Source organism: Rhinoderma darwinii, chromosome 11 (assembly GCF_050947455.1).
Source record: "Rhinoderma darwinii isolate aRhiDar2 chromosome 11, aRhiDar2.hap1, whole genome shotgun sequence".
In the NCBI taxonomy this organism is placed as follows: Eukaryota; Metazoa; Chordata; class Amphibia; order Anura; family Rhinodermatidae; genus Rhinoderma; species Rhinoderma darwinii.
Genome location: NC_134697.1, coordinates 75,013,350 through 75,085,438, shown reverse-complemented (window position 1 = coordinate 75,085,438; position 72,089 = coordinate 75,013,350).

Below are 72,089 nucleotides of genomic sequence, written 5' to 3'. Positions count from 1 at the left end.
CGGGGTACAACTGGGCGGCGGTCCCTACGCTGTCTAAGTGCACGGGAGAACAAACAGGGAACACGCAAGGGAAGGGGCAGTAGCCCACGGAATGCCGCGAGGAAACGGAGCGGTGAATGAGTAGTCCGGACCAGGAAGAAGTGGAGTATACCCAAGTGAGCACGGAGGAGGAAGCAAGCCAGAGGCAAAGCAAAGCAGGTTAAGCGGAACTGCAGCAAGGCAGAAGCACGGCAGAAGCAGGCTGGAGCAAGCAGCAGTGGAGCCAGGAATACAGAAGAATTACAAGCACTGAGGAGGAGAACACGGCAGGTAATAAAGGACAGGGGGCGGAGCTAACTCCGACTGACCAGGCCGCGATAGGCTCTCCCACTCCTGAGCCTGCCACCCTGGTTGGTGGGAGATGGTGTCAGTCGAACAGGTCTGGCCTCAGGTGTGGATTGATTAATCCCAGGAGTATACCTAGACGTAGTACCTGGCAGATCCCTAACACCCGGCTATATTTTGCAAAGACCTACATCAAGTCTGCCAAAAGCATGTGGGAAAATGTTTCATGGCCTGATGAGATAGGCCTCTTGGTAGCCTCCCGGACCAATTTTCGTCTTGTCTTTTCATCAAGTTTTGAGGGACATCCAGTTCTTGGTAATATCACTGTTGTGCCAAATGTAATCCACTTCTTGATGACAGTCTTCACTGTATTCTATGGTATATCTAATGCCTTGGAAATTCTTTGGTACCCTTCTCCTGACTGATAGCTTTCAACAATCAGATCTCTTTGATGTATTGTAAGCTCTTTACAGACCATGGCTTTTGCTGTCAAATGCAACAAAGAAAATCCTAATAGAACAGCTGAACTTTATATGGGGTTAGTCAGAATCGCTTTAAATAATGGCAGCTGTGTACTGACTACTATTTAACATGTGTTTAAATGTGATTGGCTAATTCTGAACACAACCACATCCCCAATTATAAGAGGGTGTTCACACTTAGGCAACCCCATTATTGTAGTTTTGTTCTTTTTATTTTTACCCTCTAAATGATTTAAGTTTCTTTTTCAAGAAGGCAAAAGATTAGTGCCCCATGTAGGGTGGTTCTAAAACCGGGAAACACAGCATAATATCTAGAGAGCTGTCTTGTTATGGCGGCACAAGCTGGGCACAACGTTTTGGCATATCTATGGAAAAAATCCCATTTTCACTCTGCAACATCGAGTGCACACTAATGTTTGCAAAACACCTGCGGGGTTAACATGCTCACTATTCCCCTAGCTGAATACCTTGAGGGGTGTAGCTTCCAAAATGGGGTCACTTCTGGGGGGTTTCCACTTTTTTTGTCCCACAGAGGCTTTGCAAATGCGACATAGCGACCAGAAACCAATCCAGCAAAATCTGCACTCCAAAAGCTAAATGGCGCTCCTTTTTTCTGAGCCCTGCCGTGTGCACAAACAGCATTTTATGACCACATATGGGGTATTGCCATACTCGGGAGAAATTGCTTTACAAATGTTGGGGTGCTTTTTCACCTTTATTTTTTGAGAAAATGAAATATTTTGAGCTAAAGCTACGTCTTATTGGAAAAAAATTCAATTTTTAAATTCACTGCCCAATTCAAATAAATCTATGACACCTGTGGGGTCAAAATGCTCACTACACCCCCAGATTAATTCCTCAAGGGGTGTAGTTTTCGAAATGGAGTCACTTTTGGGTAGTTTCCACTATACTGGTACCTTAAGGACTTTGCAAACGCGATATGGTGTCAAGAAACCTATCCAGCAAAATCTGTGCTCCAAAAGCCAAATCGCGCTCCTCTTCTGATCCTTGCTGTGTGCCAAAACAGCCGTTTATAACCACATATGGGGTATTTCTGTACTCCAGAGAAGTTGCTTTACAAATGTTGGGGTTATTTCTTTCCTTTATTTGTTGAAAAAATGAAAAATGTTGATCTAAAGCTATGTCTTATTGAAGAAAAAGGATTGTTTTTATTTTCATTGCCTAATTCTAATAAAATCTATGAAACACCTGTGAGGTCAAAATGTTCACTATACCCCTAGATAATTTCCTCAAGGGGTGATGTTTCCAAAATGGGGCCACTTATGGGGGGTTTCCAATGTTTTGTCCCCTCAGGGGCTTTGAAAATGCGACATGGCCTCCGCAAACCATTCCTGCTAAATTTGTGCTCCAAAAGCCAAGTGGCGCTCTTTCCCTTCTAAGCCCTGCCGTATGTCCAAACAGCCATTTATAACCACATGTGGGATATTATTTTACTCGGGAGAAATTGCTTTACAAATGTCGCAATGCTTTTTCTCCTTTAGTCCTTGTGGAAATGAGAAAAAAATTAGCTAAACCTACATTTTCTTTCAAAGAATGACGATTTTCATTTTCACCGCCTACTTCCAATAATTTCTGCAATAAACCTAGATAATTTCCTTAAAGGATGTAGTTTCCCAAATGGGGTCACTTTTGGGGGATTTCCACTGTTTTGACACCGCAAGAGCCCTTCAAACCTGACATGGTGCCTAAAATATATTCTAATAAAAAGGAAGCCCAAAATGCACTAGGTGGTCCTTTGATTCTGAGGCCTGTGTTTCAGTCCATTACCAGACTAGGGCCACATGTGGGATATTTCCTAAAACTGCAGAACCTGGGCAAGAAATATTGAGTTGCGTTTTTCTGGTAAAACTTTCTGTGTTACAAATAAAATGGATTAAAAATGAATTTCTGCAAAAAAAAAAAATGAAATTTGTACATTTCACCTTTAATTTGCTTTCATTCCTGTGAAATGTGAAAGGGTTAAAAAACTTTCTAAATGCTGTTTTGAATACTTTGAGGGTGACATTTTTAAAATGGGGTGACTTATGGGGGTTTTCTTATATATAAGGCCCTAAAAGCCAAGTCAAATGGTTGGTGTAATGGTGGATTTCACCTACTTGTGTCAACCACCATTACTACCTCCTTTATAATCAGGGTCACTATTGTTATGCCTAGTTTCCATACATTTTCCTTATACTAACGTTAATCTACTTGCTTTACTGCTACTCAAGGGAATAATACTTTATAGTAAATACAATTGTATAGTGAATAAAGGGTAATATTTATTACTAACAATAATCACACTTACATATAAAATACACCAAACACAGAACACAGTAACTGATCACCGTATAGTATCAGTATACCTCAATACATATAAAAAGTTAATATATACTGAGTATACACACACTATACGTAGTACAGTATAAACAGGGTATCACAATCCTATGTTATACCACCACCCACTTACCTAAAAATGCATAGAAGTTATGTTACAATACAATACACATGCACATGCTCACTGTTTCTGTCCCACTCCCACCTAGCAATAACTATCCCTGTACACTAAGGGTTAATCAGGTAACAGGGACAGCAAGGGTTAACTTAGGAACTCAGGAGGAAAATGGGTTAACAAGGGGAATGGGTTGCTGTATGCCAGGGGATAGCAGGTAAATAGTGGGAAAGGGTTAAACAGGTACCAGGGATTAAACAGGTACCAGGGGATATGCAGGTCAGGCAGGTGGGAAAGGGTTGAACAGGGAAGTGTTTTGTTAGGGGGGAGAAAATGCGTGTTGCTGCTACTACACGTGGATACTTAGCAGATCATCTGGTCGAAGGTTGGTGTCATCTCTCAGGAGGAAAAAGCCATGAGGCAAGAGAGTGAAGTGTGGGACAGTTTGTCCTTTTAAATCCTCCTGTGCACATCTGTGTGACATCACATGCTCATGCACGTGCAATGGGGGAGGGCATGGGCTTATGGCTCCCTCATGGAATCTCATTACCTGGTGAGGGGGGTGGAAGGGCAGTTGGAACTTCCTGCTTCCTCCCCAGAATCTTGAGGGGGGAAGGGAGGTAAGTTAATCAGTGGGGATTTCCTGTGGTACATGAGTGTATCACAAGATACATCCCCAATTACCTCTCTGGCCCCCTGCAGAGTAAGGAGACAGGAGATCAAAGGCAGCATCTCCCATCTCTCTCTATGCTAATCAAATCAGGACAATGACTAATTGTCATTGTCTTCTCTTGAGTAGATACCTACGACCAAGTCTGTGAATCTACAGACCTGGCTCCTGGGACATCAAGATATATATATATATATATATAGCAGAAAAAGAATGGCGACAGCACACTGCGACACTAATGCCACCTAAACAACTAAATATAAATAAATATGCACTAAAGCTAAATCTACTTATAATAGGGAGGTTCTTAATGCACATTTTGATCAAAAAGTGTTTGCCCACCTGCCACGACAAGGCGACCTCTGTAAGGTGGGGAACTACGCTGCACATACACCCAGAACTGGGACGAAGCCTACATATATACCTGGGGATGGTAGGATCCAGCATTGAACTAATTAAAATCACCCAGGGCAGAATGCAATAAATACAAACATATATACACATACTTAAACACTACACATACCCCCCTCCATCTCCATTGAAAGGGGACACTTCCCTTCATGTTCCCCCTGTTGTCGGGAACACGACAATGAAATTTGTGGAAGTGTTTGTTCTGTATTTACCCCATCAACCTTGTTACTTTTTACTGGTAATGGTTGTAGATGAAATGACGTGTAATTTTGGATTTAGGTACTCACTTATCACTTATCGCCTCAAGAACACCTTCCTGCCAGTTCTCAAACTCAAAAGTCCATATAATGTAACTCACAGTCCATAGAAATGAAAAGCCCATCGAACAAACCTCAAAGTCCATAAAACAAAGCTGAACGTCCATAGAAACTCAAAGTCTATAACAAAACTCAAAGTCCTTGATCTTCTTCTTTCTTGGATCTTGATCTTTCTTTGTGAATCTTTTCCTCTTTAGCGGCGTCAGCGGGTCTTTCCAGCGGCCGATCCCATTTTAGCATGCCGACCCGTGTAAGGCTACTTATTCCTTCACACGGTCAGCCTTGAAATGGCTTAGTCCTGCCTTACGACAACTGTCCTTGAACACAGTTCGTTAGTCGACCCTTGTGGCACCACCTTCCACTGGGTGTCTGGTCAACTTGACTTCTTCCAAATCTCCCAAGCACCTTGATTGAAGATGCAACAATCTTTGTGGGCCGATATCCATGTCTCTATCACGGCAGATTAACATCCCTGAAGAGGAGGTGACGTCTTTGTACCTAGAAATCTAATTGTGGGGCGGAACATCGTCTTCCATTTCCCCTCTAACATTCAATCCATCATCGTATGGACCATACCAGTTCTAAGGTTGAGGTGGTCATTACCTACAAGGGTGTGTGTGTACCTTACCTGTCCCTAAGGGTTCCTACACACTACCCAATCATACACACAAAATGTAAAATAATCAAACATACAAAAATATTCCCCCCCCCCAATATAGAGATTCATGTTCAAACAGCATCTCTGACTACTTTTCTTCCATAAACACGTGCAAGGTACACATGTAAATGGGGTGACTACAGGCTGTAAATATATGCCCGCCTACACGTACACACTCACCTGCTGTGGGACGGGCACGTCCTCACTGAGTATGCCTTTGTTGCGGACACATATCTGCACCTAGAATGTCTATATGTACACCTTGAAAGTTTTTATACGACACATTGATTCATATTACATTACACAAATATATATATATATATATATATATACATAAACTCAATGATTACTGGTCGCAGGACAGTATTGGTATTTTGTCCTTAGTCCAAGTTCATTCTTTTACGCCTGACCTAGTTTACTTGGTCGGCAAGTCCTTTCACCCATCAGTACTATCACAGGGTGGGTGAGCAGGTTGAAGAACAAAATTGCTTTGGGGTTGTACCCAAACAGGCTCTTCCATCAGGACACCTCTGAGTCTCTTTTCAGGGAATGGTATGGAGGCTCGATTCTAATACTCTTTAAACTTCTCCATGAAATATCCTCTTCCTCACTTAACTCAGGATCATCTCGAGTCTTACAGGCAGTTGCGTAGCTTCAGGGGTCGCAGTGGTTGCAGTTGCGACCGGGCCCCTTAGTGTACCATGTGACAATGTTGTCACGTGACACGTTTTCCAGCCAGTGCAGTGGAAGAGCCAGTGCGGAGGACTCCAGATGAGCTGCAGAGTCTGTATTGTGTTGTGTTGTATTGTGTTGGCTTGTAATGTATTGTAATTTATTGTAATGTATTGTGTTGCCTTGTAATGTATTGTGTTGTATTGTGCTGTTTGCGGTGGAGAGGGGGGCTCGTTATATGACAGCCCCCCCCTCCTCTCTCCACCGCAAACTGCACAATACAACACAATACATTACACACTGTGGGTCGCGTCCCCCTGGGGATTCGTGTGGAGACCTCCGGGGGGTCGCGAGTCACTCACGAAGTCCGGGTTCCATTCAATTCTGGAGCAAGGAACTGATGTCTCCTTGATCCAGCATTCACTGTGCCCTGAGCGGCTCGATGCAGGCTGGCGGGATGTAGCGACATCATCGCGCCTGTCTGCGCCGAGTCACTCATAGCACACACCGGAGGAGGCAAAGGATCCTCCACCCCACGTGGGAACGAGTATAGTTAAGTAATTATGCTTTTTTTCTATTATGCACATATGGGGGCATTATACTGTATGGGGGCATTATACTGTATGGGGAGCAGATATTGCGGGGGGGGGGGCATTATACTGCATGGGGGCTGATATGGCATGTTGGCTGATAAGATGGGGGCATTATACTGCATGGGGGCTGATATGTGGGGGCATTATACTGTATGGGGGCTTATATGGGGGATATTTACTGTATAGGGGGCTGATATGGGGGGCATTATACTGCATGGGGACTGATATGGGGGAATTATACTGTATGGGGGCTGATATGGGGGGCATTATACTGTATGGGGAGCTGATATGGGGGCATTATACTGTATGGGAAGCTGATATGGGGGCATTATACTGTATGGGAAGCTCATATGGGGGGCATTATACTGTATGGGGAGCTGATATGGGGGCATTTTACTGTATGGGGAGCTGATATGGGGGCATTATACTGTATGGGGAGCTCATATGGGGGCATTATACTGTATGGGAGCTGATATGGAGGGGCATTATACTGTATGGGGGCTGATATGGGGGGCATTATACTGTATGGGGAGTTGATATGGGAGGCATTATACTGTATGGGGAGCTGATATGAAGGGGCATTATACTGTATGGGGAGCTGATATGGGGGGCATTATACTGTATGGGGAGCTGATATGGGAGGCATTATACTGTATGGGGAGCTGATATGGAGGGGCATTATACTGTATGGGGAGCTCATATGGGAGCATTATACTGTATTTGGAGCGGATATGGGGGGCATTATACTGTATGGGGGCTTATATGGGGGCACTATAATGTATGAGGGCAGCTATGTGGGGCATTATACTGTGGGGGCTGATATGGGGAACATTATATGGTATGAGGCTGTTATGTGGGGCATTATACATTATGGGGCATTATATTGTGTGGGGGCAACTATGGGTGCATTATACTGTGTGGGGGTATTATACTATGGGGCCTGTTGGGCAAGGCGTCTGGGCATAGGCTCATGCAGAGGTCTGATGATGGTGGTGTTGGGGAGGGGTAGGGGGGCCCAAGATGTATTCTTGCACCCGAGCCCATGAGCCTTTAGCTACACCCCTGCTTACAGGAGCATCTGAGCGGATATCGAGCCTCTACTCAGGGGTGACTTGAGTTCTTCCATTCTGCTACATCGATACCTGTGATAATACAAAAAGGTAAAAATGCTCCTTGGAGGAGTATTCCTCTTCCGGTGCAATTAGTCACACAGATGGTGTAGTAACATATTGCACTCGGTACCAACTCCAATACCCTTGACCTATGTATCTTAAGCTTGAAGAGGGTATTGGGTTGACCTTCATCTCACAGGTCCCCTTGGTATCTCAACACTGGTGTCTAAGCACCCGGTACTAACTACCTTGGCAGAGGATCGCACCCTCCTCTTTTCAACATCCATCTGTACAGATAGATATGGATGGCTACCCTTATAGGTTAGGATATCTGAGGGGAGCTGTAGATGAAGTACCATTTTGTGGATCTTCACAATTCTCATGTTTGTGGAACTATATCCCCATCTTACCAAACCCATTATCTTAAAAGCAAGATATGGGTGTAATGCCAGGGTTACCTCCCCCTGTCAACCTTTCCTAAAGGACCCATCCAGTTAAACACAAAAGAATCAGCCATACTTTTATTCGCTGTTTTTAATTGCACTCACGTTAGGCCTCAGATGAAATTGTGTTAAATAACAATTCCAACGTTATTATCCCAAATAGAGAGCAATTAAAACATTTTGCGATTATAGATGTAAATGTGTTACCATCCTGAACTTCAAGGTCTAGGTGCGCAGTATAACATAACACTATAAGTGAACTAATGTTACCTGTCCGCACCTCTATACCTAATATAAGTTCACAGAACAAGCAAATACATCACTATTCATTGGCTGATTCTCCAGTTATTTTCCTGGAGTGCCTTTTTTTATGTATTATAAATACAGGCAACACCCATATAGTATAACTACATAGCTACTGATAACTGATACACCACAATAGAATCTGTGAAGGAACCACAAAATAAAACACAAATGACAACAAAAAAACTGGGAACAAACACAACAGACCATAAACACACCACAGTACAGACATAAAAGAGATAACACCTAACTGTGAACATGTAAATTATGGCCTACTTAAAATTCACAGCTGAATTCCACCCCAGTTGTGGCTCGTTATTCAGATCTTTGAACAAATGGTTTAGCACATGGCTGGAAGAGATTCTCATGCAGCCATTTTGTCCCTAAATCCACCATTTGATGTAATGTGGCCATTTTCTTTTGCTACTTTACTAGGCTTTCCACGGTTGCTTATACCATGGCTGTTCCTAGCAATATGTCCCATCTGACCACATTTAAAACATTTAATAGGACCACATTGCTTAGTACCCGAAGACTTGCAGTAGTTCGCAATATGGCCTGAACTGGCACATGCAAAACATTTAACAGTACATGCCCTGCTGGACTTAGGGCAATCAACAGTGCATGATCTCTTAAAGTTCTGCATGGCTAGGGACACACTTCTGATTATTGTACGCTTACATTTGAGTAACACTTTAGTAACCGTGTTACCTTCAGGTTTCTGGATGGGATCTTCAAATCTATCACCTGCGATTCCAGCAAGCAAATTTGGTTATCTCTATCAATTTTACATTGGGCATTCTCTGCCAGTTGTGTCTGCAAAGCACAAACCTGCTTCACATTGTTGACACAAAACTAACAGTGAAGATTTGGGGAATCACTCTTCATTTCTGTGTTCTCAGGCTTAGGGCAGATACAGACGAACGTTAGGTTTTTGCGCGCGCAAACAACTCTGCGTTTTGCGCGCGCAAAAACCATTTGACAGCTGCGTGTGTCATCCGTGTCTGATGCGCGGCTGCGTGATTTTCGCGCAGCCGCCATCATAGAGATGAGGCTAGTCGACGCCCGTCACTGTCCAAGGTGCTGAAAGAGCTAGCTCTTTCAGCATCCTCGACAGTGAATGGCGAACACAATATCGAAAAACCTGTTGAAAAAAAAGAAAAAGTTCGTACTTACCGAGAACTTCCCGGCCGTTGCCTTGGTGACGCGTCCTTGGTGACGCGCCTCTCGACATCGGGCCCCACCTCCCTGGATGACGCGCCAGTCCATGTGACCGCTGCAGCCTGTGCTTGGCCTGTGATTGGCTGGAGCTGTCACTTGGACTGAATTGTCATCCCGGGAGGTCAGACTGGAGGAAGACGCCAGGAGTTATCGGTAAGTCAGAACTTCGTTTTGTTTCTACAGGTTCATGTATATTGGGACCGGAAGTCACTGTCCATGGTGCTGAAACAGTTTAACTCTTTCAGCACCATGGACAGTGACTATCTCCTGACGTAGCGTACCGATAATTTTTTTGCCGGGTTCTGCCAAAACGAGTTCGGCCGAACCCGGTGAAGTTCGGTTCGCTTGTCCGCCTTCGCTCATTGCAAAGACACTCCGTTTGGATGTTCGGAAACAGAAAAGCACGTGGTGCTTTTCTGTTTACATTCATCCTTTTGACAGCTGGTGCGCTGTTTCAGTCGGTTCGCAGGGAAGTGCTTCCGTGCAACCTGCATGGTTTTCACGCACCCATTGACTTCAATGGGTGCGTGATGCGCGAAATACGCAGAGTTATTGAACCTGTCGCGCTTTTTGCGCAGCAGACAAACGCTGCGCAAAAAGCACGGACTGTCTGTACTGCCCCATAGACTTGTATTGGTCCATGCGTGCCGCGTGAAAACCACGCGGCCCGCACGGACCGAATACACGCTCGTGTGAATCCCCCCTTATATATATATGCATAAATACAAACATATATACACATACATAAACATTACACATACCACCCCTCCATCTCTGTTGAAAGGGGACACTTCCCTTTACAAGCCACTTCACACCTGAACTGGTCCCTGAAAAAATAGCCTTTTAAAAATTTATTGAAAATGTGAGAAATTGCTGCTGAAGTTCTAAGTCTTGTAACGTCCTAGAAAAATAAAAGGATGTTCAAAAAAGGATGCCAATCTAAAGTAGACACGGGGGATGTTAATTAGCAACAATTTTCTATGGTATAACTGCCTATCTTACAAGCAGATGCATTTATACGTAGAAAACTGCAAATTTTTGACATTTTTCACAAAATGTTGGTGTTTTTTGCAATTAAATACTAAATGTACCGAGCAAATTTTAACAGTAACATAAAGTCTAATGTGTCACGAGAAAACAATCTCAGAATCGCTTGGATAGGGAACAGCATTCCTAATTTATTACCATATAAAGTAAAACATTTCAGATTTGAAAAATTAGGCTCTTTCAGGAAGGTCAAAAGTGGTCAAAGCGGGAAGCGGTTAAAGTTGGAAAAAGTTCTGAAATTATTCATCTCGTACTGATTTTCTGACATGACAAAAACCTGGCATTTTAACAGGGGTGTGCAGACTTTTTATATCCACTGTACCTGTTAAGAACCGAAGAAGCAATATACTGGTAAATATGCAAGGCAGCAGGTCAATTGCCATTGGGATATTGATGAAGCTTACTCAACAAGAATTCAATGTGTGATGTTCCTGAAAAGAGAATGGGTGTTTAAACCAGAAAGGCTAATGGTCATACAAGCGAGAACAACTCATTTTGAAGACAATCTACTGTTTCTCTATAATCACATTTGCACAGTGCTGTCCTGTGCTGCAGCAAATTATTCAGAAAGCGATTTATGTAGATTGCATTATATATTTGCAAAGTACAAGCCACGCAAGTATTCAGAAATTGAAATGACCTTGACAGGTGCAGCCAGCCTTTAGTCCTCACCTCTCTAGAAGAGATAGAAATGTAACACAGCAGTAGTATGTGTCCAAAATGCAGAATGCACAGACTGCACGGACAGACTCTTGGGCTTTTAGCTGATGTACAGTAGCCATACTTAGTAACTATGTATTATTGCCCAGGCTACCTTGCTGTTATCAGCTCCTCTCATTATCGGCATCTCTCATCTCTCATAAAGGTTATCAGACACACATTCCTCAGGCTTCAAAAAGAATAAAAGAAGCCAAGCCTTTGCACGCAATTGTAGAGAAATGAACAATATTCGTTCAGAGGAAAAGTGAAGCTGTTAGCAGCAGTGAAGACAAGCCCCGGACATCACCAAGGAGACAGGGAGAATGGATTCTCATCTCTGTGACAAGGAGTTGGATAGAGGAAAAAAATAATCTTATCATTGGGGAAGATGAGTGCAATGTGTTGGGAAGAGTTAGCACTGTAGTGTGTTCACAGTAATACATTTATTTTCTGGAAAGGTAGATGTCAGTATTATACAGGAAAGTCTATGTAATCAACATTATCAAACACATATAATGCTTTTGGCCAAGGACTTACCTACAGTGCCATGGGGCCCCGCAGTTGAGAGTGCCTGCCTCAGCTTCCTTGTGGCCAAAGTTAAATGAACTGGTCTTCCTAGTATACACGTTGACCAAAAAAGGACACCTATAAGGCATTCTGTTATATATTTCTTCTGTTTAGATAACGTTATTATCACTGGCAAAAAAAAAATAAAAAATGAAAAATCGGCATCAAATCTGCACTGAGTGAACAAGGCTTAAAGGAGCACTCCTACAAAATCTTTTATTCTCTATCCCATTATAGAGGCCCATTATATAAATTGTGGTGAAGGTAATTTTCTTCCCGGGGGCTGTATTTGTGAGTTATCCACTCCCTTCTGGTCCTCAGCTGTGTCATGTGACCAGCAATAGGACTCTACAATAGACACAGCGTCTTATGTGTGGAGTCATGGAGTCAGTTTCTCTTCATTACTATTACAGCCTCCATGTGAGTCTTATAGGAATGAATGGAGAAACTGACTTGCTGTCCCCACATGAGACGCTGTGGCAGTTGTAGAATCCTATTGCTGGTCACATGACACAGCTGAGGACCAGAAGGGAGTGGATAACTCACAAATACAGACACCGGTAAGAAAATTACCTTCACCACAATTTACAATGTTGTGGGAGTGTTTCTATAAGGCTGGTTTAACACATTTCAAATTTGTTGCAGTTTTTGATGCAGATTTTTGAGCCAAATCCAAAAGGGGTTTCGAAATGAATAGGAAACATAAAGGCAAAAATGCTTCTTCCTCCTCCTCGATCATCTTCTGGCTTTGGTGAAAAAAAAAACTGCATAAAAATCTGCAACAAAATCTGCAACAAATATGCGAGCTATAGGCAGGATATACACATCACATTTTTTGCAGATTTTGATGCAGATTTTTGAGTCAAAGCCAGAAGTGGATCCAGGAGCAAGGAGAAGTTTGGCCATGTTCGGACGTGGCAGAATTTTTCCGCTGCAATTGTTGGTGCAGATTCAGGGCAATTACGCAACGAATCTGCACCAACATTTGCATATCTGACAGGTAATTCCGACGTTGCAGACATCACAGCGGACTTGCCACAGATTTCAGTTTTTCCGTGGCAAAGGCTGAAATCCGCAGTGAAATTCTGCTTCTTCTCCGCAATGGAAAGAGCATGCTGCGGAGGGAAAATTCTGCATCGCAGCCTAAATTCTGCACAGTTATTTTCCGCAACGTCTGAACTAAGTTTCCTAAAAATGTATAGAAACAAATGTAAAAAACGACTGCAGCAGAATTCCACTGCGGACTGTCCACAGCGGAATTCAACAGCAATTCCGCCACTTCTGATTGTTCCCTTTAAGTTCTGCAACAATATGTGATGTGTGAAACCAGTCTAAGGCTGAAATCATATGGGACAGAAATGCTGCAGATTTAACGTGTTTATTTTGCTGCAGATCCTGCTGTGGATTTAATCCATTCTGCATTCATAAAGGAGAAATCCACAGTGAACATCCAGAATAGAATGAGCATGCTGAAGATTTTAAAATCCGGAGCATGCTCAGATTTCCATCCGAAAAAAATGTCTGTTTTCATACATCACGTATTTGTTGCAGTTTTTATTGCAGATGTTGATGCAGATTTTTGAGCCAAAGCTCAAAGTGGTTTCAAAATGAATGGGAAATATAAAGGAAGGACTTAGGGTAAGTTCACATGGGGCAAATACGCTGTGTAAAAGTACACAAAGTGTATCTGCCCTTGTGGCCACAAGTTGTGGTGCTGTTTTTCAGCCGGAATGTCTACTGTGGAAAACTGCAGCATTAGCTGGCCTACTGGCAGACCGGCCTCCGGGGATGATGTTTCATGCCATGTAACTGCCGCTACAGCCTATGTTTGGCTGCTGCGGTCACATGAAATGAAACATCATCCTAGGAGGCCGGCCTGCAGAACGTCAGAGGTAAGAATAAGGTGTTTTTTTTCCTAAGTTGTGATTTTTACGACGTAATTGCTGCGATTCTGCCGCAAAAGTTGCAACACTTGACTGTTGCGGGTTTTAGATCTCCATTGAATTCAATGGAGAAAACCTGCAACAAAATACTGGTGATTCCGCAACCACAATTGACATTCTGCGGCTTAAAATACCGCACCGCAGGTCAATTTGTGTGCGGAATCTCCGCATATCACGTACGCAGCATGTGGAGGAAATGTCTTGACATCTCATCCACTCCTCTGCTACTGTATTATGTTGTGGATTTTCCACCATAAAATACGTTGCGGAAAATCCACAGTATTTACACCACATGTGGACTAACCCTTATACTTTTCCTTCCTCCTGAATCCACTTCTGGCTTTGGTTAAACATATATGCAATGTGTAAATCCAGCCTATGGTTACCCACCAAGTGATGACAGAAAAGTTAATTTTATTTTTTTTTAAAATAAATACTTGCAATTCTAATAACCAATACACTAGTATAAGTAAACTTACTTTATACAGCAAAATACTATAACTAAAGTAGTAAAACAATAATAAAATAAGTGTATTTGTGGTGGTGAAGTGGGGGTGGAACCCCATGAAAACGTTAAAGGGGTTTTCCCATCTTGGACATTTATGGCATATCCACAGGATATGCCATAAACGTCCGATAGATGCGGGTCCTAACTCTGGGACTCGCACCTATCTGTAGAATGGGGCCCCCTAAACCCTGCTCTGCCTTTCTCGGCTCCCTCTCCTTTGCAGCCACTTCCTGTTTAGATGCTCGGGAATTACGAAAACAACAAAGCTCGCTGAAGTGAATGCCAGTTACGGAAGTAGCGCAGCTGACTTGCATCTATCGGACATTAATGGTATATCCTGTGGATATGCCATAAATGTTAAAGAATGGCAAACATCTTTAACTGTCCACTGAGCTCCACTCCACTCCCACAAAATTTTCTACAGGCGGGGCAGCAACCACTACCTTGTTGTAATGTCGGGGTAGGGTGACAGACAGGTGAGCCCTAATCTACCCGTCACTCAGTCCCTGCCTACTTGCAACGACCCGTCCTAGGCGATGGGGTACAACTGGGCGACGGTCCCTACACTCAATAGGTGCACGACAGACAAACAAACAAGGGTACAAAGAAGCCGGGGAAATGGGGAAGTTGCCCATGGGAACACCGTGAGCAACAAGCGAGGTGAACGAGCCAAATCAAACCAGGAAATGAGCGAGGTACAAAAACGCAGAGCAGAAGAGTGGTCAGTAAAGCCAAGGTCAATAATGAGCAGAGGGTCAGTAGTTCAAGAAGCTGCAGCAGGGCCAGGAAACCAGCAGAGAAGAATCACAAGCAAAGGAGGAACAGGAAAGGCAGGTACAAATAGACAGAGAGCGGGAGCTAGCTCCGTCTGGCCAGGCTGCGATAGGCTCTCCCACTCCTAAGCCTGCCATCCTGGGTGGTGGAAGATGGAGTCAGTCTCACAGACATAGAAGCAGGTGCAGACTGATTACCTATGGGCGTTGACACAGAAGCTGTGTCTGGCAGATCCTTTACAGTACCCCCCTTTTATGAGGGGCCACCGGACCCTTTCTAGGTGGACCTGGTTTATTGGGGAAACGAAGGTGGAACCTCCTGACCAATACCCCAGCGTGAACATCCCGGGCGGGTACCCAAGTCCTCTCCTCAGGCCCGTATCCTCTCCAATGAACCAGGTACTGGAGGGAGCCTTGGACCATCCTGCTGTCCACAATCTTGGCCACCTCGAATTCTACCCCGTCAGGGGTGAGAACAGGGACCGGAGGTTTCCTCGAGGGAGCCAAGGACGGGGAGCAGCGTTTAAGGAAGGAGGTATGAAACACGTCGTGTACTCGAAAAGACGGGGGCAACTCCAGTCGGAAGGAGACAGGGTTGAGGACTTCAATGACCTTGTACGGTCCTATAAACCGGGGAGCAAACTTCTTGGACGGGACTTTAAGGCGCACATTTTTTGACGATAGCCACACCAGATCCCCGACCACAAACAAGGGGTTGGCAGAACATCTTCTATCTGCCTGAGTCTTTTGTATGCTCTGGGACGCCTCTAGGTTCTTCTGAACCTGGGCCCAGACTGTGCACAGTTCCCGATGAACGACCTCTACCTCGGGATTGTTGGAACTACCAGGTGAAACGGAGGAGAACCGTGGATTAAACCCAAAATTACAGAAAAAGGGGGAGACCCCTGACGAGTTACTGACCCGGTTATTAAGGGAAAATTCGGCGAGGGGAATGAATGAGACCCAATCATATTGACAGTCAGAGATAAAACACCTTAAATATTGTTCTAGAGACTGATTAGTCCTCTCAGTTCGGCCATTAGTTTCAGGATGGAAGGCAGAGGAGAAGGACAGATCAATCTCCAACTATTTGCAGAAGGCTCTCCAAAACAATGAAACAAATTGTACCCCTCTGTCAGAAACAATATTGACAGGGACCCCATGGAGACGCAGGATGTGTTTGACAAACAAGGTAGCTAACGTCTTAGCATTGGGTCGTTTCTTGAGGGGCACAAAGTGGCACATCTTACTGAAGCGGTCCACTACAACCCATACGACCGACTTGCCTTGAGATGGAGGCAAATCAGTGATAAAATCCATGGAGATATGGGTCCAAGGTCTCTGGGGAATGGGCAAAGAACATAGTAAGCCCGCTGGTCGGGACCTGGGAGTCTTGGACCTAGCAAAAACTTCACAAGCGGCGACGTAGGTATTAACGTCTTTAGGCAACCCAGGCCACCAATAGTTTCTGGCAATGAGGTGCTTGGTACCCAGGATGCCTGGATGGCCAGATAGTGCGGAGTCATGATTTTCCCTAAGTACCCTTAGCCGGAATTGCAGGGGAACAAACAGCTTGTTCTCAGGAAGGTTCCCGGGAGCTGAACCTTGATCAGGCGCAATTTCAGAGACTAAATCAGAATCAATAGAGGAAATGATTATACTTGGAGGCAAAACACAAGCAGGATCTTCCTCCGAAGGAGGGCTGGCCATGAAGCTATGCGACAGTGCATCAGCCTTAATATTTTTAGACCCAGCCCTATAGGTGACCAAAAAGTTGAATCTGGTAAAAAATAACGCCCATCGAGCTTGTCTCGGGTTTAGCCTCCGGGCAGATTCTAGGAAAACCAGATTCTTGTGGTCGGTAAGGACCATTACCTGGTGCCTAGCCCCCTCCAGGAAGTGGCGCCACTCTTCAAATGCCCATTTAATGGCTAAGAGTTCGCGGTTGCCAATATCATATTTACTCTCAGTGGGCGAAAACTTCCTGGAGAAGTAGGCACAGGGACGGAGATGGGTGAGGGACCTGGTACCCTGGGACAATACAGCCCCCACTCCCACCTCGGACGCGTCAACCTCCACGATAAATGGCTCCATTTGGTTAGCTGAACCAGCACAGGGGCCGAGATAAAGCACTTCTTAAGGACCTCAAAAGCCTGGACAGCCTCAGGAGGCCAGTGGAGGAGATCAGCACCTTTGCGAGTGAGATCCGTAAGAGGCTTAGTGATGACCGAGAAGTTAGCAATAAATCTCCTGTAATAATTAGCGAACCCCAGAAAGCACTGTAACACCTTCAGGGAGGCAGGTTGGACCCATTCTGCCACAGCCTGGACCTTGGCGGGGTCCATGTGGAATTCATGAGGAGTGAGGATTTGACCCAAAAATGGTATCTCCTGCACCCCAAACACACATTTTTTCGGTCTTAGCAAACAGTTTGTTTTCCCGAAGGGCCTGGAGCACCTTCCTGACATGCTCAATGTGGGAGGACCAGTCCTTGGAAAACACAAGTATGTCATCAAGGTACACTACAAGAAATACCCCCAGGTAGTCTCTTAAAATCTCATTTATGAAATTCTGGAAGACCGCGGGAGCATTACACAACCCATAGGGCATGACATGGTATTCGAAATGACCTTCGGGCGTGTTAAACGCAGTCTTTCACTCATCCCCCTCTTTGATGCGGATAAGGTTATAAGCGCCCCGTAGATCAAACTTAGAGAATGTAGCGCCCATGGCCGCGGGCCGTCGGATTCACTCACCTCCCGACGCCCGCAGCCATGGATCTTTGAGCGCTGGCCTCCGTCTCCCTCCTAGGAGATGCCAGCGCTCACTTCCGCTCCGTCCGGCCGGGTCCCGTAGGGTGCGCGCGCACGCTCGCGCCCGCTCTTGAAGGGCCAGTGCGCGCACATGAAAACTATGATCATTAACCCACGTGATTCCCTGGTCAGCTGCCTCCCCGCTACGGCAGAGCGGCCTAGTGGGTCCACAAACCCAGCGCCTGTGACAGTACGCTCAGGCCATGGAACCCGCTGGCCAGCCCAAGACCCCAGTACAGAAGATTCAGACAGAGATGCATGACCTACGCACTCGTCAGGATCAACTCCTTGAGGCGGTGAATTCTATTGTGGTCTGCCTGTTCCACCCCCAGTTCTTCCTCCAGAAGCTGTTGCCGTGCCACTGCCTGTTGCTCCCCCTGTTTGTTCCGGATCCTCAGTTCCTCTGCCTCTTCCTCCTCGCTACGACGGTGATACCAGAGCATGCAGAGGATTTCTTAATCAATGCACGGTGCATTTTAGGCTACGGCCTCATCTCTTCCCCTCCGAGGAGGCTAAAGTAGCGTTCATTATCTCCCTCCTCGCTGGCAAGGCCCTCGCATGGGCGAACCCAATCTTGGAGCAACAAGGACCTGTATCCGCTGACCTAGCCTTGTTCCTGCAGTCCTTTCGTGCCGTGTTCGAGGAGCCGGGCCGAACATCCTCTGCCGCAGCCACTCTGTTGACCCTCAAGCAAGAAGGCTCCACAGTAGGGGAGTATGCGATCTCCTTCCGTAGCCTAGCAGCCGAGCTGGCATGGAACAATGAGGCACTGGTGGCGACCTTCTGGCAGGGACTGTCCTCTCACATCAAGGATGAACTGGCAGCCCGCGACCTTCCTTCTACCTTGGATGCCCTCATCCTGTTAGCCACCCGGGTTGATATGAGAATCCGGGAGCGCTCTCAAGAGGTTCGTCAGGAGAGCCGGCCCCACAGACCAGCACCCCCTGCCCAGAGACCACAATTGTCCACTCCTAGTGCGCTATCTGAGGAACTCATGCAGGTAGACAGAGTCCGGTTATCTGAACAGGAGAAGCAGCGCAGACGCTCCTCTGGACTTTGCATGTATTGCGGCCTCAAGGGTTATTTTGTGCGTCAATGCCCACAGAAACCGGTCGGAGAGGCAACTCTAGGTGGAACGTCTCCAAACGTTAAAACCTCTTCCAAATTATCGATACCTGTGGCCATCGTCACCGGACAGGCATCACATCCTTCCTCCGCCTATCTTGACTCTGGAGCGGCTGCTAATTTTATCCACCAGGATCTAGTGGATCGGTTTCAACTACCCACAGTCCGTCTGGCGAGACCCCTGGCAGTTGCCTCTGTAAATGGTCTACCGCTGCCTGATCCAATCATGCTCATCACTGAGCCTGTGACATTACGGGTCGGAGCTCTTCACTCAGAACAGATCTCCTTCCTGGTACTACCCAAGGCTATCAATCCTATCCTGCTGGGTCTGCCATGGCTCCGTCTACACGCCCCGACACTCGACGGGAGTTCTGGAGAGGTTCTTTAATGGGGCTCCAGATGGCATAGCCATTGCCTGTCACAAGTCCGTCCTGTTGTGCCCCCTCTGCCTCAGTCACTCTCCAATCTACCTTCTCAGTATGCCAGTTTTGCGGATGTCTTCTGCAAACGAGAGGCTGAGACGTTGTCTCCACATCGGAGTTATGACTGTCCCATTGAACTGGTTCCCAATGCTTCTCTTCCCCGTGGACGCGTATATCCTCTCTCCTTGCCAGAGACGTTATCAATGTCAGCCTATATCAAGGAGAACTTGGAGAGGGGTTTTATTCGAAAATCTTCCTCCCCGGCCGGGGCAGGATTCTTCTTCGTTAAAAATGCAGATTAGGAAGAAAAAGCTGCTCCTCTGAACGGGCGCTCAGGTGTGGATTGTACTGATATCTTCACAAAATCGTCAGGGTGTATTTTCAACGATTTTATTATTAAAAAAGAACAATATAAAATTTGATTGCTGCAACGCGTTTCAACCACGCACTGTGGTCTTCATCAGGCATCCACACCTGAGCGCCCGTTCAGAGGAGCAGCTTTTTCTTCCTAATCTGCATTACTTCAAAACCGCAAGGAGAGGAGTTCCTGACACGAATTCACCCCATGCGGTTATGGCTCCAGAGGCAAGCACAGTGTGATCAAGCGTGTACAAGCTACAAAGTTAAGTTGTGCTGGCGACATTGCACAACTCACCAAGGTGAGCTCCATTCATTAAGTTACTCAATATCTTACAAATACCAGAACGATATCACCTTAGAGGAGCGCCGTTTTTTTTTTTTTTTTTTTTTTTCTCTTTTTTATCCCCCCTTTTTATCTTAAGAATCTTCGTTAAAAAGAAAGGTGGATCTCTCCGACCCTGCATTGACTACCGTAGTCTCAATTAGATCACGGTCAAGAACAAATACCCGTTGCCACTCATTTCCGAGCTGTTTGATCACATACGAGGAGCCAAAATTTTTTGCAAGCTAGATCTGCGGGGGGCCTATAATCTAATACGGATTCGCCGGGGTGACGAATGGAAGACGGCATTTAACACCCGCGATGGGCACTACGAATACCGAGTGATGCCCTTCGGACTGTGTAACGCTCCTGCAGTATTTCAGGAGTTCGTTAATGACATCTTCCGAGATCTCCTCTATACGTGTGTTGTAGATCTTCTCCCCAGATCTGATGACCCATCGGAGGCACGTTCGTCAAGTTCTTCTGCGACTAAGAGAGAATCGCTTGTATGCCAAGTTAGAGAAATGCACATTTGAAAAGAGGTCTCCGCCCTTCCTGGGCTATGTCATCTCGGATCAAGGCCTTAAGATGGACCCTGAGAAGTTAAAGTCTGTCCTGGAATGGCCACAAGGGCCATACAGCGGTTCCTGGGTTTCGCCAATTTCTACCGGCAGTTTATTCCGAACTTTTCCTCTCTGACGGCCCCCATCTCTACCCTTACCAAGAAGGGTGTGAACGCCAAGGTGTGGACTCCGGAGGCAGAGTCCGCATTCATTAGCCTCAAGAAAGCCTTCACTTCAGCTTCGATCCTCCATCAACCTGACATATCTCGGCAGTTCTCACTGGAAGTGGACGCTTCCTCTGTTGGTGCAGGCGCACTTCTGTTCCAGAGGAGCTCCAAAGGAAAGGCAGTAGTGTGTGGCTACTACTCAAGACTGTTTTCCTCTGCTGAGCGCAATTATTCCATTGGAGATCGAGAGCTACTGGCTATCAAATTGGCCCTGGAGGAGTGGAGACATCTTCTGGAGGGCGCTGCTCACCCCATCCTGATCTTCACCGACCACAAGAATCTCACTTACCTTCAGTCCGCTCAAAGACTGAATCCTCGTCAAGCCAGGTGGTCACTGTTCTTCACCCGTTTCCAATTTCTGCTCCACTACCGTCCCGCGGACAAGAACGTGAGGGCCGATGCCCTGTCCAGATCATTCGAAACAGAAAACACGGTGGAGTCCCTTCAGACGATCATAGACCCATCCTGCGTTGTCACCGCCAATCCTCTGCAGCTTAGAAATATCCCTCCAGGGAGAACTTTTGTTCGGTTGGGTGACAGAAAAATAATTCTCCGCTGAGGACACAGTTCTAAACTGGCTGGGCACGCTGGTGTCCGTAAAACCCAAGACCTCGTCGCTCGTCACTTCTGGTGGCCCACGCTACCTAAAGATGTTCTGGACTTTGTCTCTGCTTGCACGGTGTGTGCCTCTAACAAGGTGGCTCACAGCAAGCCTGCCGGCCTGCTTCAACCCCTGCCTGTACCCAGTGCCCCCTGGCAGCACATCGCTATGGACTTCGTCACGGACCTCCCTCTCTCAGCAGGATGCAACACCATCTGGGTGGTGGTGGACCGGTTTTCTAAGATGGCACATTTTATCCCGCTAACCGGCCTACCCTCTGCTCCTCGACTGGCAAGCTTCTTCATTCAGCACATCTTCCGCTTGCATGGCTTGCCTCTTCACATTGTGTCCGACCGGGGGGTTCAGTTTACCTCCAAGTTCTGGAGAGCCCTCTGTAAACTCTTGGATGTGAGTTTGGACTTTTCCTCTGCCTATCACCCCCAGTCCAATGGGCAAGTTGAGAGGATCAACCAGATCATGGAAAATTACCTCCGCCTCTTCATCTCTTCACAGCACGATAACTGGGTACAGCTTCTACCATGGGTGGAGTTTTCTTATAGTAACCACACAAGTGAGTCCACCACCTCCACTCCGTTTCACATCGTGTACAGTCAACATCCCAGAGTTTATCTTCCAGTGTCGACTTTATCTCAGGTACCCGCTGCTGACTCTGCATATGGGGACTTCCTGCAAATCTGGCAACAGACCCGGTCCTCTATTTTGCAGGCGGTAGATCGCATGAAGCGTAAGGCAGATACCAAAAGAAGAGAGCCGCCTCAGTATCTTCCTGGGACTAAAGTCTGGCTGTCCTCTCGAAACATTCGCTTGAGGGTGCCTTCATACAAGTTTGCTCCCAGGTCCCTTCGAGATCCTGCAACAAATTAACCCTGTTTCCTATAAGCTGCGGCTGCCCCCTACCCTCAGAATCCCTAACTCCTTCCATGTGTCCCTCCTGAAACCAGTGGTCCTGAACCGCTACAGCAAGACCTCTAGTTCCTCAGTTGCTTCCAGCGGTCCTTCTGATGTATTCGAGGTAAAGGAGATCCTGGACCGCAAGAGGGCAGGAGGAAGGACTTTCTATCTGGTGGACTGGAGAGGGTTTGGTCCTGAGGAGAGGTCCTGGGAGCCAGAAGAGAACCTCAGTGCTCCTGCTCTTATTAAAAAGTTCCTCTCTCACTCTGGCCCCAAGAGGAGGGGGTGTAAGAGGGGGGATACTGTAGCGCCCATGGCCGCGGGCCATCGGGTTCACTCACCTCCCGACGCCCGCAGCCATGGATCTGTGAGCGCTGGCCTCCGTCTCCCTCCTAGGAGATGCCATCGCTCACTTCCGCTCCGTCCGGCCGGGTCCCGTAGGGTGCGCGCGCACGCTCGCGCGTGCTCTTAAAGGGCCAGCGCGCGCACATGAAAACTATGATCATTAACCCACGTGATTCCCTGCTCTATAAGAATGCCCCAGCCCTTCTGATCCTTGCCTGAGCGTTGTTAGTTTTTCCCTGTCTGTCTCGCAAATGGTCCCTTAGTGTCTCCCGTTCCAGCTGTTACCCGTGCCCTGTTACCGTTCCTGTATTCCACTTTGTTCCTGTGCCTACCCGTGTTCAAGTACCATCTGCCACGTCAAGTGCCATCTGCCCCGTCAAGTGCGATCTGCCACGTCAAGTACCATCTGCCACGTCAAGTGTCATCTGCCACGTCAAGTGCCATCTGCCATGTCAAGTGCCATCTGCCACGTCAAGTACCATCTGCCACGTCAATTGCCATCTGCTCATCGGATACTGCCCGCCACGTCTGGCGCCACTCTCCGCACCTGCCTCCATCCGTTCTGAAGCCACAGCCACCGCCCGGACTATTTCAGGTACCTAAGCATTACTGTCTGCCATCTTACTTTCACATAGACTGTGACCTGGTCAGCTGCCTCCCCGCTACGGCGGAGCGGCCTAGTGGGTCCACAAACCCAGCGCCCGTGACAGAGAACCATTGGGCCCCCTGAACCTGATTGAAGAGATCAGGATTCAAAGGAAGGGGATACTGGTTCCTTACAGTGACCTTATTCAAGTTTCGGTAGTCAATGCATGGCCTAAGACCACCATCCTTCTTCCCTACGAAGAAGAAGCCAGCACCTACCGGAGAAGTAGAGGGGCGAATGTAACCCTTGGCCAGGCATTCCTGGATATACTCTCTCATGGCTTCACGTTCGGGACAAGAGAGATTAAATATCCTACCCTTAGGGAGCTTAGCTCCTGGTACCAAATCAATTGCGCAATCGTATTCTCTATGAGGAGGTAACACTTCGGAGGCCTCTTTAGAGAAAACATCAGCAAAGTCCTGAACAAACTCAGGTAGAGTGTTCACCTCCTCAGGGGGAGAAATAGAATTAACAGAAAAACATGACGTCAAGCATTCATTACCCCATTTGGTAAGATCCCCAATATTCCAGTCAAACGTGGGATTATGCAACTGCAACCAGGGAAGGCCTAAAACCAAATAGGACGATAATCCCTGCATCACCAGTACAGAGCACTGCTCCAAATGCATGGAGCCAATAAGGAGTTCAAAAAGAGGGGTATGCTGTGTAAAATAACCATTAGCAAGAGGAGTGGAGCCGATACCCACTACCGGGACAGGTTTAGGCAAATCAATCAATGGCATAGCTAGAGACATAGCAAATTCCACAGACATAATATTAGCAGAAGACCCTGAATCCACGAAGGCACTGCCGGTGGCAGACCTACCACCAAAAGAGACCTGAAAGGGAAGCAAGATTTTATTACGTTTCATATTTACGGGAAATACCTATGCGCCCAAGTGACCTCCCCGATGGTCACTTAGGCGCGGAAGTTCCTCCGACTGCTTATTCTTACGCCTAGGACATTTGTTCACTTGATGCTTGTCATCCCCACAGTAGAAGCAGAGACCAATCTTCCTGCGGAACTCTCTATGTTGTTGGAGGGACATGGAGGCCCTGAGTTGCATAGGTACCTCTGAGTCTTCCGTGGAAGAACGAAGCAACGGAACCTCGGGAGGCATCATGTGGGAGTCAGAGGAGAAAACACAAAAACGTTCAAGTTGTCGTTTCCTGAGACATCGGTCAAGTCGTACCGCTAAAGCCATAACCTGATCTAGGGAGTGAGAAGAGGGATAGCTAACTAGCAGGTCTTTAAGGGCGTTCGACAGACCCAATCTAAACTGGCACCTTAAGGCAGGGTCATTCCACCGAGAAGCTACACACCACTTCCTAAAGTCAGAGCAATACTCATCAACAGGTCTCTTACCCTGACGTAAGGTCACCAGCTGACTCTCGGCAAAGGCAGTCTTGTCAGTCTCGTCATAAATGAGCCCGAGAGCAGAAAAGAAAAGATCAACGGAGGAAAGTTCAGGGACGTCAGGAGCCAAGGAGAAGGCCCATTCTTGGGGCCCGTCCTGGAGCCGTGACATAATTATACCCACGCGCCGGCTCTCAGAACCAGAGGAGTGGGGCTTTAAGCGAAAATAGAGCCTACAACTCTCCCGAAAGGAGAAAAAAGGCTTCCGGTCCCCTGAGGACCGGTCAGGCAACTTGAGGTGGGGTTCAAGAGGTGAGGTGAGGGGCACTACCAGGGTAGCATTAGGCTGGTTGTCCCTCTGAGCCAGGGCCTGGATCTGTAGGGAGAGGCTCTGCATTTCCTGAGCCAGGGTCTCAAGGCGGTCCATAGTAGTGTCAGAGACTAGGGTAGACTAGGTATATGGGCTTGTGATTATGTAATGTCGGGGTAGGGAGACAGACAGGTGAGCCCTAATCTACCCGCCACTCAGTCCCTGCCTACTTGCAACGACCCGCCCTAGGCGACGGGGTACAACTGGGCGACGGTCCCTACACTCAATAGGTGCACGACAGACAAACAGACAAGGGTACAAAGAAGCCGGGGAAATGGGGAAGTTGCCCACGGGAACACCGTGAGCAACAAGCAAGGTGAACGAGCCGAGTCAAACCAGGAGATGAGAGAGGTACAAAAACGCAGAGCAGAAGAGTGGTCAGTAAAGCCAAGGTCTATAACGAGCAGAGTGTCAGTAGTACAAGAAGCTGCAGCAGGGCCAGGAAACCAGCAGAGAAGAATCACAAGCAAAGGAGGAACAGGAAAGGCAGGTACAAATAGACAGAGGGCGGGAGCTAGCTCCGTCTGGCAAGGCTGCGATAGGCTCTCCCATTCCTAAGCCTGCCATCCTGGGTGGTGGAAGATGGAGTCAGTCTCACAGACATAGAAGCAGGTGCAGACTGATTACCTATGGGCGTTGACACAGAAGCTGTGTCTGGCAGATCCTTTACACTTCTAGTTATTTTTATTTTCAGTCAGTCGCCTTCACGACGCTCAGCACACACACCACACATTAAAAGCACTGGCAGGCTCAGGGGGTGGAGCAAGAAGAACCCTAACACTGATTGGGTTAGAGACTCAGCCAACAAGTATCAGGTTTCATTTCAGCAGCGCCGCTGTCCCGGATCGATAGCTGTTCCAAGGATAGCGATGCTGTTTGCTATCTGCGGCACACTCTATCTGGTGATCTTGGTCACCTAGTGAGCGTCACTATCAGATGTTGCACTGCATCTAACAGTGATGCTGGTTACTATGTGATGAAGACTCACCAGGCCCCTCCCCTCCTATTACGTTTTCCAAGAAACAGATCAGTGCGGCAATCGGAGGGGGCCCCCTCCCACCCTGTGCACTTTCGGCAATTGACAGATCGGGCCCCCTTCCTTCACACATGTTATTGATTCCATCAATAACATATGTAAAAGAAGGGGGCCTGACCTGTTAGTTGCCGAAAGTGCACAGAGAGGGAAGGGGGCCCCTTCCGTCTGCCGAACGGCCATGCCAATCTATGTGTCGATTTATGCGCACATCGCTTAGGGCACCTGAGCAGGCCCCCATCCCCTCTGGGCCCCTGTGCAGCTAAACCAGCTGCACCATCATTATGTCTGCTCCTGGTACCCAAACACGTAGCAAATTTGTTGCAGTGTTTCTGCAGCAATTGCCAAACATGTTAGGTGTGGATTTTGCTGCAAATTTCACCCCTACTGCATTGTAAATAGAAAAATCTGCAGTGAACATCCAGAACAAAATTTGAAAATCCGCAGCATGCTCTAATTTCTGAGCAGAAAATGTTCGGCAGCATGTGGATGAGATTTTTTAAGGGTGCAGTCAACCAGATAAACTCCACTAGGGTGAGCTCACCCCTATAGGACCCCCTACAGCAATACCACGGTGAAGAAAAATGTCTGTTTATTCCCATCTCCATATAAACTGACTTTAACACCAGATATTTCATTATTGTATTTTTTGTATGTTCCTGCTTATAAAAAGCTAATTCCCCTGTCGTTTTGAGAAATGTAGAGAATCTGTAGGTTGGAGCACATGAGATTTTGTACCCAAGAGGAATATGTGTTTTGGATTGGTTTCTCATGGTTTAGTGTATAGTGACGTTTTAATATTGGTTTTACTTTTCTGATATATGGGAATTAAAATGTTGTCACTGGATACCGTCATCATACTATAGACTGCTGCATACACCACGTGGTCTGTATATGGGACATATACTATAGGCTCTTATGCAGGCAGAAATAATTATTCCAAAATGGTCTCTTTGGGAATTGCCCATAATGTAATCCTTAATATTTGAGTGAGTGTACCTCAGTAGTGAACATACTCTAGAATTTGGGACGATCGTGGCAGGAAAAGTTTATCTTGATTGATCACCCGTCATCTTACAATTTGTAAGTAAAAGGCATTTTTTAGCTTTCTTCAAACACGAGCACAGTGATGGTAAAAGATGACTCATTGAACGATTTTATGTTTTCCATTGCTCAGGGACCTTTGCATTGTGTTCCTTAGACCAGGTTATGCATGTTTGTGCATTGTCCTTGGGCTCATGCGATTTCCAAATAGCAGCCCTGCCATAAATTTCTGTTTTATGAAACTCGCAATCTGCACTTTTTCTGTACAGAGATTTCTGTTTGTGCTTTCAGCTTTGCATCATTTTCCTCCCCACATGAAGACATTAAGCTATTTATCTCTGATACTGGACAAGGAGATGATCATCTAACTAGATGGGAAATAAGATTTCTATGTAAATGTAATTTGCTTCTCAGTCTAACAAGATAGTAGCTTACAAGATTAGGGAGTTAACACTACCTTGTTCCCTATATGTAACAGGCAGGCGTATAGATAGCTAAAACAGCTGTCCTGTGTACAGACCCTGCAGAGCAAGCGAGAAATAATGCTTAAAGGAACAGTGTTACCACAAAAAATTTTTTAATATGTTAAAGATGTTAGTGCTTTATTAAAAACGTTTAGATTAATTTGTGTGTTTGTGTGTTACTTTTTCTTATTTTTACACTTTTTCTTCCCTATGGGGGCTGCCATTTTTTACTCCATTTCTGTATGTGTCGATTAACGACACATACAGACATGGAATACGGCAGCTCCAGTCCCATAGGGACTGCGAACGGGGCCCGTTCCATCCACTTCAATGTACGCCGTCTGTGTGGGAACGGCGCATGCGCCGCTCCCACACAGTCCAATTTGAAATGCGCGCCGTCCGGCGCCATTTTCTTGTGGACCGGAAGTCGCGGCCGGACAGTAAGATTAAACAGTGTAGGAGGTTAGACTGTTCAATCCCCTAGTTTATCCCGGCACTAGCCAGGATAAAGGAGGGGGGATGCTGAGAGCTCACTAGAGCGAGGGCTTTTTACCCAATTTTGCAGCATAAAGCAATGTGGTTGCTTTTCCACATGCAATGCTGCAATTTTGGGAATGGCTCCATCTAGTGACCAGAAATGGTAAATATTCTAAATTAGAATCCAATTGAATCCAATTTAGAATATTTCCTGACTCGTGAAAAAAATTAATACAATTTGAACAATGTTTAATCACCCACACACTAATTGTTGAAATAAAAAAAAATGCTAACAACACATTCCCTTTAAAGGCAGTCACACTTGAACTTTCAGGCTTTGGCTGGAGATAGGCTTTTAAATTTCTATCTTTTTGTGTATGTAAACTTCTGTTTTCTGTTACCATGTAGCTGTATTTCATTCCTGATGACATTTGTAAAACCTAAGCAGTTGTCTCATGCTGCATTGAAAAGTCACATATGAAAGTACCGACCTTTATAACTGCTTGTTATCATGATTTAGTTACCTCTAAAATTAGTGTCGTTTTTATGTGGTGTTTACACAGGGGCATACACAGAAATCACATGGCCCCATAACGTATTTCAGAACTCCAGCAAATGTACTACAACTTTAATAAAATGAATGCTCACCATTCAAAATTTGTGTTCCAAAGTGCATTGATTCATTTCATTATATATCTGAATAGAGGAGCTCTGTTTTTCTTACCTAATAAATTATATAATTCTAGGTTCTTGAGGACACCACTAGAGGGAGCAAACTGTATATGGGTTTATATAACTAGTATTGAAGTAACTGGAGCTGTATATATCTTTATACCATAAGTTCAGCCTAGCAGCAGCTGCAAATAAGGGTCACAGCAAGCAAGGGAAGTAGTTCTGTGTCCGCCCTCCGCCACTTCCACAGTCCTAATAGCAGTCACATGCCCTACCTCTATGGGCGCTGCCCCTCTCTGTTCACATTATGTTTTCCAGTATCTGCTTGTAGTGTATAAAATGAATATACGTTTTTACTCACAAAGCTTTACTTTAGGTCGACATTTTTTTAAAATATACAGCATATCTATTTACTAAATATCTTTGTTTTGCTGCTGTCAGCCATGAGCTGCTTATAGCTTGCTGATTTTTCACTAAATTTAGTATAGCGTACAACGATTTTAGCTCTATGGGGGTTAAAGTAAATATTTTAACACATACCTAGGTGCCTCAGGCTGTCTAAAATGCAAAATCTAGTGTTAAAAGCCAGCCATCAGTGAAGAAGCAGCAGACCACAAATAATTTATCCATCTGTCGACAGAAAGAGCAATGCACATGAAGGTTATAGGTGAAAAGCTTGCTGATTTGGTGAACTCTGCCTGCAGAAATTCCATCTCCGCTGCTAAAATTCGGCCCAATTCATTTTGACATTTTAAACCTCAGTATTTAGAGCTCTGATACCTGGGGATGCAGACAAGAGCAGCTATGTGATGGCACCCACTAAATCAGATTTATCTTGGGAGAGACAAACTGGGGAGGTCAGAGAAATAATACTCCATAGTGGCAGGCATTGTCATACTACTGTTGCTCCAGGATTGTAAGTTGGGTAAGTCAAATTTATAGGGAAGTGAACAAAGAATGAACCCACCGTCTCCCCACTGAGCAGGAGATAGTGCACTTGTCAATAGTAAAGATTGATACTTTACTGCAACTGCTTTTTACAATCTAATTTAAGGTGGTTTGGACAAGAATCTAATAATTCTCTTATGGATTATACTCCCCCGGTGCCCCTTCTTATGTCTTCCTTGATAGATGTGTTATGAGATACCACTTTTCCTCTCAGACAGTGATGGTTAAATCCATATTAACAGTACTTAGCAGGAATTTTCTTTCTAAATTCTTTTGAGCTCTTACATAGGTTAAAAAAATTAACATGAATTTAACTTAACCATTTATTTTATGACTAAATATTTGTATAATTCCCTGCATAATATTATCATATTACATTTCAAAACAAAAGATGTGACCTGCTCTGTAAAAAAAATGTCCTCAATCCAGCAATTGATAGCACCAGAAATCTTTCCTGGAAGTGAATCAATAATTTACTTTCTGGCATGTCTAGTCTAAGGCCAAATTCAGACAAATGTGGGGAAACTCGGACGTGAAAAACATTAATTTTTCACGTACGATTTGCCCCTGTGCAGGTACCGTTTTCACGGATCCCCATAGTCTTGAGGCTATCAAGGGATCCGTTCTATTTATCAACGGACACTTCACACAGTCCGTTGTTTTAACGGCCATCACACGGCCGTATTCTACGTTCGTCTGAATTCGGCCTCAGGCAATGAATGAAAGGTATTTGGATTTGATTCTGCTTAGGAAAGAGCAACTTATTCTTTAGGGAATGGAAATCAAATTATTAATTGGGAAGACTGAACTATACCATAATAAATAGATGCAAAGGGAATCTCTTTTTTTTTTTACCAAATTGTCCCCTTAGACCTTATTCAGCAGCCACAAAGTCTAACCTGAATTAAGAGCATTACTGTATAGGAATCTGTATTGAAGATCCTATTTCTAATCCGGTTCCTAAAGGACCAGGGTGGCTCTGGAGCCTTTCACTTGGTTCTTGGCTGCATAACCCCATGACACACAAGTATTGATGATAAGTGAGACAGGCCTGAATTCCTGGCACTGTCCTGGAAGGCAATATATCTTCCATCCATCCTATAAGTTTCCTATAAGGTATAATGTAAGGAGCCACATGGCCTCCAGGCACTGCCATGCAGGCTCTATCTGACTCTGTGTATATGAAGATAATTCCCCCTAAGAGCAAAGATTCTAGAGGAGAAAACCTCCCAATATACATCGTCTGATGGAGATGCAATAGAAGAGCCGTCATATTAATGCTATAGAAGCACTGTCTTATTTATACTATAGAAGCATTGTCATATTTATACTATAGAATCGATGTCTTATTTATACTATAGAAGCGCTGTCATATTTATACTATAGAAGCACTATCTTATACTATAGAAGCATTGTCATATTTATACTATAGAATCGATGTCTTATTTATACTATAGAAGCGCTGTCATATTTATACTATAGAAGCACTATCTTATACTATAGAAGCATTGTCATATTTATACTATAGAAGCACTGTCATATTTATATTATAGAAGCATTGTCATATTTATGCTATAGAAGCGCCATCATATTTATACTATAGAATCACCGTCATATTTATACTATAGAAGCATTGTCATATTTATGCTATAGAAGCGCCATCATATTTATACTATAGAATCACCGTCATATTTATACTATAGAAGCGCTGTCATATTTATACTATAGAAGCGCTGTCATATTTATACTATAGAAGCATTGTCATATTTATGCTATAGAAGCGCCATCATATTTATACTATAGAATCACCGTCATATTTATACTATAGAAGCATTGTCATATTTATGCTATAGAAGCGCCATCATATTTATACTATAGAATCACCGTCATATTTATACTATAGAAGCATTGTCATATTTATGCTATAGAAGCGCCATCATATTTATACTATAGAATCACCGTCATATTTATGCTATAGAAGCGCTGTCATATTTATACTATAGAAGCGCTGTCATATCTATATGGGTAGTGCTGTAACAGTAAATACTGTGTGGGTAAAGGTCTGATTGAAACTATTTTGTGAACGCTGCTACGTACAATGTTATGGGTAATTCTGTATGGTGGGTGTAATGGTTTGGACAATACTGTGTTGATGTTATTACAGTCTTGGCACTATTCTTTGGCTACTATGTGGCACTACAATATGTCTCTAGTGTGGTAATAGTTTGCTGTAAAAACTACTAATTGGAATAATTCTCGAATTCTCGGATTCTGAGTACACAAGTCTATCTTGGGGTAATAACTAGGCTTGGTTTTCTAGGTGTGGCCAGGATAATAAGGAGAGTGTTTGGGTTGGGGCTCACATGTAATAATTCGCTGCAGCATGTGCTTTTGTGCTTCCATGAATGATTGTGGTTCCGAACGGCCTCAAAAATCTAGCCGATTGCCCCTATATATGATCATTAAATCGGGCATATACGTTGTACATCACTCTTAGTAGTTAGGAAACGTACACAAGTTTATCACAGTAGGTGAAGGTCTCTTACATTGTATGTACATGACACATTTCTGACATCCCATTCTTATCACTCATTATATTCTCTAAATACAATTTCTCAGGTTTTTCCTCAACAAGCACAAAAGACCTTTTAAGCGTATCCCATGAGAGTGTGCGTGATAACTGCAGAGGGAGTGGAAACAAGGTTGTGTCTTTAACAGATCTGTAAAGATGTAACGGTTCCCTGTCTTTAATCAATTTGTTCTGCAGCACTGAGTGAACCGTCAGCCCTTGCTAACTCTCTTCTTGTTCAGATGGTTTTACTGACAATCAGGTTTTACTTATAAATGAGGCCTCTAGTTTCAGCTCGTTTGCTGCCTGAGAATCCTTCAGTTCAAGAAACTACGAGAGCTTTGATAGAAAATAAGCAAGTACAATTTAGCCCCATTGCCACAAGACTTTTATTGGAAGTCTCTCGTGTTTTAAATCCTGCTTTCTTTCTCTCTCTTTCCCACTCTCATTTATGCATCACTGGTTGCTATACACTGTAGAATAGATAGAAAAATAAAAAGAATAAAAAACTCACTCTTTTTGAATAAAACACACTTATATAAATTAAAACTGAACTCATGTATATAAGGTACCATAGTTTGTAAGGTTGAAAAAAATACACATTACTAGTTACCACAAAACACAGCTCCTTGATCATAAGGAATACCAAACCTTCTCAACAACTAAACATCAGGACACTTTCTGATGCTAAGGGAACTTTCTCTAGCAGAAATATATCCTATACATCTAAATCGGGTTCTAAATGGGGTTCTTTCTGCAGCTTGTGCACAGTTTTGTCCTGGTGCTGTATTTATGTACTGAGCTTGATCCTGGTACTGTATTTATATACTTAGCTTGTTTCTGGTGCTGTATTTATATACTTGGCTTTGTTCTGGCGCTGTACATATGTACGGAGCTTTATTCTGGTACTGTATATATGTACTGAGCTTTGTTCTGGTGCTGTATATATGTACTGGGCTTTGTTGTGGTGCTGTATTTCTTGGCTTTGTTCTGGCTCTGTATATATGTAATGAGCTCTGTTCTGGTGCTTGCTGTGCATACCACACTGTCCTCCACCCTTCTCACAGTGCACGGCCTAACTAAATGGGCTGAGCATGCTTAGGATATTGAATGTGCTCATATAGGTCTATACGTAATGGGTGAGTTTAATATAATGTGTGCGTAGGTAGGTACGTATGTACGTACGTACGTACGTACGTACGTACGTACGTACGTACGTACGTACGTACGTACGTATGCCTATGTGTCACGTAGGGTTCGTCGACCCACAGGGCCATACCGCCTTGGCGGTATGGCAGGTGGCAAACAAGGCGCTGGTCAGAGTCTATAGGTCATGAAGGGTACCTGTGGCAGCTCGGACAGTAGCAAGGCAGGCTTGGCTGGGACTAGGAAGCAGGTAGACGTCAGGCGTGGAGTAGCAGGACAGGCGTGGTATACAGCACGGAAACAACTCAACACGGCACTAGGTCAGGATACAGGTTACAGGATACAAGAACAGGAAACAGTGGGGGCAGGAAACACTAGGAGACCATTTGCAACACAAACTTAGGATAAGACAATACTCAGGCGTGGGACGAAGGGGCTGAGACCTTCTTATATGTGTGCACTCTGGCTTCTTGAGTCTGGACTGAGCTCACGAGTGCACCCTGGTGGTCACTGTGGAACAGGATGGCCGTATGTCCAGACATCTCTGGAGAGAAGGGCATCGACTGGATGGAAGAAGTTCGTGGTCAGTGCCCACAGATGTTACAGTATCCCCCTCTTTTGCCCTCTCCTCTTGGGACCAGAACAAGAGAGAAACCTCTTAAAGAGGGTAGGAGCATTGAGATTCTCTTCTGGCTCCCGGGACCTCTCTTCTGGACCAAACCCCTTCCAATCTACTAAATAAAAGGTTCTTCCTGTTACTTTTCTAATGTCCAGGATCTCCTTAACCTCAAAGATGTCTGAAGGACCGCTGGAGGCAACCGCAGGGCTAGGAGTCTTGGTAAAGCAGTTCAGAACCACCGGTTTCAGGAGAGAGACATGGAAGGAGTTGGGGATCTTGAGGGTAGGAGGCAGCCGAAGCTTGTAGGCAACAGGGTTGATCTGCTATAGGATCACGAAGGGTCCGAGGAACCTAGGAGCAAATTTGTACGATGGCACCCTCAGTCGAATATTCCTGGAGGACAGCCAGACTTTCATGCCAGGAAGAAACTGAGGAGGTTCTCTTCTCCTTGTGTCTGCCTTCCATTTCATGTGGCCGACCGCCAGCACGATGGAGGATCGAGTCTGCTGCCAGATCTGCAGAAAGTCCCTGAAAGCCGTGTCAGCAGCTGGTACCTCGATAGTATCGAGAGTAACCGGGAGAGGAATTTGTGGGTGTTTCGCATAGACAATGAAGAACGCTGTTTTCTGTGTGGACTCGCTGGTGTGATTGTTGTATGAGAATTCAGCCCACGGAAGCAACTGCACCCAGTCATCATGCTGCTTGGAGATGAAGTGGCATAAGTAGCTCTCCAAGATCTGATTGATCCTCTCGACCTGACCATTGGACTGAGGATGGTAGGCGAAGGAAAAGTCCAACTTTACACCTAGGAGTCTGCAGAGGGCTCTCCAGAACTTCGAGGTGAACTGAACCCCCCGCCTTGGTCACGCCTCTCACTTAAATATATATGAAACACCATCAACACAAGATGGAAAAATAAAAGTAGAGCACAGAAACTACTAACCACACAGTCCAGGACAAGCTTATACTCGCTCTTTTAGTCAGGGACAAATGTACACTACCACTATACAAAAATCAATATAACCAATATAATACTGCCATCACGTGACCATATGTTGGTAGACCATTAGTACACAAGTGGTCTGCAGAGTATTATCACACAGCAGACTATACAAGAGAAAACAGTACTGAACAGACCCAGGTAGAAACAAAAAAAATAAATCCAGTGACTCAGAGGTGACGTCTACTCTGATTGGAGTTATTCTCTTTCCTTTTCTTCTCCAAACGTCCCAGACCACCATGATGGCTTCTCAAGACAACTTTAGAGTTTGCTGGTCAAACATCTTTGGCCTCTCGCTTCTATCGCTGAACACAGGGTCCTGATGCTAGCAAAATCACTATATGTGTGCGCTGCTGCACACCATGTCTTGATGCTGGACAGCATCAGGACCCAGCATGGCGGTGCCCAGAGCTGCAGAGAAGCAGGGAAGCGGGGAGAGTTAAGTATTATTGGCCGTTATCTATTCCATTAATCTAATAGATTGTGTCCGAATAAAGAAAACCAAATAAACAGTTCTGCTATTTAGGGGGGTGATCGCCTAATCTCTCCCCAAAATCCTCCCCTAATTGTACTCAGTAGGTAAATTATATGTATAGTGTGAGAGACAGAATGCATCATCTGCACAGTCAAAAAAGCTTCTTCCTCCCTAGAAATATGCCATATAGATTTTTATTTCTATCAGTATACTGTATGTTTATGCACATCTGCCAGCAGGTGGCGCTATCACTTTACATATTACAACTTGATAATCAAATACTGTTCTCATTGCAATACGTTTGCGTGAGATCTCAGAAGAATGCAATTTTTTTGGGGAGCCGAACAAAAATTTTATATATGCTCTTTGTCACTAATACATATCTATGGAAAAACAACTTTCTATATAAATTAGGTACAGAATTAGGGCTCAATGCATAGCCCTATTTAGAAATAAATGCATCATACCAACTCTTTCTTTATTATCTGATTGTAAGAGGCACAAAGCGTTCGTAGCATGCAATTCCTACAGGGGCAAACACAGGGGGATTTCCAGTTGCCTGGAAAACCCCTGTGATTAGGGCCGGATTATTATTGGAGCTTCAGTTAGACGCCATGCTGTCCCCCTGGCTCAGGCAGGTCCCTGCTGACTCAGGAGAACCTGACATAACACTGGACTCAGTTGTATCCGAGTCCTTCCCCAACATTCGGTGCTATTCTTATGATACCTGTGTTGTTCCGCTGGAGTAGGCCTTGTCAGTAGAGACCAGGTCTGCATCGCTGGAGGACAGCGTGGGAATGGTTACAGATGAGAGTGCTTGTTGTGACATCTACAGGGGCCACTGTGGCACTATCTACATCTGTGGCATTATCTCTAAGGGGCACTGTGGCATTATCTACAAGGGCACTGTGACACTATCTACATCTGTGGCACTATCTACAGGGGGCACTGCGGCAATATCTACAAGGGGCAGTGTGTGGCATTATCTACAAGAGGCACTATATACATGGTCACTGTGGCACTATCTAATGGGGTCACTGTAGCACTATGCACAGGGGGCACTTTGGCACTATTTACAGCAGCACTGTGGCACTATCTAGAGGGGGCACTGACTGTGGCATTCTCTATGCTTGTTTTTTCGCTACGAGTAGTGGTCAGCACATATTCAATAGCCTAACTGTATATTAGAACTTGCAATATAAATGGCTAAGCTGGTGGAAATGGGCAGACCAATACTGGTGAAAATAACTTGGTTTAAAAAGAATGCATTTGGAAACTCCCCTTTAAAATCCTGTGTTTGCCGTTGACCTACCATGTACCATTACTGTGGATTAGGAAAGACCAAAATTATCTATACCAACACTTTTCCTGGGTCTATTGTAACTTGATAGTACATTAAACTTACAGTGTTGGAGGTGGTGCCCATTTGCCTGTGTAAGAATTTTTATATAATGAATTTAAAAACCTTATTGAAGCCTGTGGGGAAAAACTCCATTAAAAATCCCATACCTAGAGCATGCTGCGGTTTGTAAAAACATAAATCCAACTATATAAGTTTTCGTTTTTTTGTTTTATCATAAGTTGACATATCAATATTTGATTTTTTTTCACAGTATATAGAAATAAAAGGGATGTAATTGAACACAAACACTAACAAATTGACTTAGCCTAAGTAAAACTTTGGCACTAATACTGTTAGGGATCTGCCAGGTACTACGTCTAGGTATACTCCTGGGATTAATCAATCCACACCTGAGGCCAGACCTGTTAGACTGACACCGTCTCCCACCAACCAGGGTGGCAGGCTCAGGAGTGGGAGAGCCTATCGCGGCCTGGCCAGTCGGAGTTAGCTCTGCCCCCTGTCCTTTATTACCTGCCGTGTTCTCTTCCTCAGTGCTTGTAATTCTTCTGGATTCCTGGCCCCACTGCTGCTTGCTCCAGCCTGCTTCTGCCGTGCTTCTGCCTTGCTGCAGTTCTGCTTAACCTGCTTCGCTTGCCCCTGGCTTGCTTCCTTCTCCGTGCTCACGTTGGTATACTCCACTTCATCCTGGTCCTGACTATTCATTCACCGCTCCGTTTCCTCGCGGCGTTCCGTGGGCTACTGCCCCTTCCCTTGCGTGTTCCCTGTTTGTTCTCCCGTGCACTTAGACAGCGTAGGGACCGCCGCCCAGTTGTACCCCGTCGCCTAGGGCGGGTCGTTGCAAGTAGGCAGGGACAGGACGGTGGGTAGATTAGGGCTCACTTTCCCTTCACCTCCTTCCGGCCATTACAAATACCTTATTTTCCCCTTCGGCAAAAGCAACTTCAAGAAATTGATACTTATAACTTTCTGCCAGTTTCCGATATTGACTGAGAGAAATTATTTTCCAATTTCTCCATGGAGATTATTTTATGCTGTGTTTCCAGAGGTTTCTTGCATGCAGGGTCAGTTTTAGACAAAGTGTGGCCCTGGGCAAAATTAACGGGGGCTCGAAATACTGAATTATTGTATCAACAATGCAAAAAGCTGCAGCACTGGTTTTTAGAGCGTCCAGAAATGTTGCAAGCCCCAAAGAATATGTCTGCCCTTTCACACACACACAAAAAAAATCTATATACATATACAATTATTAAATCATACCACTATACCAGGACCAAATATGTCCACCATAGAGATTAAATATTACCCGCATACTGTTACTTAACACAACTCGTTATACAATAAGCAAAATTTAAAATGATACGACTATACAATATCCAAATAATACCATTACACCATAACCACATAGTGACTGAATAATATTAACATACTGTTGCTGAATAAATACCACTGAAGAACGACCCATATTATACAGTGACCATATTGTGGTAGAAACATTCAGTGACTCACAGGTGACGTCTTCCCTGATTAGAGTCGCCTAATTTCCCCTTTATTCCCCATATATAGACAAATTCTTCCAGCCACGACATTTGTCTGCAGAATTTGACACAAAGACATGTTGGTTCCTCAATTATTTAGCATCCACCCAGCCTATTCCCCAAACTCTAAACAAACTCGCCATTCACAGTGTCCCAGATGGTAATAATGATCTCTTGGTGCCCAACGCAATAAAAGTGCCCCCTCAATAACCATGTCTCCACACAACAAAAATGCCCCTTTTGTGCCACCATGTTGTAAAAGAGCTCCCTCACTATTAGTGCCCCCTTTTGTGCCCCCACATAGTAATAATGCCCCCACACAGTAATAATGCACCCTTTGTGCCCGCATACAATAACAATGCCTCCTTTAGATCCTTCTTCATACATTCAAATGACACCTTTAGTGCCTCCTTACAGTATTAATGACTTCTTTAGTGGCACCATACAATAATAGTGCCTCCTTTAATGTCCCATACAGTCATAATGCCTCATTTTATGCCCCCATACAGTAATAATATCCCCTTTGATCGCCATACAATAAAAATGCCTCCTTTAGTGCCCCACACGGTACTAATGCCCCAAATAAATGGAAAAAAAAATACTCAACTCACCTAAACACCGTTCCCACAATGAGTGTCAGGGTCCTCTTATTTCTCTCCCCTACCAGTTGGCGTACTGTAGCAATGTCATCAAGCTGCCTGTACCAGGACGCTGGCGCCCTCTGCCATTGATGGGCTCCCTTCCAGAGGCAAACACTGAATTTTTAGGGTTTCCAAATGCATACTTTTTAAACCAAGTAATTTGTGCCATGCTCCCACTGCCCTCTGGTCTTTACGCTATGAGTATAAGTCTGCATGTATCATCCAGCCTAGCCCTTTACATTACAAGTTTTAATATAATTGGCTAACCAGCGTAGATAGTGCCACACTCAGTACCCCTTGTATATACTGCCATAGTGCCCCCTGTAGATAGTTCCACAGTGCCCCCTGTAGATAGTGCCACACACTGCACCTTGTTAATAGTGCCACATATAGTGTCCGCTGTAGATAGTGTCACACATAGTGCCCCCTGTAGATAGTGTCACACACAGTGCCTCTTGTAGGTAGTGCCACTCACAGTGCCTGTTATAGACAGTGCTACTCACAGTGCCCCCTGTAGATAGTGCAACTCATAGTGCCCCCTGTAGATAGTGCTACAGTTCCCCCTGCGGATAGTGCCATGTACTGCCCATATAGATAGAGACACAGTGCCTAATGTAGATAATGCTCTGGTAGATAGTGCCACACTCACCTGTCCGTGTTTACACACTGTTCTCCCCTCCAGCAATGCAATGGTCTATTCTTACCAGTTACCAGGCCTGCTCCAGTCGAACAGTGCAGGCATCGCGATGATGTAATCTGCCACTTGTAGCACAAGAAAAGCACCAAATGGTACCCTTGCCTCACCCACACTGTCAATTGTATGGTAGGGAGCCCCTGTGGGGATGATGACGCTGGGCAATTGCTTAGTTTGCTTCTGGTTAACTCTGGCCCTGCTTGCATGCACAACCCAATTCAGCATCTTAATGAGATTTAGATCTGGACTTTGGCCTGGCCTTTGAAGAACTCTCTATTTGGTTTTTCAGTCATTCCTTGGTTGATGTAATATAGGGTCATTGGCTTGTTGCAAAGTCCACTTTTTTTGCTTAGCTTTAATATTCTGACAGATTGCCTCCTATTATCTTCAAGAACCTTCTGGAAGAAGAATGAAGAATTCATAGTGTACTCTATGATGTTGAACTGGCCAGGCTCTGGTGCAGTTAAGTAGCCTCAAACCATAACATTGCAACCACAATACCTTACAGTGGTTATCTTCTGGTAAAATGCTGTTTTACATTTTTGGCAAAAATTGCTTTTTGTATTGTGGCCAAATGCATATTTTTCTCTCCTGCCAGGACCACTTTGTTTCAGAAGGTGTTTGTCAATGTATTTATGGGCAAACTATAGTTCTACCCTGATGTTCTTTCTGGATAACAAAGGTGTCCTCCTTTTTGGATAGCAAAATTAACCTACCTCTTTTTTGAGCATCTTGCATTCTGCTCTTGGACTCAGTTTGCTGGGTTGGCCTGGTCTGGTCAAATTGGTAGCTGTCTTAAATCTTCTTCCTCCAAGCAAGATCCATGTTGTAATCTCATCCTAGAATTGTAATTCATTGCAGATTTCCATCCACAAATCTGTACGGAAATTCTACAGCAATTTTGTAACGTGTAAACAAGCTCTGATATGAAAAGTTCTCTCAAGTTTTCTAACAATGTTCTAATTATTTGCAATTTAAGCGCTTTTAAGGTAGTGGCACTTACTTTTTCTACAGAAGGAAATGCCATATATATATAGATTTTTAAATATATTATTGTAAAGTAATCTTGTGTTATTTTTATTCAATTATATCGCCTTTATCTTTATATAATGTTTGAATACATATGTCAGTTGTAAAAACTAAGATTAAAAACATTGCATGCTAAGTCCTTACTTTTTATATGACTGTAAGACAATGAATAGTATACAGTATTTTAGTTACCGACATGGATTCAGAAAATAGCATAAAATAACTAGATATTCCTGTGTTAAATTGACTCATTTATCGGAACTTTGGAGATGAGATGAAACCTAGGAACCCCTACTGACATTAATGAGTGCATGGAAACTTCTATTGACTGGGCTTTCTGCCCCTTGAATCTTTCTATTACAATACAATTTCTTCAGCAGCAGCATCCTTTCCTTAGTTATTGATCAAAATGTAAATGGTGGAGCAGAAAGGAGAGAATGCTAATAGTGTTTCATGCCTGAGTGCTTTCATACCAGTACAATTCCAAACTGGTTTTAGCTAAAAGTGGCACAATGAGCAACATATGTGATTCTAAAGATTAAGTTTGTAAAGTAATCAGCTCTTAAGCACCTATACCAGATGAAACAAGTGCCTGTCATTGGGATGAATTTTCTGACAGTAGAATTGAAAACTATAGTTATGTAAAGTCAGTGATGTACTTGTCGTCTCACAATACCGATTAACACAAAGATAGTTGGAGGCAAGAAAATCGGTTATAGAAAATGATAAGGAACAATTTTACATGTTGAGATTATTGCAGATGAAATAGCATAGAAGAAAATATACACAAATAGCCTAAGGCTTAGTTCACACAGAGGTTTTTTGCAGACATAAAAAATCTGCCTCAAAATTCCATCAATTGCCTGCACTTTTTTGGCACGGTTATTGCAGCACTTTGCGCAATGTTTTTAGCCTGTGACCATTGCAACTAAGGCAAGGACCGTGGGCACAAAATGCAGCAAAAATGTCTAGAAACGAGCACCGCAGGTTTTTTCTGCCTCTCATTGTTTTCAATAGAAGGTCAGAGAAGGAACCGTGGAAAAAAGGACATAGAAACCGGTCGGGAAAAAACTGCCTCTGCCTCCCATTGAAATCTATGGGGGGCGATTTCGGCAGTTTTTGGTGCTCATTTTGACGCGGCTTCCGTATCAAAATCAGCGCCAAAAAAAACTCTGTATGAACAGGGTCTAATATGTATTTTGACATTCATCAACTGCAAAGATCAAAATAAGCCACACATTATGATGCTAGGTTTTAACAACCAGTAAAGAAGGGTTAGGTGTTTGTTACCCCTCCGCCCCCTCTTCATGTCCCTAGGGACAATTGACCTCCTCCTTTCATACTAACAATGCAGTTCCTCTTTTGAGGGAAGTTGTTCACAAGTTCTTGTCACCCAATAGCAAATGAGATGGGACCAGTGTCACACTGGAGTGCTTTGGGCCCACCAGAGGAAATAATTCTTGCTTTAGCTTTATAGAAATAAGGTTACCACACTTGATTGTGTAATTTAACGTGTGTAGTAAAACAAAGACCAATATTACCACTATAGAGTGACCATATAGCGATAGATACCAGTTATTCACAGGCGCTGTGAAGACCATATAAGTTAATACAGAATAGTTACATTTAGTATCTCACAGGTGACGTCTTTCAGATTTGAGTCATTCACTTTCCCTTTTTTTCTTCATCTGGTGTAAAATGTCATAATGACTTCTACCAGACAAGACTCGCCCAAACATCTTTGGCTCCTTGCTTTTCAGGCACCTTTCCAGACCTATTTCCCCGACCTCTAAAAAAACCTCACCATTTATAGTGCCCCAGATGGAAATAATGCTTCACTTGGTGTCCCACACTGTAATAGTAACCACTTTTCTGCTCCACACAGTTATAGTGTTCCTCTTAGTTCCCCACACAGTAATAGTGCCCCCTCCAAAACAGTAACAGTAGCCCTTTTAGGCTTCACACAGTTATCGTGCCCCTTTGTACTCCCTACAAATTAATGCCTCTGTATGTGCTGCCACACAATAGGAATGCCCCCCTTTTTGCCCGATACAGTAGTTAGGTCCTCCTTTGTGCCCCTAAAGTAGTTAAGTCCCTTTGGTGCCCCCATATAATAGTTAGGTCCTCCTTTGTGTCCTCTTATAGTAGTTAGGTGTCTTTGGTGACCCATATAGTAGTTAGGTCCCCTTTTGTCCCTCTAAATAGTAGTCAGGACTCCATGACCCCCATATAGTGGTTAGGACCCCTTTGTGCCCCATATAGTAGCCAGGACCCCTTTGGTCCCTATATAGTAGTTAGGCCACCTTTGTGCCTCCATATGGTAGTTAGCCCCCCTTTGTGTTCCCATTTAGTAGTTAGGCCACCTTTGAGTACCTATATAGTAGTTAAGCCTCGTTAGTGTCCCTATATAGTAGTTAGGACTCCTTTGTGCCATCCCTAAATTAGTTGGGCCCCCTTTGTGCTTCTATATAGTAGTTAGGCCCCGTTGTGCTGCCGATATAGTAGCTAGGCCCCCTTTGTCCCGCCTATAAAGTAAGGTTTCCATTTGCGCCAATTAAAAAAAAACTCATCTCACCCCGTACCCACAACGAGCGGATGGGTTCTCTGCCTGCTGTCTGTGGCAGATATAGTAGTTAGGCCCCCTTTGTCCCCTCATAAAGTTAGGTTCTCAATTGTGCCAATAAAATAAAAACTCACCTAACCTCGTTCCCACGACGAGTGGAAGGGTCCTCTGCCTGCTGTCTATGGCCCGGTGCAGTGACATCAGCACGTCACCTGCGCCGGGACGCCGTTGTCCTCTGCATCCTCCCGACCTCTAGTAGGCCACAGACCCAAACAACCTGTGGCCCGCAAGAGTAAGTAGTGGGGCAGGGAGCCAATCACTTTGTGCTACGTGGCCGAAGACAAGCAGCTTGGTACCTGTGCCCACTGTAGGATTCTTCGGTCTTCTCATGGGGTACCAGTACAATGCTGCATGGGATCAACCTGGGTTGAGCTCAATAGCAACTGCATGGTCTGTCCCTATCGCATGGACACCCTTGATAAAGCTATGTACAGATTTGTAGCATATTTTCAATACGGAATTCTGTACAGATTTGTTGCATCGTTTTTTTTTGGAAATGTGGCAGATTTTCGTTTTCTTTATTACATTTTTCACAACTTACCAGATCCCAGAGCTCTAAATGTAAATAATTTTTACCATTAAATGTAATATGTCCAACACCTCCCAGGTGCACATTATTAAGAATATTTTTATTTTTTTATGACTGATATTGCATGTACTATAATGTGTATATCAAAGGTGGCCTGTGTGTAAAACACCAAGTTGTTTCTGAATTTCACTGAAAGATTTAATCTTTTTGACTAGAAAAAGTTGTAGGATCCGCCTTATATAATATTTAACCCAATTAGTATCCCCATCTTACAAGGATATTTCTTTAATGCTAACATTAATCCTAACCTCTTCCTGCCTCTAATACATCAAGGTTTGCCGGGCATCTAACAATCTGCTATACTAAAATGGCTTAGTGATGGTGCAGGCACAGGAGTTGTTCCTCAATGTCAGTAAAAAGCAGGTTTTTGAAGAGCCAGAAGAAATACAGGAAAGCTATAACTCCTGGCAGGGGCATGGCTAGGTTCTTAAAAGATCAGCCCTGAGACATATCTTTACCCTGCCCGCTCACCCCTGAAAAATAAATACATTTTTCGATAAATATCGGAGATAGCATATCTATAAGACTAAGACTATATCTATATCTATATATATAAGACTTTTCAATCCCTATTCACATGCAACACACAAAAAATTTGCATGGGCTTTAGGGCATTCTGCTGATTGTTAAACACTGCAGATTTTCAGCAACAGATTTCATAGTGAAAAATCTGCAGCGTATTACAGTAGCAGCAGAGTGAATGATATTTGAACAAATGTCATCCACACGCTGCATAAAAAATGAGCTATAAAAACATTTATAAATTGATCGGCGGTGCGGCTTTTTAATCCATAGCATGTCAATTTATGTTGCAGAATCGCTGCTTTCTGTTGAATGGGAGGTAAAACCCGCAACAAGTAGCAGATGTTACTATTTTTGTGGTGAAAAAGCTGCGATTTTGTCACCAAAAAATTGCAACTCAGAAGAAAAAAAGCTTATACTTACCCAGAACTCTGTGCTTCTGCGTCCAGCCCGGCCTCCAGGGATCATGTTTTATCCCATGTGACTGCTGCAGCCAATCACAGGCACAGTCACATGGGATGAAACGTTATCCCAGGAGGCTGGGCTGCAGGGCGTCAGAGAGACGCATGGCATGGTAAGTATAGGCATTTTTTGTTTTACCTGCCTTAGGCTACATTCAGACATGAGTAGCTAGCTGCAGACTTGAACAACTGCAGTTTTTCACGTCCGAGGCGCACCAGTGCGGGACGCGTTGTCATGGATCCCCCATAAATTAGAGTCTATGGAGGGATGCGTGACATGCAGGAAAATAGGACATCTCCTATTTTTTCACGGACCCTTCACACGCTCCATCGAAACAACAGTCGTGTGAACAGCCCCATTGAAATACATGAATCCGTGTGTCACACGGATGAGATACACACTCATCTGAATGAGCCCTAAGTGCTCCTTACAGCCTCGCAAGTGCTTCACCTTCTCTTAAGCCGCTCTCCATATCCTGTTATCGCCCTAAGTTTATCTTGTACATTGGAAAAGCTCCCGACGTACATGATAAATGTGTTCATAGGGCTCCATTATGTCCTTTTGGTCTCCTTCGGGTTGGTATACTTTGGTATACCTTTTTTTTTTTTTTTTTGAAGGATGGAATAGCATAGTAGACTCTGCTTTTCTATCATGAGAGATCCCATAAAAAAAACGTATACCGCTCCTGACATCACTATATGAACAGTAATGTCAGGGGCTTCACAATGCCGGAGTCCCCAGGCAGAGCATCACAAGCACTCTGCCTGTGGACTTTGACCAGGGGAAAGCTCCTGACGTCTCTGTTCATTTATGGATAGTGACTTCAGGAGTTTCCCCAGGGCCATTCCCGAGGCGACATATCCCATCGTATGCCATACAGTGGGAAACGTTTTGGCTGAATTCAATAAAATCTAGGGTATCAAACAGTCACTGACTGCTCCATGCTTTTGTTCACTGTAACTTGACGTCAGTAACAAAATTAGTTATTAAGTATAGCGTACAAACGTGAGTGCTACATTTTCTGTTGCCCATCCCTGGTAATGGAGGGGGTCGCAATCTCTTTGGCTGTATGGGGCCCAGTAACTCCTAATGGCGGCACTGCAGGCAGTAATGATGTTACACTTACCCACCTCTTTGGCTCTGAGTGCACCGGATGTCCTGACACCATCCAGCGTCTTGTCACGTGCTGCGCTCGGGAAGGAGGGTAAGTATAGTGGTATTACTACAGTAACAGGGGCCCGTGTATTTTATGACATATGCCCCAGTTACTATAGTAAATTTTTATAGACGCGGTGCAGGGGCCGCGGTTTGGTAACAATTGCGACCGCTGCCCGATCGCAATTGCGACCCCTGTAGCGGCAGTCGCCCAGGGATCTGGGGCATCGGGCCAAAGATCTGGGGCTTGTGCCCCGGAGGCCCGGTACTAGCGACGTACCTGCCTTCTGGATCTCTACACAATTGATCCAGAATCATGTGCTAAACTGTATTTTTTGGCAGAAAAAGATTTAGCTCCTGTAAAAGGACTCAATACATATAACTATAAATATAATATATATATATATATATATATATATATATATATATATATATATATATATATATACTCACTTACTACACACTCACCCACGTGTGTACAAGGGCTGGTATAATAGCTGGGTTTCACCCACTTGGTCGCCCACTATTACTACCTCCTTTATAATCAGGGTCACTAGGGTTATGCCTAGTTCCCCTACCTTTTCCTTATACTAACGTCTACTTGCTTTGCTTCTACGGAATAGGACTGTACAATAAATACAATTGTATAGTAAATATAGGGTAATATTTATTACTAACAATAATCACACTTATATCTAAAATACACAAACCAAACACAGAACACAGTAACTGATCACAGTATAGTATCAGTATACCCCAATACACATAACACGTTAATATATACTGAGTATACTCACACTATACGTAGTACAGTATAAACACGGTATCATAATCCTAATTATACCGCCACCCACTTATCTAAACATACATATGAATACAGTTACGTTACAATCCAATACACGCTCACTATTTCTGTATCACTCCCTCCTAATATAACTTTCCCTATACTCTAAGGGTTAATAGCAAGGGTTACCAGGGACAGCATGAGGATAAAGGGTTAACTCAGGAAAGGGTTAAAGTAAGGAGGGGGAGAACATAACGTGTAGCTGCTGCTACACATGGATACTTAGCAGTCCATGTGGTCTCTCAGGAAGGGCCATGAGCCAAGAGCAGGCCAGGAGGGAAGAGGAGACCCTTAGTGGAGCCAGGTAGCAGGAACAAAAGAGAGTGAGCTTTGGGAACGTTTGTCCTTTTAAACATCCCCGTGCACACCTGTGTGACCTCACAGGCTCATGCACATTATCTAGTATGTGAATGGGTATACACCTTTCTGGAGGGACAAATCTATATATATCTACACTACATGTACATAGATATAAATATATAAAACACTTCCCTTTACAGCTCCTATGAATCAACATTCAAGGATTTTGAAGATTATTGACTATAAATGAATTATTGAGAATCGGCCTTATGTACTGCATTCAGTGCACTCATTCAACCACATCCATCTAAGCATTTTTTCCTATTGCTTGCTGACAGAGCATTTCCCTCGGTAGAGCATTAGAGTGACACATTTAGAATTTAGAGGTCAGACAGAATGCTCTGTCAACAGTGACCACTAGGTAACATAGTCTTTATTGACATGTTCAGCTCGCTTCCTATGATACAGTATCACTAGGCTAGATGCAACACTAGAACACAGACAGCAAATCCATCACTAAGGCTTTATGAGGACTGCTAAAATACAGTATTACTTGTGCACTGCTTGTTCGATATGAACAAAGCAAATATTTCAATATCATATGCTGAAACCACATGTAAACAATAAGTGACTAGTGGCAAATAAAAAACGAAAAATTATTCATATAAAACAATGTCTTCACCTTTATTATTTCTGTCTTTATTCATTTGAAATTGTGCAAGGTTGCCGTGGCAAAATAACAGCATCATTAAATACACATGATGTACTGTACATATTGTAATACTTTAATCCCTTAACGCCCAGGCTAGTTTAGGCTTTAATGACAATAATAATTTTTGCGATATCACACGTGCACTGGTCAAGAAGCTATAATTATTTTTTTTTTAGGTTATTAAAGTAATTTTGTTTCTTTCTTCTTTTTTTTTTTTTAAAGACTAATATGGCTCCACAGTTTTCTTCTTTCATGGACAACATAGAAAATAAATTTTATGGACAAATTGTAAAACCACAATTAATTATAAAGATTATAACTAATATACACGATATGAACAAAAGTATTCGGACACTCCTCTTAATCATTGAATTGAGGTGTTTCATTCCGTCCCTTTGCCACAGGTGTATAAAATCCAGCACCTCGACATGCAGTCCGCCTTTACAAACATTTGTCAAAGAATTGGTTATTCTAAAGAGCTCACTGAATTCCAGCGTGGTACTGTAATCGGATGCCGTTGTTGCAATAAGTAAGTTCATGCAATTTCTTCCCTACTAGATATTCCACGTTCAACTATGAGTAGTATTATTGCAAAGTGGAAGTGTTTAGGAGCCACAGCAACTTAGCCACAAAGTGTTAGAGCAGGTAAAGTTACAGAGCTTTACTGAGTCACCGAGTGCTGAGGTGCGTAGTACATAAAAGTTGACAATGTTCTGCTGACTCAGTAACTGCAGAGCTCCAAACCTCCTCTGCCATTAACATCAGCACAAAAACTGTGTGCCGGGAGCTTCATGGCATCGGTTTCCATGACTGGGCAGCTGCATGCAAGCCTTACATCGCCAAACACAATGCCAAGCATCGGATGAGGTGGTGTAAAGCACGGCACCAGGGGACTTTGGAGCAATGGAAATGGGTTTGTTGAGTGACGAATCAAGCTTCTCTATCTGGCAGTCTGATGGACAAGTCCGGGTTTTGTGAATGCGAAGAGAACGTTACCTGCCTGACTGCATTGTGCCAACTGTAAAGTTTGGTGGAGGAGGGATAATGCTATGGGGTTGTTTTTCAGGGATTGGCCTAGGCTCCTTATTATCAGTGAGGGGAAATCTTAATGCTTCAGCACACCAAGCCATTTTGGACAATTGTAGCTACCAGCTTTGTGGGAAGAGTTTGGGGAAGCCCCCTTTCTATTCCAGCATTACTGTGCACCAGTGCAATAAGCAAGGTCCATAAAGACATGGTTGGGTGAGTTTGGTGTGGAAGATCTTGACTGGCCTGCACAGAGCCTTGATCTCAACCCCATCCAACACCTTTGGGATTAACTAGAACGGAGATTGCAAGTCAGGCCCCCTCCTCCAACATCAGTGTCTGACCTCACAAATGCTCTTCTGGATGAACAGGCAAAAATTTCCCAGAGAAACTTCAAAATCGTGTAGAAATTTGTCCCAGAAAAGTGGAAACTGTTTTAGCTGCAAAGGAGGGACCAACTCCATATTAATGCCTATGGATTTAGAATGGGATATCATAGAAGCTTCTGTAGGTGTAATGTGTAATGTGTGTATGCGTCCCGATACTTTTGTCCATATAATGTAAGCATATACTTTAGGTGAGAATACTTATAAGAACACATTAGCAGCATTTATTGTGAACTTTACAATGATAATAATTACAAACATAATAACCTGTACAAGTTCACCCAGCTTTAAAAAATCTTGGATGCATCTTTTTCTTTTAATATGAACACTGGTCAAACGTCCCCTATTTTTACATACTGTACATGAATTTCCTGAAGGTTGGCAACCTTGACTATGTCTTTGAGTCCTGTATAAGCCATATCATCTGCTACGGGGCCCGCGGCATGAGGGGGACCGTGCCGCCTGCCGGCACGGACCCACGGCTCCCAACGGTCGGAGGCTCCGCTAGCAGCCGCTATGGCTGCTACAGCGTGACGCCACTGAACACTACAGCAGAGCAGGGAGGTATCTCCCCGCTCTGCCATTAAAGGGTTTGTTCCTACAAAACACATGCATCCCCTATCCACAGGATAGAAACCTCTGACTTCCGGGGTCTGTGTCGGCAGCTCCGTAGAAATGAATGGAGTGCCTATCGCGCTTGTGCGCATGCGTGACCAGCGCTCCTTTCATTTTTATTGAGCTGCCGGACGCAGTCCCCGGTAGTCTGAGGTTTCTCATGGAGAACTTCAGAGATGCATGTCTTTTGTAGGGCAAACCATAGGCTACAGGCCGTTTTTTTTTTGGGGGGGGGGGGGGTTGGGGCTGTATGGCGTTATCTACAGTGGGGGGCTGTATGGTGCTATATACAGGGGGCTCTATGGTGCTATATACAGTGGAGCTGTATGGTGCTATATACAGGGGGCCTGTATGGTGCTATATACAGGGGGCTGTATGGGGCTATATACAGGGGGCTGTGTGGTGCTATATACAGGGAGGGGGCTGTATTGCACTATCTACAGGGGGCTTTATGACGTTACCTACAGGGGGGCTGTATGGCACTATATACAAGAAGAGGGCTGTATGGCGCTACCTACGGGGGACTGTATGATGCTATCTACAGGGGGGGCTGTATGGCGCTATATACAGGGAAGGGGCTTTATGGCACTATCTACAGGGGGGCTGTTTGGTTCTATCTACAGAGGGCGCAGTGTGGCAGAATCTACAGGGAGGCACTGTCTACAAGGGGGGATTGTGTGGTACCCAGGGGAGGGGGTGCCACAGTCAAAAGTTTGCTCTGGGGCCCAGTCTTTCCTAGTTTTGCAACTGGTTCTTATGAATGTTGACCACTTTGTTTTGGTACTGAGCATGGCGCCCACATGCTAGTAGAGATTAATACATAATACAGATATATCCGTCCTGTGATGGCGCGGGTACTGCCACTGTTCCCACGCGATCAGCGGCAGGAGCACAGCTGTTATACACAGCCTGGCTCCTGCTGCAACTGCCGGAATCGAAGCGCGCTCCGATTCCGGCAGTTTAACCCATTAAATGCCGCTGTCAATAGTGACAGCGGCATCTAATGTGTTTGACAGAGGGAGGGAGCTCCCTCTGTCACCCCATCGGTGCCCCCGCAAAGAAATCGTGGGTCGCCGTCGGGTTTCCATGGCAGCGGGGGTCTAACAAAGACCCCCAGGTCTGTCTTCAGCATCTGCCTATTAGGCGATGTCGGAGGCATGACCTAACAGGTTGCCTGTCAGTTTTAAACTGACAGGCAATAATGCTTTGGTGCACTAAGCATACGAAAGCATTATATATGCGATCACCAGATCGCATAGTGAAGTCCCCTGGTGTGACTAAAAAAAAAATGTCAATCAGTTAAATAAAGTTGGTGAAAAAAAATATATATATTACAGTGAAAATCAAATAAAACTTTTTGCCCAAAAAGTGGTTTTATTTAGTAAAAGTGTCAAAACAAATCACACATACACATATATGGTATCCCCGCGATCGTAACAACTTGAACAATAAAATGAACACATTAATTAAACTGCCGGATGAACGGCGTTCAAAAAAATTGCAAAAAAACAACGGCAAAATTCGCTCTTTTCTCCCATTCCCCCCATAAAAAATGTAATAAAAATTAATCTATAAATCCTATGTATCCCAAAATAGTACTAATGAAAACTACACATTGGCCCGCAAAAATCAAGCCCCCATACGGCCACATTGAGAGAAAAATAAAAACGTTACGTCTCTTGGAATGCGGCGATGCAAAAACAAGTAATTTTTTTCTAAAAGGCTTTTTATTGTGCAAATGTAGGAAAACATATAAAACCCTTTCATATTTGGTATCCCCGTAATCGTGCTGACCCATAGAATAAAGTGAACATGTTATTTACGCTGCATAGTAAACGGCGTAAATTTATAACGTGAAAATCAATGCTGGAACAGCTGCTTATTTTCAATACTCTCCTAAAATAAAGTTAATAAAAGTTAATCAATATATTATAAGCATCTAAAAATGGTGCAATTACAAAATACAACTCGTCCCGCAAAAAACAAGCCCTTATACGGCTATGTCGACGGAATAAAAAAAAGTTACGACTCTTGGAATGCGACCGTGAAAAAGCAAAAAATAATCCTTGGTCATTAACGTGCAAAATGGCCCGGTCATTAAGGGGTTAAAGAGGCTCTGTCACCACATTATAATTGCCCTATCTCCTATATAAGGAGATCGGCACTATAATGTAGGTGACAGTAAGGGTATGTTCACACGGCGGGGGTCCGTAACGGCTGAAATTACGGGGATGTTTCAGCCTGAAAACATTCCCGTAATTTCAGCCATACCGGCATGTGCAGGCGCTTGAACGCCGCATCAATTATGGCCGTAATTAGCGCTGCTATTCATTGTAGTCAATGAATAGCGGCTCCAATTACGGCCAAAGAAGTGACAGGTCACTTCTTCTACGCGGGCGTCTATTTACGCGCCGTCATTTGACAGCGGCGCGTAAATATACGCCTCGTGTGAACAGACAAACGTCTGCCCATTGCTTTCAATGGGCAGATGTTTGTCAGCGCTATTGAGGCGCTATTTTCAGACGTAATTCGGGGCAAAAACGCCCGAATTACGTCCGTAAATAGGCCGTGTGAACATACCCTAATGCTTTTTATTTAGAAAAATGATCTATTTTAAACCACTTTATGAGTGATTTTTAGCTTTATGCTAATGAGTTTCTTAATGTCCAAGTGGGCGTGTTTTACTTTAGACCAAGTGGGTGTTGTACAGAGGAGTGTATGACGCTGAACAATCAGTGACCAATCAGCGTCATACATTTCTCTCCATTCATTTACACAGCAGATAGCGATATAGTTATATAGCTATGTGCAGCCACATACACAAACACTAACATTACTGCAGTGTCTTGATAATGATATACATCACTACCAGCCTGGACGTGATGTTTATTCAGAATCCTGACACTTCTGAATCTTTTCTGTGAGATTCCAGCAAGGCAAACGTAATCTCACGAGATTACGATGTAACCTGTCATTTCAAACGAGATTACGCTTGCCTTGCTGGAATCTCACTTGGGCATTAAGAAACTCATTAGCATAAAGCTAAAAATCGCTCATAAAGTGGTTTAAAATAGATTGTATTTCCAAATAAAAAGCACTGCTGTCACTTACATTATAGCACCGATCTACTTATATAGGAGACAGGACACTTATAATGTGGTGACAGAGTCTCTTTAAAGCGTAACTAAAGCGTACCATTATATGACTTGTATTCTACATTTGTTTTTTAGCAATTTCCCCTTTGGAGACTCTATCTCTAATTTTCAGTTGTCTCTGAGCTAGTGGGGTAGTTGCTTGCATAATACATACAAGAGGAGATTTATTATTGTGTAAGCAGTGAGCCAGCATGTCTCCCCTGGACTCACGCATCAATGTGATGTGGGCTTAAAATAATACCAAGTCTGATCTGACTTTGTTTTCCGGCTCTTTTCAAATGGAGGAGATTATTACTAAAGTTGCGACTTTCAACCCCGGCCCGCTTTTTGGACTTTGTCATAGGTACATAAATATGGCATTTGGCCAAAATACCATATTTTTGTAATGTATTTAGTTAAGAATACTGGCGTAAGTACATTGATAAATATGCCCAACAGAATTTATTGAAGGGGATAGATTCAACTAATATGTATATGAGTTCTTCTTTCTTTGTTTTCAAACATAGAATAAAATAACTATTTACTATATCAAAGTCAGTGGACTGCGATCCAAGTCAAGTGCACAGGGATAACTTCCATTAAAACACCATTTAGCGCTGCTTGCTAGCGCTGCTATACACATAACCTCTTAGAAAAGCGCTTGCCAGTTATGTTTAATTATTTATAACAATAAGTTCAAGGTATGGTTGTATCCTTAAGATAGCTTAAATGGATCATTCTGCTGTACCATAACAAATCAAAGCTTTCAAATTAAGTGATACTAGAGGGATCCACAAAGACTCAACAACAAGGAAATTAGACTACAGGTATTGAGTGATAGCATAGAGAAGGTCAACGGGAAAAGCGATAATACAAGGCCCTTACAGTCGCATCATTCACTGCCAGTTTGTTTCTAGTGATCAGCGCGAGTCAGAACGGTCAGAACCACACATCAGATATTGGTGTAATAGCATACCGATATTCCACCAACGTCTTTGATGCTGCAGCCACTTTAAATTGTCACTTTACTTCTATATTTGTCAGTAAAAAAGTTCATTTAACAAAGCGGGACATGATTTAGGGCGAGGGGAAGGACCTCACTGCATGCATGATTGATCTTTATATTTTTATATAGTTGGGATGGTGTAGTTCCCTGTACACATGGAGTTTTGATTGAGAAAAGGTGTCACTTATTCAGAAATACTGTAACTTGATGTCTCTTTTTCCCTTCCTCCTTCTCTCAACAAACTAAATGGAAGAGACATTGCCCACCCTCCTCCTCTTTATACTGTACCATTACCTACAACTATTTTAATGTATATCGTTTTGGTTTTCTATTCTCGGATTTGAGAATAACTGATAAAACCAGTTTCTCTGTCTTAGCTATTAACAAAAGAAAATCTAGTTTGATGCTATATGTTTGAGGCATTACATTTACAAAATGAAGCTGTAGAGTCTGTTTCAGGCCTGTATTGGTCATCAATTGTAATCTAATGCAGGCTAGTAAACCTCATATTTGAAGAGGCTGAGTTTAAAAAGTGGCCAAATTTAAGGATGGTTTTTTTGCATGCTTGTTTTTCAGATGCCCCAGGGCCCCCATCATAATGATAGCAGCCGCAGTTCTTTGTCCTTCATACATGACTATGCTGCTCCTTTCCTCAGCCCTGTATGCTAGAGTATATATTTGCCGTCAGGGTGTGTGTGAGACCCACACCAGCGTATCCCACTGTTCAAGACAAAAGTCCTGATAATGATTCGCCAATGCGCCTTTCACTAGACAAAGCTGGGGACAGGCACACTGAAACATGAACCTATGAATTGTCAGTTTTCCTGTTTCTTTGTTGAAGCCATCAGGAGAGCAGACTGGTAAACTATAGGGGAGATCTACAAGTCCTATCTCTAACAACTACTGTTAGATCGCAATGTATCATTTGGCCACCACTGTTGCAGGGACATCTTCAGCAAAAGGCATTTATTATTAGGGGAACAGACAGGGCAATCTGTAACAAAGACTGGGAATAGCGAACAGTTTGCTGTCTTCCGGATGCTCGGGTTTGGCATATCGTGGATGAAGTTGACCGATTATTCAGAGGAGCTGGTGAAGACCCTGCGGTAATGGTGCACATTGGCAAAAATGTCAAAGTTAGAGGTAGGTGGAAGGTCCCAAAACAAGATTTCAGGGACTTGGGTAACAAGATCAAGGCAAGGACCCCAAATGTAGTATTTTCAGAAATACTGCCTGCACCACATGCCACACCAGAGAGACAGCGGGAGATTAGGGAAGTGATTAAGTGGCTAAAAAAAATAGATGTAGGAAAGAGGGGTTTAAGTTCTTGGAGAACTGGGCCATCTTTTTTATTGACAGACTCTATGGTAGGGACGGGCTGCACCTACATGGGCAGGGTGAAGCTATGTTGGGGGGAAAGATGGCTAGAAGGTTGGAGGAGTGGGGGGCAATTACTGTATAGAAGGGGAGGACAGCGTAGCTAGTGAGCTAAGGCTGAGAAATGAACATGGGGTGGAATAGAGGAATGGGTAAGAACAGTTACTAGGAATAAATCGAAAAGTGGCACGGATAAACATATAAAGTGCATGTATGCTAATGTCAGAAGCCACAATAACAAGATTGAGGAATTAGCATTGATAATTCTAGAGGAGGATTATGACATAGTGGGGATAAGGGAGGCATGGCTGGATGATAACTATGACTGGGCTGTTAATATGCAGAGTTACAGTCTGTTTAGAAATGATCGTACTAATAAGAAAGACAGGGAAGGGTTTGCTTATATGTAAAATCCTGCCTAAACCCCATCCTGTGTGATGATGTCTATGAGGGAAATGATCATGTGGAGTCCCTATGGGTGGAAATAAAGGGAGGGAGAAAGAATAATAAAACACTGTTATAAGTCTCCAAGTTTATTGGAAAAAGCATAAAATCAACTAATAAAGCAAATAGATGAGGCAGCGAACCATAATGAAGTCATTATTATGTGGGACTTTAACTACCCTGATATAAACTGGGAGGCAGGTCCTACAAAGGAAACAGGTATTTGACAATAATTAAGGACAATTACCCTTCACAACTGGTGCAAGATCCAACAAGAGGGGAGACACTTCTAGACCTAATTTTAACCAATAGGCCAGACAGGATATCAAAAGTACAGGTTGGGGGTCCTCTATGTAATAGTGACCACAACATAATACGTTATCATGTATCCTTAATAAGATGTTTGGTAGAAGAGCTACAACAACACTAAACTTCAGAAAGGACAATTGTCATGGGCTAAGGGATGACATTAATGGCATAAACTGGGACAATGTCCTAAAAAATAAAAATACACAAACTAAATGGGACATTTTTAAAAGCCTCTTAAGGCTATGTTCACACGGGGTATCTTGCAGAGTTTTTTGACGCGGAAACCGCGTCGCAAAACTCGGCAGAAACGGCCCGAGAACGCCTCCCATTGATTTCAATGGGAGGCGTCGGCGTCTTTTTCCCGCGAGCAGTAAAACTGCCTCGCGGGAAAAAGAAGCGACATGCCCTATCTTCGGGCGCTTCCGCCTCCGACCTCCCATTGACTTCAATGGGAGGCAGGAGAAAGCGTATATCTCGCTGTTTTATGCCCGCGGCGCTCAATGGCCGCGGGCGAAAAACGGCGCGATAATTGCCGCGAAAATCGGCGTGCAGGGAGAGGAATATCTGCCTCAAAGTTCCAAACGGAATTTTGAGGCAGATATTCCTCCCCCAAAATACTCCGTGTGAACATAGCCTAAATAGGTCGTGTGAAAAATATTTACCTTAAGTGACTAAACAAGCTAGAAACAGGATGAAACCAATGCGGTTAAATAAAACAGTAAGGGAGGCAATAAGTGATAAAAAGAAAGCATTGAAACTACTAAGTAAGACAGTAGTGATGAGTTATTAAATAATTATAAAGAAAAAAATAAGTTGTGTGAAAGACAAATAAAGGCAGCAAATTATTAAAACAGAGAGACTCGTTTCCAAAGAAAGTAGAAATAACCCAAAAATATTTTTCAAATACATAAATAATAAGAAACTCAAGACTGTAAGTTTCAGCCCTCTCAGAAATATTCTGGGTACAATGGTGGAGGAGGATGAGGAAAAGTCCAATCTATTAAACACCTTTTTCTTTACTGTATTTATGCATGAAAATCCAATGTCAGACAGCATGATTAGGAATAAAGTCAATTCTACATTAAATGTCACCTGCTTAACCCAACAAGAAGTGTAGCGCCGCCTTAAAAACACTAAAATAGACAAAACACCGGGTCCGAATGGCATACACCCCCGCGTTCTGCAGGAATTAGTACCATGATAGACAGACCCTTATTTCTGATGTTTAAGAATTCTATTATGATTAGGTGTGTTCCACAGGACTGGCGCATAGAAAATGTGGTGCCAATATTCAAAAAGGGATAAAAAAGTGAGCCCGGAAACTATAGACTGTAAGTTTAACCTCCATTGTGGGTAAAATATTTGAGGGTTTTCTGAGAGATGCTATGCTCAAGTATCTCGATGAAAATAAACTGTTAATGCAGCATCAGCATTGGTTTATGAGTGATCGGTCCTGTCAAGCCAATCTGATCAGCTTCTATGAGGAGGTTAGTTCTAGACTGGACCTGGGTAAGGCTGTATGTGGTGTATCTATACTTTTCAAAGGTGTTTGATACTGTGCAGCATAAAAAGTTGGTATATAAAATGAAAATGCTGGCACTGGGGGAAAATGTGTAATTGGATCAACAACTGGCTCAGTGATAGAAAACAGAGGGTGGTTATTGATGGTACATCCTCAGAGTGGGTCGCAGTTACCAGTGGGGTTCCACAGGGGTCAGTAATGGGCCCTCTTCCTTTTAATATGTTTATTAATGACCTTGTAGAGGGTTTACAGAGTATAATTTCATTATTTGCAGATGATACTAAGCTCTGTAAAGTAATAAATACAGAGGAGGATAATGTAATACTACAGAGGGATGAGGGGAAGCTGGAAGTTTGGGGCTGAGAAATGGCAAATTAAGTTTAATGTGGAGAAATGTAAGGTTATGCACTTGGATCGAGGAAACAGATTTTACAATTATTCATTAAATGGTAAAACACTGAGCAAAACTACTACTAAAAAAGATTTTGGGATATTTGTGGACAGTACATTTACCTTTAGCAACCAGTGCCAGGCAGCTGCTGTGAAGGCAAATAAAATCATGGGATGCTTCAAAAGAGGCACAGAGGCTCGTGACAAGAACATAGTTTTGCCTCTATACAAATCACTAGTCAGACCACACATGGAATATTGTGTAAAATTTTTGGGCACCTGTGTATAAAAAAGGACATGGCTGAACTAGAACGGGTGCAAAGAAGGGTGACCAAGGTAATTAAGGGAATGGGCAGATTGCAGTACCAAGAAAGGTTATCAAACTTGGGGCTATTCAGTTTAGAAAAAAGACGGCGTAGGGTCGATCTAATTAAAATGTACAACTATATAACTGGACAGTCCAGAGATCTTCCTAATGATCTTTTTACATCTAGGCCTGTAACCCTCAAGGGGGCATTCTCTACGTCTAGAGAAGAAAGGTTTCACCATCGTCACAGAACAGACGGGGATTCTTTACTGTGAGAGCAGTGCGACTATGGAACTCTCTGCCACAGGATGTTGTGGTGGTTGATTCTTTAACCCCTCCCTGACATTTGATGTATCCATACGCCAAAGTCGGGTAGGGGAAGTATGGAGCGGGCTCACGGAGTAAACCCGCTCCATACGATGCGGGTGTCGGTTGTTTGTTACAGCCAACACTTCAGAGTAACGAGCGGCATTGCGCTCGAGCGAGATCCCACTAGTTTAACTCGTTAAATGCTGCGGTCAATAGCGACCGCAGCATTTAATCTTACATTAGTATTGCAGTATATCGTGCAAGCAATCTAACGATCACTGGTTGAAGTCCCCTAAGGGGACTAATAAAAAAAGTAAAAATTATTTAAATAAAGTGTTTTTTTTGTGTAAAAAAGAAATAAAAAAATTCAAAGTTCAAAAAACCCTTTTCCCATTTTCCCCCTAGAGCGTAGTAAAAAAATAAACATATAAACATAATTGGTATCGCCGCATCCGTAAAAGTCTGAACTATTACAATATATCACTATTTAATCCGCATGGTGAACGCCGTAAAAAAATTAATTGTAAACGCCAGAATCTCTATTTTTTGGTCACCTAATCTCCCACAAAAAATGAAATAAAAAGTTATCAAACTGTCGCATTACATCAAAATGGTATTATTTAAAACTACGCTCTTATTAAAAATAAGCCCTCATACCACTTAATCTACAGAAAAATAAAAAAGTTATGGCTCTCGGAATTTGGTGACACAAAATAAATTTACACTTAGGTTTTTACTTGTAAAAGTTGTAAAATATAAAAAAACAATATATATTTAGTATCGCGTGATCGTATTGACCCACAGAATAAAGTTAACATGTTTTTTTAATTGCACAGTGAATTCTGTAAAAACGGCGCACAAAAAACCATGGAGGAATCAGTGTTTTTTCCATTTTCTACCCCACAAATAATTTTTTTCCCGTTTCCTAGTACATTATATGGCAAAATAAATGGTGCTATGAAAAACGACAACTTGTCCCGCAAAAATCAAGCCCTCATAGTACTATATCGACGGAAAAATAAAAAAGTTATGGCTTTTGGAAGGTGGGGAGGAAAAAACAAAAATGAAAATCTGAAAAAGGGCTGCAGCGGGAAGGGGTTAAACAAGTTTAAGAAGGGCTTGATCCTTTCTTGAAAAATATAATATTACAGATTATGAGTAGAGATGAGCGAACTGGGACAACCGAACCCGGTTTCGGTCCGAACATCCGGAAAAGTTCGGTTTGCAGTGAATCCGAACTTCACCGGGTTCGGCCGAACCCGTTTTGACCGAAAGTGGTCAAAAATATTATACAAATCGGCAGCCACTTATCTCTATCAATCACTGATAGAGAAAAGAGGCTGCTGATTAAAAATAAAATAAAAAGCATTTCATACGTACCCGGTCGTTGTCTTGGTGACGAGTTCCTCTTCTTCCTCCAGTCCGACCTTCTTTTCTGACGCGGCAGCCTGTGATTGGCTGCAGAGGCCTCTGCAGCCTGTGATTGGCTGCAGCGGTCACATGGGCTGTATCGTCATCCAGGAAGGTCGGGCCGGATGTCGAGAGGGACGTGTCACCAAGGCAATGGCCAGGAGACCGGACTGGAGGAAGCAGAAAGTTCTCGGTAAGTATGAACGTCTTTTTTTTTTACAGGTTACTCTATATTGTGATCGGTAGTCACTGTCCAGGGTTATGAAACAGTTACTGCCGATCAGTTAACTCTTTCAGCACCCTGGACAGTGACTATTTACTGACGTCAATAAATCCTATACACAGGGCATACATACTGCATCATCTAGCAAAATACATCCTCCCTTGTGACGCGACTGTACTCCCAATATATATTTAACCAAACAAGAAAGGACCATGGAGTCTATAAGTCAAAAAATATATATAATCTTTTTATTACACAACATTATTATACTGGTTACACATAAATGTTTCTAAAAATGAATCACAAATAAAAGCATGGCCGCCAAACAAGAGTCAAATGTTCAACAAATGAAATCATGTGAATATGAGCTTATTGGAATACACCTCAAAACAAATGCATATAGCATAGTATAAATGTAGTTAGGTATACTGGCTACAAATAATGTGTTCTGCTGTTTGAGGATAAATAGGAAGGATGTTTATAACATATACTAAAGATTAGGTTACAAACGGACCAATAAAGAGTATTATATCCAAAGATTTACTCATACATATGTAGATGCTAAATGCAATTTGTATATATTTATCCCGAGCAACAAGAACAACGAGCAATAGATAACAAAGTACTAACCCATGTGGCTGAGACTCAAAGAATGGCGACCGGCCCCAACGCGTTTCGGCTTCCGCCTTCGTCTGGGGGTGGCACCTACAAGTATATCCTTCCTATTTATCTTACATAGAAGCCAATCAGAGGCCGATTGGTCAGGTGAAAGTAATGCACCAAATATTTACCTCAATCAACTGTTGGCGTCATGTCCGCGTTTGTCGATAGACAATCATCACATGGTGTGGGCATCATATGATACGTGATGAGTACGCCGCATGATGATATCACAGCAGCGTCTCTTGTCACGTGCACATCAAGATGCCGACTTGTGGTGAGTTGCTAGGGACGCCAGCGCATGCACACTTGATTGAGGTATGTTTACAATGAATCTACCAAATACGATATATATATATATAGAGAAGAATTCCACAACATTTGATGAAAATTCCATATTCAATACTTGTACATATATCCCCTACCATAATTATGTATAACTAAAAAATGTGTTTGACATAAGAAAGGTCCAGCACAGAACATTAAAAAAATATATATAATAGATTATATTAGAATATAAAACACATTACTTTATATTAGACAAAGGTTTTTATATATGGTACACAAAATAATAATAATAAATAAATATGGAAATAATCCATATTCACATAAAGTATAATGTGACATTGTGAATAAATAAATAAATACTATATATTATAAGAAAATATATACATACATATACAAGTGCTTTTCATACACATATGTGAAACACATGTGTTGACCATGGTGGTATAATATGTGCAAAGTGATTACAAAAATAAATAAATACTATCTAGTGATAAAAAAATTATATACGAAAATATACGTACACAAATCATATGCACATATAGTCATGTGAAGGAATATTGGAAAAATATATACAACAGATTAGTGCCAACATTAAGAGTACAAAAATGTACATTTAAGTGACTAAAGTGCAATAGTACAACAAATTCATTGAATTTAAAAATTATTCATTAAAAGTCTGTGCATTTCATTATTTTCCACTGCCATATATATATTACCATGGGGATTAGTGAGCAAGTAGTTGAAAAAACTTATCTATACAAATCAGTATAACATATAGTTTTAATATAGTTTCTTTTATTGCAAAGTTGATGCATCTCTGAATATCGATGGTATTTCATAAACATCTATGTCTGATGAACTAGGAAGAAAGAAGAACGTATGTTAAAATCACAAAAACATTATTACATTACAAAATTATAAAATGATGCCACACATATTTATTTATTTTTATTATTATTTTGTGTACCATATATAAAAACCTTTGTCTAATATAAAGTAATGTGTTTTATATTCTAATATAATCTATTATATATATTTTTTTAATGTTCTGTGCTAAATATCTAAAGGACCTTTCTTATGTCAAACAATTTTTTTAGTTATACATAATTATGGTAGGGGATATATGTACAAGTATTGAATATGGAATTTTCATCAAATGTTGTGGAATTCTTCTCTATATATATATCGTATTTGGTAGATTCATTGTAAACATACCTCAATCAAGTGCGCATGCGCTGGCGTCCCTAGCAACTCACCACAAGTCGGCATCTTGATGTGCACGTGACAAGAGACGCTGCTGTGATATCATCACGCGGCGTACTCATCACGTATCACATGATGCCCACACCATGTGATGATTGTCTATCGACAAACGCGGACATGACGCCAACAGTTGATTGAGGTAAACATTTGGGGCATTACTTTCACCTGGCCAATCGGCCTCTGATTGGCTTCTATGTAAGATAAATAGGAAGGATATACTTGTAGGTGCCACCCCCAGACGAAGGCGGAAGCCGAAACGCGTTGGGGCCGGTCGCCATTCTTTGAGTCTCAGCCACATGGGTTAGTACTTTGTTATCTATTGCTCGTTGTTCTTGTTGCTCGGGATAAATATATACAAATTGCATTTAGCATCTACATATGTATGAGTAAATCTTTGGATATAATACTCTTTATTGGTCCGTTTGTAACCTAATCTTTAGTATATGTTATAAACATCCTTCCTATTTATCCTCAAACAGCAGAACACATTATTTGTAGCCAGTATACTTAAAGGGAATGTGTTGTTAGCAAAAAATTTATATTTTTTTTTAGTTAAACAATTAGTGTGTAGGTGATTAAACATTGTTCTAATTTATTTTTTTTTTTTCACGAGTCAGGAAATATTATAAATTGGATTCAATTTATAATATTTCCCATTGCTGGTCACTAGATGGAGCAATTCCCAAAATTGCAGCATTGCATGTGGTAAAGCAACCACATTGCTTTATGCTGCAAAATTGGGAAAAAATCCCTCGCTCTAGTGAGCTCTCAGAATCCCCCCTCCTTTATCCTAGCTAGTGCCGGGAGAAACGAGGGGATTGAATGGTCTAACCTCCTACACTGTGTGTCGCCATTTTTTGAGCTAACACACAGTGTAGAAGGTTTACATACACTAGTAAACACACACTGAAACACGAACATACATAGAAATCACTTACCTGCTCCAGTCGCCGCCGCTCCCTCCGGACCGTCCGCTCCGTCTGCTGCCGCTGCTCCATGTGCACAAGTCCGGAAGCCGCGACCGGAAGTAGTAATCTTACTGTCCGGCCGCGACTTCCGGTCCACAGGAAAATGGTGCCGGACGGTGCGCATTTCAAATTGGACTGTGTGGGAGCGACGCATGCGCCGTTCCCACACAGACGGCGTACACCATAGTGGATGGAACGGGCCCCGTTCGCAGTCCCTATGGGACTGGTGCTGCCGTATTCCATGTCTGTATGTGTCGTTAATCGACACATACAGAAATGGAAAAAAAAATGGCAGCCCCCATAGGGAAGAAAAAGTGTAAAAATAAAAAAAAGTAACACACAAACACACAAATAAATACAAACGTTTTTAATAAAACACTAACATCAAACTAATATAAACATTTTTTTGTGGCGACACTGTTCCTTTAAATACATTTACACTATGCTATATGCATTTGTTTTGAGGTGTATTCCAATAAGCTCATATTCACATGATTTCATTTGTTGAACATTTGACTCTTGTTTGGCGGCCATGCTTTTATTTGTGATTCATTTTTAGAAACATATATGTGTAACCAGTATAATATTGTTGTGTAATAAAAAGATTATATATATTTTTTTACTTATAGACTCCATGGTCCTTTCTTATTTACTGACGTCGCCTAGCAACGCTGCCGTAATGATGGGTGCACACATGTAGCCACCCGTTATTACGGGTAATATATTTTATAATGGGCTCGGAAAAACGACCGGCTGCCCGTGGCCGGGTGTGCCCGGCCGTGCTCATCTCCTTAAATACTCTGTGCTGCCTTAAATTCTGTGGACAGGTCAGGATCCTGTTTCTTTTAAATGCTGCTGGGGAACCTGCTCGATCCACTATATAAGGCTGCGCTACAGTGCAGCATTTAAAAGAAACAGGATCCTGACCTGTCCATAGAGTTTAAGGGAGCACAGAGTATTTCAGGAGATGAGCGTGCAGATTCAGTGCTGCTGTGAACTCTGCTCTTACCATTACGTAGCTCAGTTGTACCTCTCCTCCACTTCTGTCCTCAATAACACCTTCACATGATTGGCAAGTCACCACGTAATGGTAAGAGCAGAGTTCACAGCAGCACAGAGTATTTCAGGAGATGAGCGTGTGGATCTTGTGCGGGGTGGTTACTTGCCAATCATGTGAAGGTGTTATTGAGGACAGGAGTGGAGGAGAGGTACAACTGAGCTACGTAATGGTAAGAGCAGAGTTCACAGCAGCACAAAATCTGCACGCTCCTCTCCTGAAATACTCTGTGCTGCTGTGAACTCTGCTCTTACCATTACGTAGCTCTCAGTCTGTTACCTCTCCTCCACTCCTGTTCTCAATAACACCTTCACATGATTGGCAAGTCACCACCCTGCACAAGATCCGCACGCTCATCTCCTGAAATACTATGTGCTGCTGTGAACTGTGTGTGTGTAGATGTGTGTGTTTTTGTATATGTGTGTTTATGTATATGTGTGTATATGGGTGTGTGTTTGTGTGTTTATGTGTGTGTGTTTGTGTATATATGGGTGTGTTTGTGTATATGTGTTTGTGTGTGTGTTTGTGTGTGTATATGTGTGTGTTTGTGTATATATGGGTCTGTTTGTGTACATGTGTTTGTGTATATGTGTGTGTGTTTGTGTATATGTGTGTGTTTGTGTATATGTGTGTGTTTGGGTATGTGTGTTTTTGTTTGTATATGTGTTTGTGTATATGTGTTAGTTCGTGTATATGTGTGTGTATATGTGTGTGTGTTTGTCTCTTTATGTGTGTGTTTATGTATATCTTGTTGTGTTTGTGTATAACTGTGTATATGTGTTTGTGTATATGTGTGTGTGTTTGTGTATATGTGTGTGTTCGTGTATATGTGTGTTTGGATATGTGTGTTTTTGTTTGTATATGTGTGAGTTCGTGTATATGTGTGTGTGTTTGTCTGTTTATGTGTGTGTGTGTGTGTGTGTGTATATCTTGTTGTGTTTGTGTATATATGTGTGTGTCTGTGTATGGTTGTTTGTTTGTGTGTGCGTGTATATATGTGTGTAGGTGAGTAGAAGTATTGGTATTGTTCACATTGATAACTGTTTTTTTATGTTGTTGCAGATTTTGATGTACCGATTGGACTACATCTTCAATTCGTTGGACTACTGCGTAGATCTAAGTTTTTTCAAATTTTAATAAAATGGTTAACGAGGGTTTTGTTGGGGATTTCTTATTTCAATAAAAAAGAAGTCTTTCTGTTTTTTTTTAAACTTTATTAGTGCCTAGACAATAGCAGTTGGCTGATTGACAGAGTCCATTATTAAGGCGGTACTTAGTGTTAGCCGGTGCAGAGGCTAGCACTAACCACCCATTATTACCCCGGTACCCACCACCACCAGGGGTGCTGGGAAGAGCTTGGTACGATCCAGTACCCAACCATCAGTTGTGATGCTCGGGTACTGCGACTGCCGTAGGCTGGTATTATGAGGCTGGGAAGGGCCAAAAACAGTGGACCTTTCCACCCTTGTAATTCTAGGCTGCTGCTGCTGTGTTGTATCGGGCTGGTTATAAAAATGGGGTGGACCCCCACGTCGTTTTTTTTTTTAAAAGTAACAAATTTAACAATAGACGGGTCCCCCACATTTTTAATAACCAGCCATATACAAGGCCGCAGCAGTCTGGCATTACATGGGTGGGAAGGGCCACTGGTTTTGTCCATTCCCAGGATAATAACACTGTGTTGTATGTGGCTGGTTATGATAAATTGGGTGGAACCCAATGTCTTTTTTTAAAAAAAATAAAAAATTAGTAAATAAATAATTTAAAAAAATTACGTGGGGTCCCCCCCACTTTTATAACCAGCCAGATACAACACAGCAGCAGCAGCCTAGCATTACAAGGGTGGGAAGGTCCACTGTTTTTGGCCCTTCCCAGCCTCATAATACCAGCCTGCGGCCGCACCAGAGCCCGACCATCACAACAGATGGTCAGGTACTGGATCGTACCTGGCTCTTCCCGGCACCCCTGGTGGTGGTGGGTACCGGGGTAATAATGGTGGTTAGTGTTAGCCTCTGCACCGGCTAACACTAAGCCTCGCCTTAGTAATGGATGTTGTCACTCAGACAGCGGCCATTACTTAAGTGGTGGTAATAAAATTTGAAAAGAAAAGACAAAGATATAGATAAAATATTTTATTGAAATAAAGCACCCCCAACACAACCCTCATTAACCATTTTATTGTAGAAAAAAAAAACGTCATCTAAGTAGTCCTCGAAACCGACGTAGTCCAAACACCAAACCTGTAAAAAAAAAATGAAATAAAACATGTCGTAGGCTTAGATTCAGTTTAATGTGTGATACTGACTGTTATACCATGTATAGAAGCCTGCCGCGAAGTTGACTTAGATACAGGGCGCCAGCAGACAGTATCATACATGGCCATACAGACATATATACAAACAAACATGCATGCAAACATACATACATACATATATACAAACATACATACATATATATACAAGCATGCACATATATACATGCAAATATACATACATGCAAACATACACACATATATACATACATACATGCAAACTATCATGCATACATACATGCATACACACACACATACATGAAAACATACATACATACATACAAACAAACATGCAAAGATACATACATATATTAAAGCATGCACAAATATACATGCAAACATAAATACATGCAAACATAATTACATACATGCACATATATATATAAACATACATGCAAACATACATGCCAAAATAAAAACATGCAAACATACATACATATATATACATACATGCCAACATACATACATACATACATACATGCATGCCAACATACATACATGCAAACATACATACATACAAACATACATACATGCAAAAATACATACATGCAAACATACATACATACATGCAACTATATACATGCAAATATACATACAAACATGCACATATATACATACATGCCAACATACATGCAAACATACATGCACATATATACATACATACATGACAACATACATACATGCTAACATACATACATACCAACATACATACATGCCAAAAAAATTAAATAATACATTCATACTTACTTTCCTCCTCTCCAGCCTGTGATTGGCTGCAGAGGCGGTCACGTGGGATGAAGCGTCATCCCTGGAGGCCGGCCTTCTGACTTCATCCGTGATTGGCTGCAGCGGCGACATGGATGAAACTTCATCGCTGGAGGCCGGACAGGAGGAAAGTAAGTATGAACGTATTATTTTTTTTTTTATTACATTAAAATTTTATTTTCCGCGCGCCGAGCATGTACTGTCAAGGTTGCTGAAAGAGTTAGTGCAGCCCATTAACTCTATCAGCACCCTGGACAGTAGCATGCTTGGCACACGGAAATTACAGGTTCGGTCCGAACTAGTTCGGTCCGAATCGAACTTTTTCGGGAAATTCGGCGAACTAGCCGAACCGAACTTTGATAAGTTCGCTCATCTCTAATTATGAGTATTAGATTCTGGAGAGGGGACGATGATCCAGGGATTTATTCAGATTGCCATATTTGGAGTCAGGGAGGAATTTTTCCCCTAATGCGGCAATTGGCATCAACCTCATGGGGGCTTTGCCTTCCTGTGGATTAACACGGTAGGATTATAGGTCTGACTTGATGGACCAATGTATTTTTTTCAACTAACTACAGTATGTAACTATGCATATAGTACAAGGGAAATAACAATAAGATTTATTATTTATTCCAACATTTTATATTAATACATTTGACTTTGAACTATTATATGTACAACACTGTGATTATGACTCTTATAGAACTATATAGAATTTCAAGGTGTGAGGGTTTTTTCTATTAATGATGAATTATGAGTTATGAATTATGTCAAAAACACATTAAAGTAACAGTTAAAAGAAGAAATGAAGTATGAAAATCTTGTGATCTACAATTTATCATAGGAAATACACTATGATCCACGACCCGTAATATTATCACCAAAAAGACAGCCTGAGACGGACGCAGAAAAAAACATGTATATTTTGACATCTTTACATCACATGCAATTTAGATCTTAGAAATAGAGGGCTCTGAACCCTAGATCTCTGTATAGTATAAATAGAAGTGAACGATTCTGATGTCTATGACCTTATTGAAAGCTACTCATGTGGAAAATCCATTTTCCATTCTTTCGCTAGTAAGTTTAATTATCATCACTATTGATTGAAAAGGATTTCCAGGCCAGACTAACGTTCCTTTCAAGTACATGATGCAGTGGAGTCTAGTAATTGAGAGCCTGTGATATAATAACCAAATCATCAGTTTTCAGTCTATTTCCGAGTCAGACACAGAATGAGAGCTTAGCAGCATAAGCCTGTGATACAAACATATCACCGGGAGAAGATCCTCTATCATTTCTTGGTTTCCATATTTGTAAATAGTACAGTACATACCATACAAATCTACTCAATAACGTATCTATAGTACTGTATTTGTTTTCTGCACATTCTAACTTGGAAAGACACATCAACCTTTGCAATGGCATATTTAAAAAAAAAAAATCTTAATTTCCTGTATCTAGAATTTTTCATAAGAAATTTTGTTTAGCGCAAGAGCACAGAAGAGATGCATATATGACCAAAAACTATTGCTGTAAACCATAGTCATGTCCAGGGAGAAACAGAAATAAACTATGGAAATTCTTTTATCATATTATCAGTCATACTGTAGATATGGATGGAACAACATTTCACTTGTCCTTGTCATATTTCACACCTGTACGGTGCGTAAATCTGCGACCATGTAAACACAGATATGGTAGATGGAAAAGATTATATATGGATTACGTAAATTTGGAAAATGTATTACAAATGTAATTTATAATTGATTATTGTGAATCAATTAAACATATAATCAATTAACAGGACCTGTCAACTTTCCTGACATGTCTAAATCTTGTAATTGCTCAAGAAATAACAATTCTGGAGCATCTTTTCGTAGAACTCTGCATTTTGCCGTTCCTCTGTTATTTCTTCTAGAAATGTATGAATATATTCTTGACACTTTGACATTTTTCAGTCAGTGCTGACAGTGTCAGTCTGTGTATAGATAAACCCCTATGACAAGGGGAATTGGAACACCCAGTTTAATTTTACATTTTCAGGGGAAATAACAAAGGAATGGCAAAATTCAGCGTACTTAGAAAAAATGCTCCAGAATTGTTATTTTATGGGGAATATAAAACACAAAGGATGGAAAAATCTGCAGTAGATTTCATGGCATATGCTTTGCATATACTGCAGATTTCTTCACTCTACACTGAAAAGGAGGAAATCAGCAGTGAAAATCTGCAACAGAAATTGACATGCTGCGGTTTAAAGAGTCCGTACCACAGGTCATATGCGGAAAAATTCTGCAGCATGTAGATGAGATTTGTTCAAATCTCATCGACATGGCTGGTACTGTATTCTGCCGTGGATATTCCGAATCCTGATGGAAAATCTGCAGCACTTCTGTCCCATGTGGACTTAGTATTTAGTAGAACAGATAGGAGAGCTTACAGGTCTTCTTTATGTTAATTCGACAGGATGCAAAAACTTGAATGTGGTAATTTTATTTTGTCACCTTTTGTAAGATTCTTTACATGTTAAAATGTATTATGTATTACTCCAAACTATTCCACCAAAGTCATTCCAAGTTTTCTAATCCATACCACAGTGCCTTCAAAGAGAACCATATACATAAGAGCAATACAAGCAGATCTGCTGTTGTGGGGCTACTTATTCTGTGAAACTTCAATCTATGTAGAACTAATTTGTATGGTACCTGTAGTATAAATAGGTTTTGTGTCAGAAGCTATTTGTTTGTTAAATATTCTAACTTTTTAATGTATAAAATTAGTTAATTATTTTTAATTTAAGAATCAAAAGCTGGAAAACTGAGTAATTTGAATATACTCTATATGCTACAAGAAAACCTATGACACGTGTTCTCGCTTATTTTCAGGCGCTTACTTTTCACATAGAGGCAACTTACTTCTCTAGAAAATCCTCTTTTATTCTCTTGCCCTCCAAAAAAAGCACCTGTAACGTGCCACTCCCCATTTGTCCACTAGAGGGTGATTAAGAGCAAAGCTGCACAGTGAACTGCTAAGGTCACTTAAATGATGGGAAAGATTGGGTGCAGGCCCGTGCAGGGCTGGCGTCAGCACATGGCAAACCAGGGCAAGTGCCGGGGCTCACTACACTTGGGGCCCACTCGGCTGCCGGGTGCTGATGCTGCCATCATCACGGCATCACTGTCCACATAGAGACAGTGATGTAAGGAGGAGTGGAGTCCCAGGCAGAGTGCTAGCGACTCTGCTCTGGGACTCCGTCTCTGGGGAAGCCCCTGACATCACTGTCCATATATGGACAGTATTGTCAGGAGCAGAGCAGTGTCCCAGGCAGTGGCGTAGCTATAGGGTTCACAACAGCGTCCAACTGAATCTGCGTCCGCATCTTAGAGGTTGCTAGCAAATCGCCAGCGCTGCCATGCAATCAGTGCTGGTGACTGCTTCTATGGCAACAGGAGACCTAACAATGGCCTCCTGCTCTGCCATTACGGAAGCTGATTAGGTCCTGCCGGGAGATGAAGCCTACTCGGCTTGCTGTCAGTGAATGACTAAAAGATCTAATACATTGCACTAAATTGGTAGTGCAATGTATTAGAAAGAAAAATCTGACAGTTGGACCTTCAAGTCCCCTAGTGGGACTTGAAAAAAAGTGTAAAAAAAAAAACCTTTTAAAACATCTAATAAAAGTTTCAAGTAATAAAATAAAACACAATCGCCCAGTTCCCTTATCAAGTCCTTTATTATTGAAAATAAATAAATAAACAATACATATTTGGTATCGCCGCGTCCGTAACCCCCTGAACTCTAAAAATATTATATTATTTATTCCATCCGGTAAACGTCATAAAAAAACGTAAAAAACTATACCAGAATTTTTGTTTTTAGGTCACTTTGCACCACAAATATTGGAATAAAAGGTGATCAAAAAGTTGCATGTATCCAAAATGGTACCTATAAAAACTATAGCTCATTTCACAAAAATAAGCCCGCATACAGCTCCGTCAATGAAAAAATGTAAACTTTATGGTTCTCACAACTTGGCGACAGAAAAAATACATTATTTTTACAAAAGTAATTTTATTGTGCAAAATGTTGTAAAACATAAAAAAGTGCTAGAAATTTGGTATGGCCGGAATCGGACTGACCTG